The sequence below is a fragment of the Pseudophryne corroboree genome, unplaced genomic scaffold, assembly GCF_028390025.1.
Source record: "Pseudophryne corroboree isolate aPseCor3 unplaced genomic scaffold, aPseCor3.hap2 scaffold_949, whole genome shotgun sequence".
Taxonomy (NCBI): Eukaryota; Metazoa; Chordata; class Amphibia; order Anura; family Myobatrachidae; genus Pseudophryne; species Pseudophryne corroboree.
The window spans coordinates 1-52,798 of record NW_026970529.1 but is presented as its reverse complement, the minus strand read 5'-3'; the positions used below and the strand labels follow the sequence as shown (position 1 = coordinate 52,798).

Here is a 52,798-nt window from a genome sequence, read left to right as displayed (position 1 = left end):
CCGCTGGGTGAAAATAAATTGAAGCGATCTGGTCTGAATAAGCCTCAATGTCTATTCACGGGAGACAGAGGGGCTGGGGCATGGCCAGCAGCTCACAGATCACCTATAATGACAAAAATGGGAGACATGGCTCATGATCGCGATATACCTGCGAAGGTACGCCCTCTACTGATTGACAGGCAGAGGCATTCGCATTTTCTGCGGGGCACCCGGAGAAAATGTAGGCACACGCACAGGATGGACCCTGCGTATATGCCCCCATCCTCTTCATAGTTTTTGCGGTTGGAACGCGTATTACGATCCAAACTGAATTAGGCCCTATGTCTTATATACACGAGCAGTGTGAAAATGGGGGTAATTCGATGGGGGTAATTCCAAGTTGATCGCAGCAGGAATTTTGTTAGCAGTTGGGCAAAACCATGTGTACTGCAGGGGAGGCAGATATAACATGTGCAGAAAGAGTTAGATTTGGGTGAGTTATTTTGTTTCTGTGCAGGGTAAATACTGACTGCTTTATTTTTACACTGCAAATTAGATTGCAGATTGAACAGACCACACCCAAATCTAACTCTCTCTGCACATGTTAAATCTGCCTTCCCTGCAGTGCACATAGGTGGTCATTCCGAGTTGTTCGCTCGGTAATTTTCTTCGCATCGCAGCGATTTTCAGCTTAATGCGCATGCGCAATGTTCGCACTGCGACTGCGCCAAGTAAATTTGCTATGCAGTTAGGAATATTACTCACGGTTTTTTCATCGTTCTGGTGATCGTAATGTGATTGACAGGAAGTGGGTGTTTCTGGGCGGAAACAGACCGTTTTAGGGGCGTGTGGGAAAAAATGCTACCGTTTCTGGGAAAAACGCGGTAATGGCTGGAGAAACGGAGGAGTGTCTGGGCGAACGCTGGGTGTGTTTGTGACGTCAAACCAGGAACGACAAGCACTGAACTGATCGCACTGGCAGAGTAAGTCTCGAGCTACTCAGAAACTGCACAGAGATGTCTTATCGCAATATTGCAAATCTTTCGTTCGCAATTTTAAGATGCTAAGATTCACTCCCAGTAGGCGGCGGCTTAGCGTGTGCAATGCTGCTAAAAGCAGCTTGCGAGCGAACAACTCGGAATGAGGGCCATGGGGGGTAATTCTGAGTTGATCGCAGCAGGATTTTTGTTAGCAGTTGGGCAAAACCATGTGCACTGCATTTACGAACAGATGATTTTTTATATAAATTTTAAAATGTTAGTAAATGTGTGTTTTTTTTTCAACCTGGAAGCCCAACATCGATTAAGATCGATCTTAAATAGACCCCTGGGTTTTAAGGATAACCATGGTTGAGTCCAATGGTTAATTCACATTGACCGAAGTTCTAATTAAGTCACCTGTGCTCAAGCATGATATCCTTAAAATCTGGATTGCAATGACAGCATTTGGGAACTATGCCTAAGGGTTTAATTTTTACATTTATCCACTGACAATAAATCTACCTACAATATCCCTGTAACTGTTATGATTACAGTATTTCACTAAATAATTTAATTTGCTGAACCTTCTGTAAAAAGAAATATTAAGATGCTGTAATTCCCAGATGCAGCAAATTTGTTAGCTAGTGGGCAAAACCATGTGCACTGCAGGGATGGGGGGGGGGGGCAGATATAACATTTGCAGAGAGATTTAGGTGGGTTATATTGTTTGTGTGCAGGGTAAATACTGGCTATTTTGATTTTACACTGCAATTTAGATTTCAGTTTGAACACACCGCACCAAAATCTAACTCTCTCTGCACATATTATACACCCCCCCCCCCTGCAGTGTACATGGTTTTAGCTAATAAATTTGCTGCTGTGATCAGATCTGAGTTAAGCCCTATGTATTTTGCACTGGCAAAGGGTTAGAGGCCTTGCTGTAGAGCTCACACCTTTCTTATCATGCATTGTAATATTTCCTATGTCCTGATGTTGTGCTCTCTGCTCCATCCAAGTAAACAGCAATGTAGCATGGCTATCAAAGAGCGTGAAGATTGCAGATTTCCTGTGATTAATGCTAAACAATGCTATTATAGAGGCTGCTGCTTTAATTCAAGTGTCACTGGGGTTAAATGGTGTTTTTACCTTAAAAACACAGGTAGAGTATACAGTACAGTGGTAGAGTGGGAGCATGTAGTGCTATTGATTACAGATTTGATGGAGCTTAAACATGGATAAGGTCCATAGCTATAAGAGTTTATCTTGTGTATCCTTTATTCTTAGTCATGGTCAGATAAGATTAGAAAATACCATTTAAGTGGAAATTTCCTGTTAGCTGTTTTAGCTAAATTGCACCAGTTAAAAAAAAAAAAAAAACTAAGTTGCTGTAATTCCTGGATGTTTCCTTACTGCATCAACAGGAAGTGACAAGAAACAATGTAATGTGGAACCGTACAGCAGAAGGGATTGCGGCTACCCCACAATAAGTGCAGCGGAATGTAAGAAGAGGAATTGTTGCTTTGACTGCAGCATTCCCGGGGTTAACTGGTGTTTCTTCAAGTCACAAGGTATGGAGCTGCTGTATAGTTACTCGCAAGTCAGTAGTTGTATGATGCTCACACCTGTTAAGCTGGATACACACAGAATGCCCTACACAGTGGGTGAAATGAGCGCCCCCCCCCCACCCCCGTACGCTCAGCACACATCACGCTGTGCTGAGCGGGGGGAGAGATGTGTGCTGAGCAGTTCGCTCAGCACACATCTCTCCCCAAAATCGGGCCGTGAATACGGACCTTTAAACTGGATCCACACTTAGATTATCTGTCCAATTTTTTTTTTCTAGTTGAAACAAAATTATGCTAATATGTGGCAGCAAATGACAATTGACCATTTGCTCACAAACACTGGAAAACATCCAAAAATGGTCATTTAGATAAATTGGTTAAATCCATTTCATTTAGCTAATTTATCCAAACTACCTTTATTGTATCTTTGTGGGTGAATGATGTGTGGGTCAGTGTTGAGGGTGGTGGAGGAGATGGGTAATAGGCACAGCAGGGTGTGGACAGTCAAATAGTGTGCTTAGAGGTTCAGAGTCATTGTATGAGACTCTGGCAACAGTGACTTGATGAGTCTGGTGTCCATAGGGTGGGACGCACTAACCTTTTTATGCTATTGAAATAGTTCTCCTCCTGACCGACGCAGTTCCTTGCTCCGAGGTTGGTGTATTGTCCTGTTGCAGCGCCTCTCCACTGTGGTCACAGTGAGCTGTGTGGTGTTGCTGGCGCATGCCAATCTCCCCCCAACCTCCCTCTGGCATTTCAGACCTACGTACGCATGATGGGATCTTGTATGATATGCGCGTGTGCTGTAGAGATGAAAGTGGCGGTGAGGAGGCAGATCGTGAAATGGGGAAACTTTGTGGACTGTTAGCGAAGGGGAGCACTGGGCAATCTGAGTTGCAAAGAGGGCAGCAGAAGAGGTTATTGCATGTGCACTGGTGACAGGTCCATCCTTGGTGGCTAGCCTCAGTGGTAAAGGGGTACATGAGCTAGTGTCCCTTGGTCAGCCATGTACCATGGCCACCTCCCTACCTCCTATATATTCTCCCTAATCTGTCACTTTGTTACGGTCTGCTGCTGGCACTGGTGTATCGTCCTGCAGATGCCGTCTCCGCCCATTGCTGTGACTTCCCCCAGAGTTAGCCACACAGAGTGACAGATCTGGGAAAATATATAGGAGATCATTACTTTCACTTGCAGCCTACCTTATTTTTTGCAGCCTAGCATGCTCCTGACCCCTTCTCTCACTAATACTTATACAACATTCATGAACTCATCTTAAGGTTTCTTTATTATTCAGTCACACTGTCTTGGATCCAAACCATTTCCTGTGGCATTGCAGTCAAACAATTGAGCTATTTACCCTTGCATAGAAAGGTATAATCTAAGCTAGAGAATTCTATTTGGAGCTCACCTTGTACTTTGTGAAGAAATAATCAGCATTGTGGCTGAGCAGATATATGGAGTGTGTGGCTGCACACTGCATTGATCTGCTGAGTTGCAATGCTAATAATATTTTTTTGCAAATTACCAATAGCTTCATATAATGTTCACAATTTTTATGCAGGATCAAGTAGCTCAATGGGTAGGGTGTTTGATTAGAATTCAACAGGTTATAGGTTTGAATCCTGGGTATGGTAGTTTGAGGTGTTATTTAATAAAGTGTGTTTATATATTAGTCACACATGGCTTACTTGTACAAATGGCATGTCACCAGTTAGTGCTGACTGCTGATATGCCATTTGCACAAGCAAGCCATGTGTGACTGTATATGCATTTAAGGAGGGCCCCCCGGCAATACCACAAACCATTGAGTGTCAAGTATACTAGATATATCTTCATATCTCATGTGCTTTCTCTGAGACCAATCTTGTTATGCCCCTTCCCCACGAGGCATGCGCCTTTTGTCCATATTGCAAAAATAGTGTGGGGGGGGGGGGCATATAATTCTTTGTCACAGGGCACTAAAAAGTCTAGTTATGGCTCTGGTATGCATTATGTAATCTGGCAGACCATCTCTCCAACACTGGCTGATTGGAATAGAAATCCGGTTATCTATGTGAGCAAATGACCATCAACGATTTACTCTCAAACACTAGAAAATGGACAAAAATGGTCCCCTAAACAAATTGGTTAAATTTTGGGTTTAACCAATTTGTGTAATGACCATTTTTGACCACTTTTCTAGCGTTTGGGAGCAAATGGTTAATCGACATTTGCTCCTATACATTACCAGATTTTTATTCCATCCATCCAGACTGGATAGATAGCCTGACAGATAATTGTGTAGTGTACGCCCAGGATAACTGTCAGTTATGCTTTCTTTTATGATGGCACACAAATGGGTGGGCAGATCCAGGGCAAGCACTGCCCACTCATGCATAGTTGTCAACTGATGTGAAGTTCCAGGGGGCAATCTCAGTTATAAATAAAAGTATCTGGAAATTGTCCCTAGTTTAATAAAAAAAAAAAATAAATTGATCAACTCCATTTATTTAGTATGATATCCCAGGTGATAGGATGCCGGCAGTCAGAATAACATGCTTTATTAAATAACACATCTCAAACTACAATACCCAGGTTTCAAACCTATAACCTGTTGAATTCTAATCAAACACCCTACCCATTGAGCTATTTGATCCTGCATAAAATTTGTTAACATTATATGAAGCTATTGGTACTTTGAAAAAAAAAAGTACCAGCATTGCAACGCAGCAGATCCATGCAGTTTGCAGCCACACACTACATGTATCTGCTCAGCCACAATGCTGATTATTTCTTCACAAAGTACAAGGTGAGCTCCAAATAGAATTCTCTATCTTAGAATTATACCTTTCTATGCCAAACCTAGAAGTCGGGCCCCCCACCCTGGGATCCCCCAGAGGGAGGCCCGCCCCGTCATGCGGCAGGCTTGTCCGTTTTGGAAGCAGGCTGACGGGCAGCCCAGGCTTGCTTCAGTCTGGGCTTGGCAGGTCTGGAAGCATGAGCTTGCTTTGGGTATGCCTGACCTTGGGTACGCTTTACCTGGACGATGAAAGGGCCAAGGAAAAGTACTTTTAGCCTTCTGCGTGGTAGGAGTCATACTAGGTAGGCAAGTTGTTTTAGCAGTAGCCAGATCAGCTACAATCTTATTGAGGTCTTCTCCAAAGAGAGTGTCTCCCTTGAAAGGAAGCACCTCCAGGGTTTTCTTGGAATCCATATCCACCGACCAGGATCTCAACCAGCTGTATAAAGTATTACCTTGGAACTGGCTCTCCACTCCCCATTATCTGGTTATCATGACTTCCTCCGCCAGTTTCCAGACTCGCTTGCTGAAGCTCGGCCACTTCTTCCTAGCAGCAGGCTCCTGGATCACTGGGCAGCAGAGGTGCTTGGGAGCCGGATGGGGGAGGAGCAATAAGGCATGCAGCCTTTGGCACCCACACACCCCCCCACACACACACACACACACACCCCCCCACACACACACACACACACACACACACACACACCAAAAAAGAACATATCCCAGTTTAACATAACGCTATGTGGTGCAAGGTATGGAGCTGGTCACTTGTATCAGACCTCTGACATTTGCCTTTTCACCCATATTGCATACTTTTTCTTGCAGGTTGTGTCTTAATTCAAGAAGTGTTCTAAGTACTTCAGCTTAGTATCTTTACTGACCCCTCTTTACCCCACACTACATAACTGACCCCTCTATACCCTACACTACATCACTGACCTTTCTATAACCATCACTGCATTACTGACCACTCTTTACAGTACACTGACCTCTATATACCTGCTAGTACATCCCTGATGCCTATATTCCCTACGCTACATCCCTGACACCTCTATTCCCTACGCCACATCCCTGATGCCTCTATTCCCTACGCCACATCCCTGACGCCTCTATTCCCTACGCCACATCCCTGACGCCTCTATTCCCTACGCCACATCCCTGACGCCTCTATTTCCTACGCCACATCCCTGACGCCTCTATTTCCTACGCCACATCCCTGACGCCTCTATTTCCTACGCCACATCCATGACGCCTCTATTCCCTACGCCACATCCATGACGCCTCTATTCCCTACGCCACATCCATGACGCCTCTATTCCCTACGCCACATCCCTGACGCCTCTATTCCCTACGCCACATCCCTGACGCCTCTATTCCCTACGCTACATCCCTGACGCCTCTATTCCCTACGCTACATCCCTGACGCCTCTATACAGTACTATGCATTACTGATCCCTCTAGACCATACATCCTCATTACATCAGAGAGTTAGTGAAACACTGGAAAAAATAAGGGTATAAGTGGACTACAGAAACTGATGCTCTAAACAAAGGAGAGAGAGAGAGAGAGAGAGTAAAGCACAAGGGAAAGTGGGCAATTGGAACACCATAGAGAGAGGAGAGATAGAAATGCCTGAAAAAGTAAAGGGGGTTGGGTATGGCATCCGGCGCTCGGGATTCCAGAGGTCACATGATCCCCAATCCTAATACTAACCCTCTGGGGGGGTGGCGGATAGGGCTAACCCTCAGGGGGTGGCAGCTAGGGCTACCCCCCCCCCTCCTAGTGCCTTCCCTTACACCACCTCCCCTGGTCCGACTCCTAACCCTCCCTCCAATACTCACCTTCGGGATGTTGGCTGTCTGTGTGCCGGCACCAGTCTCCCAAGTGGTGTCAGGATTCCAACATCGGTCAAATGACCGCCGGTATACCGTCTGCCAGGATGGTAAATGTATCCTGAGGACAGGTAGTGAGTGTGGAGGGATAGGTGGTTCAGTAAAATGTAACGGCTCAAACTGCGATCATTCACTGATAAATTGATTTATAGCTCTCCCTTTTTAACCATTGCAATTATAAAAGCAATGTTTTTTAAACTTTTAAATAAAGCTTGTTAGCATCCCCAGCACACTGTATATGCTTGGGAGATGTAGTTATCAATATGAAAACATTTAATTACTGTATGAACTCTAATCCCCCAACTGAAACCTGGATGGTGCTCCTGGCAAGTGACATCCTGGCCAAGGGGTAGATACGCCCCTGAGGGTCAGGGCCAGCAACAGAAATCTTGGGCCCCAGTACACTGATATCTCTGGGGCCCCCTTAAGCCCCCCTTAACTTGGCAGAGGGATCTTTAAAAAAAAAATGGAGCCTTTGACTCGGACAGTCAGTGAGGCCGGCAGGTGGTTTTCATACTGGGCTATCCAGCTCTTCGGTGGCGGTGGCAGGGACATTCAGAAAAGGGCCAGCACAGCAACATGCATAATAATGGCAATACAGTATGGACCACAAGGACTGGACAAAGTGATGGGGTAAAAGGAGGGGGGAGGGTTTAGTTGGCCTGTTGACACTGCAGCATACTTACGACTGCAAGGGATATAGGACTCTTGAGTTCACGGGCCAATTTCATGGCAGTCTCGGATAGGAGGGCATTGTGGATTCACCAAGGGAATGCTGATGCTGACTCCAAGAAGAAAGGGAGTCTCTTCCCTATGAAGGTGAAGCCTTGTTTGGCGACGGCCTAGTTAATTTGATCTCGGCAGCTCCCGCAGGTAAGTCAACCTTCTTGCCCTATGTTCCCTCTCAACGGATGAAGACGCATCAATAACTCTAGATGGTATTTGGTACCGGGGACACAGTACCTCCAACAAGTCTCTAGTTGGCTCTGCAGTAATGATGTATACCGGAACCACGTTTCTCACCACCCAGGATGCCAAGGCCTCAGTTATCCGCTTTGCAGCAGGATGACTGCTGTGATATTTCATCTTCCTCGCAAAGGACTGTTGGACAGTCAATTGCTTGGTGGAAGTAGTAAAAGTGGTCTTACGACTTCCCCTCTGGGATGACCATCGACTCCCAGCAGCAACAACAGCAGCGCCAGCAGCAGTAGGCGTTACACGCAAGGATGCATCGGAGGAATCCCAGGCAGGAGAGGACTCGTCAGAATTGCCAGTGACATGGCCTGCAGGACTATTGGCATTCCTGGGGAAGGAGGAAATTGACACTGAGGGAGTTGGTGGGGTGGTTTGCGTGAGCTTGGTTACAAGAGGAAGGGATTTACTGGTCAGTGGACTGCTTCCGCTGTCGCCCAAAGTTTTTGAACTTGTCACTGACTTATTATGAATGCGCTGCAGGTGACGTATAAGGGAGGATGTTCCGAGGTGGTTAACGTCCTTACCCCTACTTATTACAGCTTGACAAAGGCAACACACGGCTTGACAAATGTTGTCCGCATTTCTGTTGAAATACTTCCACACCGAAGAGCTGATTTTTTGGGTATTTTCACCAGGCATGTCAATGGCCATATTCCTCCCACGGACAACAGGTGTCTCCCCTGGTGCCTGACTTAAACAAACCACCTCACCATCAGAATCCTCCTGGTCAATTTCCTCCCCAGCGCCAGCAACACCCATATCCTCCTCATCCTGGTGTACTTCAACACTGACATCTTCAATCTGACTATCAGGAACTGGACTGCGGGTGCTCCTTCCAGCACTTGCAGGGGGCGTGCAAATGGTGGAAGGCACATGCTCTTCACGTCCAGTGTTGGGAAGGTCAGGCATCGCAACCGACACAATTGGACTCTCCTTGTGGATTTGGGATTTCGAAGAACGCACAGTTCTTTGCTGTGCTTTTGCCAGCTTGAGTCTTTTAATTTTTCTAGCGAGAGGCTGAGTGCTTCCATCCTCATGTGAAGCTGAACCACTAGCCATGAACATAGGCCAGGGCCTCAGCCGTTCCTTGCCACTCCGTGTGGTAAATGGCATATTGGCAAGTTTACGCTTCTCCTCCGACAATTTTATTTTAGATTTTTGAGTCCTTTTTTTACTGATATTTGGTGTTTTGGATTTTACATGCTCTGTACTATGACATTGGGCATCGGCCTTGGCAGACGACGTCGATGGAATTTCATCGTCTCGGCCATGACTAGTGGCAGCAGCTTCAGCACGAGGTGGAAGTCGATCTTGATCTTTCCCTATTTTTGGAACCTCAACATTTTTGTTCTCCATATTTTAATAGGCACAACTAAAAGGCACCTCAGGTAAACAATGGAGATGGATGGATACTAGTATACTTATGGATGACGAGCGACTGCCGACAGAGGTAGCTACAGCCGTGGACTACCGTACTGTGTCTGCTGCTAATATAGACTGGATGATAATGAGATAAAATTAAAATATATATATATATCAGACTAGTACTGCAGCCGGACAGGTATATATTATGTAATGACGGACCTGCTGGACACTGTCTGTCAGCACTGCAGACTCCTAAAGTAAGCTACTAGTATCAAGAAGATAGAAAAAAAAAAAACCACGGGTAGGTGGTATACAATTATGGATGGACGAGCGACTGCCGACACAGAGGTAGCTACAGCCGTGGACTACCGTACTGTGTCTGCTGCTAATATAGACTGGATGATAATGAGATAAAATTAAAATATATATATATATATATATATATATATCACACTAGTACTGCAGCCGGACAGGTATATATTATGTAATGACGGACCTGCTGGACACTGTCTGTCAGCACTGCAGACTCCTAAAGTAAGCTACTAGTATCAAGAAGATAGAAAAAAAAAACCACGGGTAGGTGGTATACAATTATGGATGGACGAGCGACTGCCGACACAGAGGTAGCTACAGCCGTGGACTACCGTACTGTGTCTGCTGCTAATATAGACTGGATGATAATGAGATAAAATTTATATATATATATATATATATATATATATATATATATCACACTAGTACTGCAGCCGGACAGGTATATATTATGTAATGACGGACCTGCTGGACACTGTCTGCAGAATGCGTTTATAAAAACACCACACGACGAGTGTTTAACTTTTTCAGGCAGACAATCACAATATACTGGTGGTCAGCAGACAATCACAATATACTGGTGGTCAGTGGTCACTGGTCAGTCACACTGGCAGTGGCACTCTGGCAGCAAAAGTGTGCACTGTACTTAAAATATGTACTCCTGCTATAACTTCTCGCCAGTCTCCCCCACAATTAAGCTATGTGAGCAGTGAGCACTCAGCACAGTCAGATAATGATATACAGTATTACATATGATGCAGCACACTGGGCTGAGCACAGATATGGTATGTGACTGTGTCACACTGTGTATCGTTTTTTTTCAGGCAGAGAACGGATTAATTAAACTGGTGGTGGTCACTGGTCACACTATCAGCAAGTAGTACTCCGTCCTAAGCAGGCAATCACAATATACTGGTGGTCAGTGTGGTCACTGGTCAGTCACACTGGCAGTGTGGCACTCTGGCAGCAAAAGTGTGCACTGTACTTAAAATATATTATTTATGTACTCCTGCTCTAACTGCTCCCCAGTCTCCCCCACAATTAAGCTGTGTGAGCAGTGAGCACTCAGCACAGTCAGATATACAGTACAGGTTGAGTATCCCATATCCATATATTCCGAAATACGGAATATTCCGAAATACGGACTTTTTTGAGTGAGACTGAGATAGTGAAATCTTTGTTTTTTGATGGCTCAATGTACACAAACTTTGTTTAATACACAAAGTTATTAATAATATTGTATTAAATGACCTTCAGGCTGTGTATATAAGGTGTATATGAAACATAAATGAATTGTGTGTATGTACACACACTTTGTTTAATGCACAAAGTTATAAAAAATATTGGCTAAAATTACCTTCAGGCTGTTTGTATAAGGTGTATATGATACATAAATGCATTCTGTGCTTAGATTTAGGTCCCATCACCATGATATCTCATTATGGTATCTAATTATTCCAAAATACGGAAAAATCCGATATCCAAAATACCTCTGGTCCCAAGCATTTTGGATAAGGGATACTCAACCTGTATTACATATGATGATGCAGCACACTGAGGCTGAGCACAGATATGGTATGTGACTGTGTCACACTGTGTATCGTTTTTTTTCAGGCAGAGAACGGATTAATTAAACTGGTGGTCAATGGTCACTGGTCACACTATCAGCAAGTAGTAGTACTCCAGTCCTAATATGCTCCCCAAAATTAGTAAATACTAAATAGTGTCTCTAACTCTCTACTCTCTTCTCTATAAACGGAGAGGACGCCAGCCACGTCCTCTCCCTATCAATCTCAATGCACGTGAGAAAATGGCGGCGACGTGCGGCTCCTTATATAGAATCCGAGTCTCGCGATAGAATCCGAGGCTCGCGAGAATCCGACAGCGGGATGATGACGTTCGGGCGCGCTCGGGTTAACCGAGCAAGGCGGGAGGATCCGAGCCTGCTCGGCCCCGTGTAAAAAAAGCTGAAGTTCGGCGGGTTCGGATTCCGAGAAACCGAACCCGCTCATCACTAGTTTACACTAGCATTTAAAACATTCCACATATCCATCCAATCAGCTGTCGGCGGAGACACCACATTAATTTGCTCCCGCTCCTATCTAATATAGCCTTCTTCCTCAGACATGTCGACACACGTGTACCGACACACCACACACACAGGGAATGCTTTTTCTGAAGACAGTTTCCCCACAAGGCCCTTTGGAGAGACAGAGAGAGAGTATGCCAGCACATGAGCACACACCCCAGCGCTATATAACCCAGGAATAACACAGTAACTTAATGTTTGCTCAGTGGTGGTGCTGCTGTATGTAATTTGCGCCGAATTATGTGCCCCCCCCCTCTTTTCAACCCTCTTGTCTACCGTGGTTTCAGCAGGGGAGAGTCTGGGGAGCTTCCTCAGCGGTACTGTGGAGAAAAAATGGCGCTGGTGAGTACTGAGGGAGAAGCCCCGCCCCCTCGGCGGCGGGCTTCTGTCCCGCTTAAACTGTAAAATTGGCGGGGGCTCATACATATATACAGTGCCCAGCTGTATATGTGTTATATTTTTGGCAAAAAGAGGTTTATATTGCTGCCCAGGGCGCCCCCCCTGCGCCCTGCACCCTTACAGTGACCAGAGTATATGAGGTGTATGGGAGCAATGGCGCACAGCTGCAGTGCTGTGCGTTACTTCAGTGAAGATCATAAAATCTTCTGCCGCCGCTGAAGTCTTTCTTTTCTTCTCATACTCACCCGGCTTCTATCTTCCGGCTCTGCGAGGGGGACGGCGGCGCGGCTCTGGGACGGACGGCGAGGGTGAGATCCTGTGTACATTAAAGTACAATAACTTTTACCATTTTAATTTGTTTTAATAGTATATTGAAAGTATTGTTTTCTTTTAAAAATCCACTTAATTTTCTTTACCCTATTATTAAAATGGTAATTGACAAAAACAAACTACATTGTCATCAGAAGAGCAATACAAAATGTACAAGTGATATATTAAAATCATCTTTCCAGCTTGAATTTCAATGATGCATTGGGGCAACGATTTTGTGAGAAACATTTTCACCCTTAAATAAAGATTTTCTTAATTCCTTACCTGTGTGCTAATTAGATATCACCTTGTTTTCACATTAAACAGACTTCCACATGAGAAAGCAGCAAGGATGCAGTGGCGTTAATGTTTCCTGGTGTCAACCTGTATTATTTCAGTAGACATTGAAATGAGGATGCATCTTGCTGCCTTTCCAATGAAGCAAATTTAATTTAGTAATAGGTTAAAAACCATCCCTACAAAGGTGTTAATCAGAGACTTGGCTTTGTGGACACTTTTCAAAGAACAAATTTGTTAGCATAAAAATAAAGCCAGAAAATTAAGAGCTGTTTAATCACTCAATTGGATTTTTTTTGCCAGCATATTTCTTTTTCTCTGCAACCCACTGCTAAATTGTGCTTCCTAGCTGTTTTTATAAAATCACTGAATCAAATCTAACTCTGATTACATCAGAGAAAGCCAGGTACCCTACACCATAAGAGGGGGTTTGAAATTTTGACTTGTCTACTTAAAGATCACCAAAATCTGATAACAAGGTCAATTACGTCCCTGGGTAGGATTGAACCACCAACCTTTTGGTTTATAGCCGTACACACTAACTGATTGCGCCACAGAGACACTTTGCAAAAGTACATACTGACAAAGGCTAATAAGCATTCATCTAAAACGTTTCCTAGAAAAACTTTAAAAAGTCAATAATCTGGAGAGTTTTTGTAAGATGTTTCTTCCATCCACCAACGAAGAAACACATTGGTACTTTCCCATGATGAGTGAGTGCTTCAGGATCTCTTGCACTTACATGTGCAGCAGAGTACTGCAATGGAAGCATGCTGGGCCCATAACCCAGAGGTAGGCAGATTAAAACTATCCTCTGCTATATGCATTTTTTTTGTTAATTAAAGTAATCCAAAACTGGGATTGATATTTTTGCTCTTTTATTTTTCATTAAAGTACAATAACTTTTACCATTTTGATTTGTTTTAATAGTATATTGAAAGTATTGTTTTCTTTTAAAAATCCACTTAATTTTCTTTACCCTATTATTAAAATGGTAATTGACAAAAACAAACTACATTGTCATCAGAAGAGCAATACAAAATGTACAAGTGATATATTAAAATCATCTTTTCAGCTTGAATTTCAATGATGCATTGGGGCAACGATTTTGTGAGAAACATTTTCACCCTTAAATAAAGATTTTCTTAATTCCTTACCTGTGTGCTAATTAGATATCACCTTGTTTTCACATTAAACAGACTTCCACATGAGAAAGCAGCAAGGATGCAGTGGCGTTAATGTTTCCTTGTGTCAACCCGTATTATTTCAGTAGACATTGCAATGAGGATGCATCTTGCTGCCTTTCCAATGAAGCAAATTTAATTTAGTAATAGGTGAAAAACCATCCCTACAAAGGTGTTAATCAGAGACTTGGCTTTGTGGACACTTTTCAGAGAACAAATTTGTTAGCATAAAAATAAAGCCAGAAAATGAAGAGCTGTTTAATCACTCAATTGGATTTTTTTTGCCAGCATATTTCTTTTTCTCTGCAACCCACTGCTAAATTGTGCTTCCTAGCTGTTTTTATTAAATCACTGAATCAAATCTAACTCTGATTACATCAGAAAAGGCCAGGTACCCTACACCATAAGAGGGGGTTTGAAATTTTGACTTGTCTACTTAAAGATCACCAAAATCTGATAACAAGGTCAATTACGTCCCTGGGTGTGATTGAACCACCAACCTTTTGGTTTATAGCCGTACACACTAACTGATTGCGCCACAGAGACACTTTGCAAATGTACATACTGACAAAGGCTAATAAGCATTCATCTAAAACGTTTCCTAGAAAAACTTTAAAAAGTCAATAATCTGGAGAGTTTTTGTAAGATGTTTCTTCCATCCACCAACGAAGAAACACATTGGTACTTTCCCATGATGAGTGAGTGCTTCAGGATCTCTTGCACTTACATGTGCAGCAGAGTACTGCAATGGAAGCATGCTGGGCCCATAACCCAGAGGTAGGCAGATTAAAACTATCCTCTGCTATATGCATTTTTTTTGTTAATTAAAGTAATCCAAAACTGGGATTGATATTTTTGCTCTTTTATTTTTCATTAAAGTACAATAACTTTTACCATTTTAATTTGTTTTAATAGTATATTGAAAGTATTGTTTTCTTTTAAAAATCCACTTAATTTTCTTTACCCTATTATTAAAATGGTAATTGACAAAAACAAACTACATTGTCACCAGAAGAGCAATACAAAATGTACAAGTGATATATTAAAATCATCTTTCCAGCTTGAATTTCAATGATGCATTGGGGCAACGATTTTGTGAGAAACATCTTCACCCTTAAATAAAGATTTTCTTAATTCCTTACCTGTGTGCTAATTAGATATCACCTTGTTTTCACATTAAACAGACTTCTACATGAGAAAGCAGCAAGGATGCAGTGGCGTTAATGTTTCCTTGTGTCAACCCGTATTATTTCAGTAGACATTGAAATGAGGATGCATCTTGCTGCCTTTCCAATGAAGCAAATTTAATTTAGTAATAGGTGAAAAACCATCCCTACAAAGGTGTTAATCAGAGACTTGGCTTTGTGGACACTTTTCAAAGAACAAATTTGTTAGCATAAAAATAAAGCCAGAAAATTAAGAGCTGTTTAATTACTCAATTGGATTTTTTTGCCAGCATATTTCTTTTTCTCTGCAACCCACTGCTAAATTGTTCTTCCTAGCTGTTTTTATAAAATCACTGAATCAAATCTAACTCTGATTACATCAGAGAAAGCAAGGTACACTACACCATAAGAGGGGGTTTGAAATTTTGACTTGTCTACTTAAAGATCACCAAAATCTGATAACAAGGTCAATTACGTCCCTGGGTGGGATTGAACCACCAACCTTTTAGTTTATAGCCGTACACACTAACTGATTGCACCTCAGAGACACTTTGCAAAAGTACATACTGACAAAGGCTAATAAGCATTCATCTAAAACGTTTCCTAGAAAAACTTTAAAAAGTCAATAATCTGGAGAGTTTTTGTAAGATGTTTCTTCCATCCACCAACGAAGAAACACATTGGTACTTTCCCATGATGAGTGAGTGCTTCAGGATCTCTTGCACTTACATGTGCAGCAGAGTACTGCAATGGAAGCATGCTGGGCCCATAAATCAGAGGTAGGCAGATTAAAACTATCCTCTGCTATATGCATTTTTTTTGTTAATTAAAGTAATCCAAAACTGGGATTGATATTTTTGATCTTTTATTTTTCATTAAAGTACAATAACTTTTACCATTTTAATTTGTTTTAATAGTATATTGAAAGTATTGTTTTCTTTTAAAAATCCACTTAATTTTCTTTACCCTATTATTAAAATGGTAATTGACAAAAACAAACTACATTGTCACCAGAAGAGCAATACAAAATGTACAAGTGATATATTAAAATCATCTTTCCAGCTTGAATTTCAATGATGCATTGGGGCAACGATTTTGTGAGAAACATTTTCACCCTTAAATAAAGATTTTCTTAATTCCTTACCTGTGTGCTAATTAGATATCACCTTGTTTTCACATTAAACAGACTTCCACATGAGAAAGCAGCAAGGATGCAGTGGCGTTAATGTTTCCTGGTGTCAACCTGTATTATTTCAGTAGACATTGAAATGAGGATGCATCTTGCTGCCTTTCCAATGAAGCAAGTTTAATTTAGTAATAGGTGAAAAACCATCCTTACAAAGGTGTTAATCAGAGACTTGGCTTTGTGGACACTTTTCAGAGAACAAATTTGTTAGCATAAAAATAAAGCCAGAAAATGAAGAGCTGTTTAATCACTCAATTGGATTTTTTTGCCAGCATATTTCTTTTTCTCTGCAACCCACTGCTAAATTGTGCTTCCTAGCTGTTTTTATAAAATCACTGAATCAAATCTAACTCTGATTACATCAGAGAAGGCCAGGTACCCTACACCATAAGAGGGGGTTTGAAATTTTGACTTGTCTACTTAAAGATCACCAAAATCTGATAACAAGGTCAATTACGTCCCTGGGTGGGATTGAACCACCAACCTTTTGGTTTATAGCCGTACACATTAACTGATTGCGCCACAGAGACACTTTGCAAAAGTACATACTGACAAAGGCTAATAAGCATTCATCTAAAACGTTTCCTAGAAAAACTTTAAAAAGTCAATAATCTGGAGAGTTTTTGTAAGATGTTTCTTCCATCCACCAACGAAGAAACACATTGGTACTTTCCCATGATGACTGAGTGCTTCAGGATCTCTTGCACTTACATGTGCAGCAGAGTACTGCAATGGAAGCATGCTGGGCCCATAACCCAGAGGTAGGCAGATTAAAACTATCCTCTGCTATATGCATTTTTTTTGTTAATTAAAGTAATCCAAAACTGGGATTGATATTTTTGCTCTTTTATTTTTCATTAAAGTACAATAACTTTTACCATTTTAATTTGTTTTAATAGTATATTGAAAGTATTGTTTTCTTTTAAAAATCCACTTAATTTTCTTTACCCTATTATTAAAATGGTAATTGACAAAAACAAACTACATTGTCACCAGAAGAGCAATACAAAATGTACAAGTGATATATTAAAATCATCTTTCCAGCTTGAATTTCAATGATGCATTGGGGCAACGATTTTGTGAGAAACATTTTCACCCTTAAATAAAGATTTTCTTAATTCCTTACCTGTGTGCTAATTAGATATCACCTTGTTTTCACATTAAACAGACTTCCACATGAGAAAGCAGCAAGGATGCAGTGGCGTTAATGTTTCCTGGTGTCAACCTGTATTATTTCAGTAGACATTGAAATGAGGATGCATCTTGCTGCCTTTCCAATGAAGCAAGTTTAATTTAGTAATAGGTGAAAAACCATCCTTACAAAGGTGTTAATCAGAGACTTGGCTTTGTGGATACTTTTCAGAGAACAAATTTGTTAGCATAAAAATAAAGCCAGAAAATGAAGAGCTGTTTAATCACTCAATTGGATTTTTTTGCCAGCATATTTCTTTTTCTCTGCAACCCACTGCTAAATTGTGCTTCCTAGCTGTTTTTATAAAATCACTGAATCAAATCTAACTCTGATTACATCAGAGAAGGCCAGGTACCCTACACCATAAGAGGGGGTTTGAAATTTTGACTTGTCTACTTAAAGATCACCAAAATCTGATAACAAGGTCAATTACGTCCCTGGGTGGGATTGAACCACCAACCTTTTGGTTAATAGCCATATACACTAACTGATTGCGCCACAGAGACACTTAGCAAAAGTACATACTGACAAAGGCTAATAAGCATTCATCTAAAACGTTTCCTAGAAAAACTTTAAAAAGTCAATAATCTGGAGAGTTTTTGTAAGATGTTTCTTCCATCAACCAACGAAGAAACACATTGGTACTTTCCCATGATGACTGAGGGCTTCAGGATCTCTTGCACTTACATGTGCAGCAGAGTACTGCAATGGAAGCATGCTGGGCCCATAACCCAGAGGTAGGCAGATTGAAACTATCCTTTGCTATATGCATTTTTTTTTGTTAATTTAAGTAATCAAAACTGGGATTGATATTTTTGCTCTTTTATTTTTACTTAAAGTACAATAACTTTTACCATTTTAATTTGTTTTAATAGTATATTGACAGTATAGTTTTCTTTAAAAAATCCACTTAATTTTCTTTACCCTATTATTAAAAGGGTAATTGACAAAAACAAACTACATTGTCACCAGAAGAGCAATACAAAATGTACAAGTGATAAATTAAAATCATCTTTCCAGCTTGAATTTCAATGATGCATTGGGGCAACGATTTTGTGAGAAACATCTTCACCCTTAAATAAAGATTTTCTTAATTCCTTACCTGTGTGCTAATTAGATATCACCTTGTTTTCACATTAAACAGACTTCCACATGAGAAAGCAGCAAGGATGCAGTGGCGTTAATGTTTCCTTGTGTCAACCCGTATTATTTCAGTAGACATTGAAATGAGGATGCATCTTGCTGCCTTTCCAATGAAGCAAATTTAATTTAGTAATAGGTTAAAAACCATCCCTACAAAGGTGTTAATCAGAGACTTGGCTTTGTGGACACTTTTCAAAGAACAAATTTGTTAGCATAAAAATAAATCCAGAAAATTAAGAGCTGTTTAATCACTCAATTGGATTTTTTTTGCCAGCATATTTCTTTTTCTCTGCAACCCACTGCTAAATTGTGCTTCCTAGCTGTTTTTATAAAATCACTGAATCAAATCTAACTCTGATTACATCAGAGAAGGCCAGGTACCCTACACCATAAGAGGGGGTTTGAAATTTTGACTTGTCTACTTAAAGATCACCAAAATCTGATAACAAGGTCAATTACGTCCCTGGGTGGGATTGAACCACCAACCTTTTGGTTTATAGCCGTACACACTAACTGATTGCGCCACAGAGACACTTTGCAAATGTACATACTGACAAAGGCTAATAAGCATTCATCTAAAACGTTTCCTAGAAAAACTTTAAAAAGTCAATAATCTGGAGAGTTTTTGTAAGATGTTTCTTCCATCCACCAACGAAGAAACACATTGGTACTTTCCCATGATGAGTGAGTGCTTCAGGATCTCTTGCACTTACATGTGCAGCAGAGTACTGCAATGGAAGCATGCTGGGCCCATAACCCAGAGGTAGGCAGATTAAAACTATCCTCTGCTATATGCATTTTTTTTGTTAATTAAAGTAATCCAAAACTGGGATTGATATTTTTGCTCTTTTATTTTTCATTAAAGTACAATAACTTTTACCATTTTAATTTGTTTTAATAGTATATTGAAAGTATTGTTTTCTTTTAAAAATCCACTTCATTTTCTTTACCCTATTATTAAAATGGTAATTGACAAAAACAAACTACATTGTCATCAGAAGAGCAATACAAAATGTACAAGTGATATATTAAAATCATCTTTCCAGCTTGAATTTCAATGATGCATTGGGGCAACGATTTTGTGAGAAACATTTTCACCCTTAAATAAAGATTTTCTTAATTCCTTACCTGTGTGCTAATTAGATATCACCTTGTTTTCACATTAAACAGACTTCCACATGAGAAAGCAGCAAGGATGCAGTGGCGTTAATGTTTCCTGGTGTCAACCTGTATTATTTCAGTAGACATTGAAATGAGGATGCATCTTGCTGCCTTTCCAATGAAGCAAGTTTAATTTAGTAATAGGTGAAAAACCATCCATACAAAGGTGTTAATCAGAGACTTGGCTTTGTGGACACTTTTCAGAGAACAAATTTGTTAGCATAAAAATAAAGCCAGAAAATGAAGAGCTGTTTAATCACTCAATTGGATTTTTTTGCCAGCATATTTCTTTTTCTCTGCAACCCACTGCTAAATTGTGCTTCCTAGCTGTTTTTATAAAATCACTGAATCAAATCTAACTCTGATTACATCAGAGAAGGCCAGGTACCCTACACCATAAGAGGGGGTTTGAAATTTTGACTTGTCTACTTAAAGATCACCAAAATCTGATAACAAGGTCAATTACGTCCCTGGGTGGGATTGAACCACCAACCTTTTGGTTTATAGCCGTACACACTAACTGATTGCGCCACAGAGACACTTTGCAAAAGTACATACTGACAAAGGCTAATAAGCATTCATCTAAAATGTTTCCTAGAAAAACTTTAAAAAGTCAATAATCTGGAGAGTTTTTGTAAGATGTTTCTTCCATCCACCAACGAAGAAACACATTGGTACTTTCCCATGATGAGTGAGTGCTTCAGGATCTCTTGCACTTACATGTGCAGCAGAGTACTGCAATGGAAGCATGCTGGGCCCATAACCCAGAGGTAGGCAGATTAAAACTATCCTCTGCTATATGCATTTTTTTTTTTGTTAATTAAAGTAATCCAAAACTGGGATTGATATTTTTGCTCTTTTATTTTTCATTAAAGTACAATAACTTTTACCATTTTAATTTGTTTTAATAGTATATTGAAAGTATTGTTTTCTTTTAAAAATCCACTTAATTTTCTTTACCCTATTATTAAAATGGTAATTGACAAAAACAAACTACATTGTCATCAGAAGAGCAATACAAAATGTACAAGTGATATATTAAAATCATCTTTCCAGCTTGAATTTCAATGATGCATTGGGGCAACGATTTTGTGAGAAACATTTTCACCCTTAAATAAAGATTTTCTTAATTCCTTACCTGTGTGCAAATTAGATATCACCTTGTTTTCACATTAAACAGACTTCCACATGAGAAAGCAGCAAGGATGCAGTGGCGTTAATGTTTCCTGGTGTCAACCTGTATTATTTCAGTAGACATTGAAATGAGGATGCATCTTGCTGCCTTTCCAATGAAGCAAGTTTAATTTAGTAATAGGTGAAAAACCATCCTTACAAAGGTGTTAATCAGAGACTTGGCTTTGTGGACACTTTTCAGAGAACAAATTTGTTAGCATAAAAATAAAGCCAGAAAATGAAGAGCTGTTTAATCACTCAATTGGATTTTTTTGCCAGCATATTTCTTTTTCTCTGCAACCCACTGCTAAATTGTGCTTCCTAGCTGTTTTTATAAAATCACTGAATCAAATCTAACTCTGATTACATCAGAGAAGGCCAGGTACCCTACACCATAAGAGGGGGTTTGAAATTTTGACTTGTCTACTTAAAGATCACCAAAATCTGATAACAAGGTCAAATACATCCCTGGGTGGGATTGAACCACCAACCTTTTGGTTAATAGCCGTGCACACTAACTGATTGCGCCACAGAGACACTTTGCAAAAGTCCATACTGACAAAGGCTAATAAGCATTCATCTAAAACGTTTCCTAGAAAAACTTTAAAAAGGTCAATAATCTGGAGAGTTTTTGTAAGATGTTTCTTCCATCAACCAACGAAGAAACACATTGGTACTTTCCCATGATGACTGAGTGCTTCAGGATCTCTTGCACTTACATGTGCAGCAGAGTACTGCAATGGAAGCATGCTGGGCCCATAACCCAGAGGTAGGCAGATTGAAACTATCCTTTGCTATATGCATTTTTTTTTGTTAATTTAAGAAATCAAAACTGGGATTGATATTTTTGCTCTTTTATTTTTACTTAAAGTACAATAACTTTTACCATTTTAATTTGTTTTAATAGTATATTGACAGTATAGTTTTCTTTAAAAAATCCACTTAATTTTCTTTACCCTATTATTAAAAGGGTAATTGACAAAAACAAACTACATTGTCACCAGAAGAGCAATACAAAATGTACAAGTGATATATTAAAATCATCTTTCCAGCTTGAATTTCAATGATGCATTGGGGCAACGATTTTGTGAGAAACATCTTCACCCTTAAATAAAGATTTTCTTAATTCCTTACCTGTGTGCTAATTAGATATCACCTTGTTTTCACATTAAACAGACTTCCACATGAGAAAGCAGCAAGGATGCAGTGGCGTTAATGTTTCCTTGTGTCAACCCGTATTATTTCAGTAGACATTGAAATGAGGATGCATCTTGCTGCCTTTCCAATGAAGCAAATTTAATTTAGTAATAGGTGAAAAACCATCCCTACAAAGGTGTTAATCAGAGACTTGGCTTTGTGGACACTTTTCAAAGAACAAATTTGTTAGCATAAAAATAAAGCCAGAAAATTAAGAGCTGTTTAATCACTCAATTGGATTTTTTTGCCAGCATATTTCTTTTTCTCTGCAACCCACTGCTAAATTGTGCTTCCTAGCTGTTTTATAAAATCACTGAATCAAATCTAACTCTGATTACATCAGAGAAGGCCAGGTACCCTACACCATAAGAGGGGGTTTGAAATTTTGACTTGTCTACTTAAAGATCACCAAAATCTGATAACAAGGTCAATTACGTCCCTGGGTGGGATTGAACCACCAACCTTTTGGTTTATAGCCGTACACACTAACTGATTGCACCACAGAGACACTTTTTAAAAGTACATACTGACAAAGGCTAATAAGCATTCATCTAAAACGTTTCCTAGAAAAACTTTAAAAAGTCAATAATCTGGAGAGTTTTTGTAAGATGTTTCTTCCATCCACCAACGAAGAAACACATTGGTACTTTCCCATGATGAGTGAGTGCTTCAGGATCTCTTGCACTTACATGTGCAGCAGAGTACTGCAATGGAAGCATGCTGGGCCCATAACCCAGAGGTAGGCAGATTGAAACTATCCTTTGCTATATGCATTTTTTTTGTTAATTTAAGTAATCAAAACTGGGATTGATATTTTTGCTCTTTTATTTTTCATTAAAGTACAATAACTTTTACTATTTTAATTTGTTTTATTAGTATATTGAAAGTATTGTTTTCTTTTAAAAATCCACTTAATTTTCTTTACCCTATTATTGAAATGGTAATTGACAAAAACAAACTACATTGTCACCAGAAGAGCAATACAAAATGTACAAGTGATATATTAAAATCATCTTTCCAGCTTGAATTTCAATGATGCATTGGGGCAACGATTTTGTGAGAAACATTTTCACCCTTAAATAAAGATTTTCTTAATTCCTTACCTGTGTGCTAATTAGATATCACCTTGTTTTCACATTAAACAGACTTCCACATGAGAAAGCAGCAAGGATGCAGTGGCGTTAATGTTTCCTGGTGTCAACCTGTATTATTTCAGTAGACATTGAAATGAGGATGCATCTTGCTGCCTTTCCAATGAAGCAAGTTTAATTTAGTAATAGGTGAAAAACCATCCTTACAAAGGTGTTAATCAGAGACTTGGCTTTGTGGACACTTTTCAGAGAACAAATTTGTTAGCATAAAAATAAAGCCAGAAAATGAAGAGCTGTTTAATCACTCAATTGGATTTTTTTGCCAGCATATTTCTTTTTCTCTGCAACCCACTGCTAAATTGTGCTTCCTAGCTGTTTTTATAAAATCACTGAATCAAATCTAACTCTGATTACATCAGAGAAGGCCAGGTACCCTACACCATAAGAGGGGGTTTGAAATTTTGACTTGTCTACTTAAAGATCACCAAAATCTGATAACAAGGTCAATTACGTCCCTGGGTGGGATTGAACCACCAACCTTTTGGTTAGTAGCCAGACACACTAACCGATTGCACCACAGAGACACTTTGTAAAAAGTACATCCTGACAAAGGCTAATAAGCATACATCTAGAACGTTTCCTAGAAAAACTTTAAAAAGTCAATAATCTGGAGAGTTTTTGTAAGATGTTTCTCCCATCAACCAACGAAGAAACACATTGGTACTTTCCCATGATGAGTGAGTGCTTCAGGATCTATTGCACTTACATGTGCAGCAGAGTATAGCAATGGAAGCATGCTGGGCACATAACCCAGAGGTAGGCAGATTGAAACTATCCTCTGCTATATGCATTTTTTTTTTTAATTAAAGTAATCCAAAACTGGGATTGATATGTTGGCTCTTTTATTTTTACTTACAGTACAATAACTTTTACCATTTTAATTTGTTTTAATAGTATATTGACAGTATTGTTTTCTTTCAAAAATCCACTTAATTTTTTTTACCCTATTATTAAAATGGTAATTGACAAAAACAAACTACATTGTCACCAGAAGAGCAATACAAAATGTAAAAGTGATATATTAAAATCATCTTTCCAGCTTGAATTTCAATGATGCATTGGGGCAACGATTTTGTGAGAAACATTTTCACCCTTAAATAAAGATTTTCTTAATTCCTTACCTGTGTGCTAATTAGATATCACCTTGTTTTCACATTAAACAGACTTCCACATGAGAAAGCAGCAAGGATGCAGTGGCGTTAATGTTTCCTGGTGTCAACCTGTATTATTTCAGTAGACATTGAAATGAGGATGCATCTTGCTGCCTTTCCAATGAAGCAAGTTTAATTTAGTAATAGGTTAAAAACCATCCTTACAAAGGTGTTAATCAGAGACTTGGCTTTGTGGACACTTTTCAGAGAACAAATTTGTTAGCATAAAAATAAAGCCAGAAAATTAAGAGCTGTTTAATCACTCAATTGGATTTTTTTTGCCAGCATATTTCTTTTTCTCTGCAACCCACTGCTAAATTGTGCTTCCTAGCTGTTTTTCTAAAATCACTGAATCAAATCTAACTCCATCAGAGAAGGCCACGTACCCTACACCAGAACAGGGGGTTTGAAATTTTGACTTGTCTACTTAAAGATCACCAAAATCTGATAACAAGGTCAAATACGTCCCTGGGTGGGATTGAACCACCAACCTTTTGGTTAATAGCCATGCACACTAACTGATTGCGCCACAGAGACACTTTGCAAAAGTCCATACTGACAAAGGCTAATAAGCATTCATCTAAAACGTTTCCTAGAAAAACTTTAAAAAGTCAATAATCTGGAGAGTTTTTGTAAGATGTTTCTTCCATCAACCAACGAAGAAACACATTGGTACTTTCCCATGATGAGTGAGTGCTTCAGGATCTCTTGCACTTACATGTGCAGCAGAGTACAGCAATGGAAGCATGCTGGGCCCATAACCCAACGGTAGGCAGATTGAAACTATCCTCTGCTATATGCATTTTTTTTTGTTAAAGTAATCCAAAACTGGGATTGATATTTTGGCTCTTTTATTTTTACTTAAAGTACAATAACTTTTACCATTTTAATTTGTTTTAATAGTATATTGACAGTATTGTTTTCTTTCAAAAATCCACTTAATTTTCTTTACCCTATTATTAAAATGGTAATTGACAAAAACAAACTACATTGTCACCAGAAGAGCAATACAAAATGTACAAGTGATATATTAAAATCATCTTTCCAGCTTGAATTTCAATGATGCATTGGGGCAACGATTTTGTGAGAAACATCTTCACCCTTAAATAAAGATTTTCTTAATTCCTTACCTGTGTGCTAATTAGATATCACCTTGTTTTCACATTAAACAGACTTCCACATGAGAAAGCAGCAAGGATACAGTGGCGTTAATGTTTCCTGGTGTCAACCTGTATTATTTCAGTAGACATTGAAATGAGGATGCATCTTGCTGCCTTTCCAATGAAGCAAGTTTAATTTAGTAATAGGTGAAAAACCATCCCTACAAAGGTGTTAATCAGAGACTTGGCTTTGTGGACACTTTTCAAAGAACAAATTTGTTAGCATAAAAATAAAGCTAGAAAATGAAGAGCTGTTTAATCACTCAATTGGATTTTTTTTGCCAGCATATTTCTTTTTCTCTGCAACCCACTGCTAAATTGTGCTTCCTAGCTGTTTTTATAAAATCACTGAATCAAATCTAACTCTGATTACATCAGAGAAGGCCAGGTACCCTACACCATAACAGGGGGTTTGAAATTTTGACTTGTCTACTTAAAGATCACCAAAATCTGATAACAAGGTCAATTATGTCCCTGGTTGGGATTGAACCACCAACCTTTTTGATAGTAGCCGGACATACTAACCGATTGCGCCACAGAGACACTTTGCAAAAAGTCCATACTGACAAAGTCTAATAAGCATACATCTAGAACGTATCCTAGAAAATCTTTAAAGAGTCAATAATCTGGAGAGTTTTTGTAAGATGTTTCTTCCATCAACCAATGAAGAAACACATTGGTACTTTCCCATGATGAGTGAGTGCTTCAGGATCTCTTGCACTTACATGTGCAGCAGAGTACTGCAATGGAAGCATGCTGGGCCCATAACCCAGAGGTAGGCAGATTGAAACTATCCTTTGCTATATGCATTTTTTTTTGTTAATTTAAGTAATCAAAACTGGGATTGATATTTTTGCTCTTTTATTTTTACTTAAAGTACAATAACTTTTACCATTTTAATTTGTTTTAATAGTATATTGACAGTATAGTTTTCTTTCAAAAATCCACTTAATTTTCTTTACCCTATTATTAAAATGGTAATTGACAAAAACAAACTACATTGTCACCAGAAGAGCAATACAAAATGTACAAGTGATATATTAAAATCATCTTTCCAGCTTGAATTTCAATGATGCATTGGGGCAACGATTTTGTGAGAAACATTTTCACCCTTAAATAAAGATTTTCTTAATTCCTTACCTGTGTGCTAATTAGATATCACCTTGTTTTCACATTAAACAGACTTCCACATGAGAAAGCAGCAAGGATGCAGTGGCGTTAATGTTTCCTGGTGTCAACCTGTATTATTTCAGTAGACATTGAAATGAGGATGCATCTTGCTGCCTTTCCAATGAAGCAAGTTTAATTTAGTAATAGGTTAAAAACCATCCATACAAAGGTGTTAATCAGAGACTTGGCTTTGTGGACACTTTTCAGAGAACAAATTTGTTAGCATAAAAATAAAGCCATAAAATTAAGAGCTGTTTAATCACTCAATTGGTTTTTTTTTGCCAGCATATTTCTTTTTCTCTGCAACCCACTGCTAAATTGTGCTTCCTAGCTGTTTTTTATAAAATCACTGAATCAAATCTAACTCTGATTACATCAGAGAAGGCCAGGTACCCTACAACATAAAAGGGGGTTTGAAATTTTGACTTGTCTACTTAAAGATCACCAAAACCTGATCACAAGGTCAATTATGTCCCTGGGTGGGATTGAACCACCAACCTTTTGGTTAGTAGCCAAACACACTAACTGATTGCACCACAGAGACACTTTGCAAAAGTGGATACTGACAAAGGCTAATAAGCATTCATCTAGAACGTTTCCTAGAAAAACTTTAAAAAGTCAATAATCTGGAGAGTTTTTGTAAGATGTTTCTTAGATCAACCAACGAAGAAACACATTGGTACTTTCCCATGATGAGTGAGTGCTTCAGGATCTCTTGCACTTACATGTGCAGCAGAGTACTGCAATGGAAGCATGCTGGGCCCATAACCCAGAGGTAGGCAGATTAAAACTATCCTCTGCTATATGCATTTTTTTTTATTAAAGTAATCCAAAACTGGGATTGATATTTTAGCTCTTTTATTTTTACTTAAAGTACAATAACTTTTACCATTTTAATTTGTTTTAATAGTGTATTGACAGTATAGTTTTCTTAAAAAAATCCACTTAATTTTCTTTACCCTATTATTAAAAGGGTAATTGACAAAAACAAACTACATTGTCACCAGAAGAGCAATACAAAATGTACAAGTGATATATTAAAATCATCTTTCCAGCTTGAATTTCAATGATGCATTGGGGCAACGATTTTGTGAGAAACATCTTCACCCTTAAATAAAGATTTTCTTAATTCCTTACCTGTGTGCTAATTAGATATCACCTTGTTTTCACATTAAACAGACTTCTACATGAGAAAGCAGCAAGGATGCAGTGGCGTTAATGTTTCCTGGTGTCAACCTGTATTATTTCAGTAGACATTGAAATGAGGATGCATCTTGCTGCCTTTCCAATGAAGCAAGTTTAATTTAGTTATAGGTGAAAAACCATCCCTACAAAGGTGTTAATCAGAGACTTGGCTTTGTGGACACTTTTAGAGAACAAATTTGTTAGCATAAAAATAAAGGCAGAAAATGAAGAGCTGTTTAATCACTCAATTGGATTTTTCTGCCAGCATATTTTTTTTCTCTGCAATCCATTGCTAAATTGTGCTTCCTAGCTGTTTTTTATAAAATCACTGAATCAAATCTAACTCTGATTACATCAGAGAAGGCCAGGTACCCTACACCATAAAATGGGGTTTGAAATTTTGACTTGTCTACTTAAAGATCACCAAAACCTGATCACAAGGTCAATTATGTCCCTGGGTGGGATTGAACCACCAACCTTTTGGTTAGTAGCCAGACACACTAACCGATTGCGCCACAGAGACACTTTGCAAAAATTACATACTGACAAAGGCTAATAAGCATTCATCTAGAACGTTTCCTAGAAAAACTTTAAAAAGTCAATAATCTGGAGAGTTTTTGTAAGAATTTTCTTAAATCAACCAACGAAGAAACACATTGGTACTTTCCCATGATGAGTGAGTGCTTCAGGATCTCTTGCACTTACATGTGCAGCAGAGTACTGCAATGGAAGCATGCTGGGCCCATTACCCAGAGGTAGGCAGATTGAAACTATCCTCTGCTATATGCATTTTTTTTGTTAATTAAAGTAATCCAAAACTGGGATTGATATGTTAGCTATTTTATGTTTACTTAAAGTACAATAACTTTTACCATTTTAATTTGTTTTAATAGTATATTGACAGTATTGTTTTCTTTCAAAAATCCACTTAATTTTCTTTACCCTATTATTAAAATGGTAATTGACAAAAACAAACTACATTGTCACCAGAAGAGCAATACAAAATGTACAAGTGATATATTAAAATCATCTTTCCAGCTTGAATTTCAATGATGCATTGGGGCAACGATTTTGTGAGAAACATCTTCACCCTTAAATAAAGATTTTCTTAATTCCTTACCTGTGTGCTAATTAGATATCACCTTGTTTTCACATTAAACAGACTTCCACATGAGAAAGCAGCAAGGATGCATTGGCGTTAATGTTTCCTGGTGTCAACCTGTATTATTTCAGTAGACATTGAAATGAGGATGCATCTTGCTGCCTTTCCAATGAAGCAAGTTTAATTTAGTAATAGGTGAAAAACCATCCTTACATAGGTGTTCATCAGAGACTTGGCTTTGTGGACACTTTTCAGAGAACAAATTTGTTAGCATAAAAATAAAGCCAGAAAATGAAGAGCTGTTTAATCACTCAATTGGATTTTTCTGCCAGCATATTTTTTTTCTCTGCAACCGACTGCTAAATTGTGCTTCCTAGCTGTTTTTTATAAAATCACTTAATCAAATCTAATTACATCAGAGAAGGCCAGGTACCCTACATCATAACAGGGGGTTTGAAATTTTGACTTGTCCACTTAAAGATCACCAAAACCTGGTCACAAGGTCACTTACATCCCTGGGTGGGATTGAACCACCAACCTTTTGGTTAGTAGCCAAACACACTAACTGATTGCACCACAGAGACACTTTGCAAAAGTGGATACTGACAAAGGCTAATAAGCATTCATCTAAAACGTTTCCTAGAAAAACTTTAAAAAGTCAGTAATCTGGAGAGTTTTTGTAAGATGTTTCTTCCATCCACCAACGAAGAAACACATTGGTACTTTCCCATGATGAGTGAGTGCTTCAGGATCTCTTGCACTTACATGTGCAGCAGAGTACTGCAATGGAAGCATGCTGGGCCCATAACCCAGAGGTAGGCAGATTAAAACTATCCTCTGCTATATGCATTTTTTTTGTTAATTAAAGTAATCCAAAACTGGGATTGATATTTTTGCTCTTTTATTTTTCATTAAAGTACAATAACTTTTACCATTTTAATTTGTTTTAATAGTATATTGAAAGTATTGTTTTCTTTTAAAAAGCCACTTAATTTTCTTTACCCTATTATTAAAATGGTAATTGACAAAAACAAACTACATTGTCACCAGAAGAGCAATACAAAATGTACAAGTGATATATTAAAATCATCTTTCCAGCTTGAATTTCAATGATGCATTGGGGCAACGATTTTGTGAGAAACATCTTCACCCTTAAATAAAGATTTTCTTAATTCCTTACCTGTGTGCTAATTAGATATCACCTTGTTTTCACATTAAACAGACTTCCACATGAGAAATCAGCAAGGATGCAGTGGCATTAATGTTTCCTGGTATCAACCCGTATTATTTCAGTAGACATTGAAATGAGGATGCATCTTGCTGCCTTTCCAATGAAGCAAGTTTAATTTAGTAATAGGTGAAAAACCATCCCTACAAAGGTGTTAATCAGAGACTTGGCTTTGTCGACACTTTTCAGAGAACAAATTTGTTAGCATAAAAATAAAGCCAGAAAATTAAGAGCTGTTTAATCACTCAATTGGATTTTTTTGCCAGCATATTTCTTTTTCTCTGCAACTCACTGCTAAATTGTGCTTCCTAGCTGTTTTTATAAAATCACTGAATCAAATCTAACTCTGATTACATCAGAGAAGGCCAGGTACTCTACACCATAAGAGGGGGTTTGAAATTTTGACTTGTCTACTTAAAGATCACCAAAATCTGATAACAAGGTCAATTACGTCCCTGGGTGGGATTAAACCACCAACCTTTTGGTTAGTAGCCAAACACACTAACTGATTGCACCACAGAGACACTTTGCAAAAGTGGATACTGACAAAGGCTAATAAGCATTCATCTAGAACGTTTCCTAGAAAAACTTTAAAAAGTCAATAATCTGGAGAGTTTTTGTAAGATGTTTCTTAGATCAACCAACGAAGAAACACATTGGTACTTTCCCATGATGAGTGAGTGCTTCAGGATCTCTTGCACTTACATGTGCAGCAGAGTACTGCAATGGAAGCATGCTGGGCCCATAACCCAGAGGTAGGCAGATTAAAACTATCCTCTGCTATATGCATTTTTTTTTTATTAAAGTAATCCAAAACTGGGATTGATATTTTAGCTCTTTTATTTTTACTTAAAGTACAATAACTTTTACCATTTTAATTTGTTTTAATAGTGTATTGACAGTATAGTTTTCTTTAAAAAATCCACTTAATTTTCTTTACCCTATTATTAAAAGGGTAATTGACAAAAACAAACTACATTGTCACCAGAAGAGCAATACAAAATGTACAAGTGATATATTAAAATCATCTTTCCAGCTTGAATTTCAATGATGCATTGGGGCAACGATTTTGTGAGAAACATCTTCACCCTTAAATAAAGATTTTCTTAATTCCTTACCTGTGTGCTAATTAGATATCACCTTGTTTTCACATTAAACAGACTTCTACATGAGAAAGCAGCAAGGATGCAGTGGCGTTTTATGTTTCCTGGTGTCAACCTGTATTATTTCAGTAGACATTGAAATGAGGATGCATCTTGCTGCCTTTCCAATGAAGCAAGTTTAATTTAGTTATAGGTGAAAAACCATCCCTACAAAGGTGTTAATCAGAGACTTGGCTTTGTGGACACTTTTAGAGAACAAATTTGTTAGCATAAAAATAAAGGCAGAAAATGAAGAGCTGTTTAATCACTCAATTGGATTTTTCTGCCAGCATATTTTTTTTCTCTGCAACCCATTGCTAAATTGTGCTTCCTAGCTGTTTTTTTATAAAATCACTGAATCAAATCTAACTCTGATTACATCAGAGAAGGCCAGGTACCCTACACCATAAAATGGGGTTTGAAATTTTGACTTGTCTACTTAAAGATCACCAAAACCTGATCACAAGGTCAATTATGTCCCTGGGTGTGATTGAACCACCAACCTTTTGGTTAGTAGCCAGACACACTAACCGATTGCGCCACAGAGACACTTTGCAAAAAGTACATCCTGACAAAGGCTAATAAGCATTCATCTAGAACGTTTCCTAGAAAAACTTTAAAAAGTCAATAATCTGGAGAGTTTTTGTAAGAATTTTCTTAAATCAACCAACGAAGAAACACATTGGTACTTTCCCATGATGAGTGAGTGCTTCAGGATCTCTTGCACTTACATGTGCAGCAGAGTACTGCAATGGAAGCATGCTGGGCCCATTACCCAGAGGTAGGCAGATTGAAACTATCCTCTGCTATATGCATTTTTTTTGTTAATTAAAGTAATCCAAAACTGGGATTGATATGTTAGCTATTTTATGTTTACTTAAAGTACAATAACTTTTACCATTTTAATTTGTTTTAATAGTATATTGACAGTATTGTTTTCTTTCAAAAATCCACTTAATTTTCTTTACCCTATTATTAAAATGGTAATTGACAAAAACAAACTACATTGTCACCAGAAGAGCAATACAAAATGTACAAGTGATATATTAAAATCATCTTTCCAGCTTGAATTTCAATGATGCATTGGGGCAACGATTTTGTGAGAAACATCTTCACCCTTAAATAAAGATTTTCTGAATTCCTTACCTGTGTGCTAATTAGATATCACCTTGTTTTCACATTAAACAGACTTCTACTTGAGAAAGCAGCAAGGATGCAGTGGCGTTAATGTTTCCTGGTGTCAACCTGTATTATTTCAGTAGAAATTGAAATGAGGATGCATCTTGCTGCCTTTCCAATGAAGCAAGTTTAATTTAGTAATAGGTGAAAAAACATCCTTACATAGGTGTTCATCAGAGACTTGGCTTTGTGGACACTTTTCAGAGAACAAATTTGTTAGCATAAAAATAAAGCCAGAAAATGAAGAGCTGTTTAATCACTCAATTGGATTTTTCTGCCAGCATATTTTTTTTCTCTGCAACCCACTGCTAAATTGTGCTTCCTAGCTGTTTTTTATAAAATCACTTAATCAAATCTAACTCTGATTACATCAGAGAAGGCCAGGTACCCTACATCATAAGAGGGGGTTTGAAATTTTGACTTGTCCACTTAAAGATCACCAAAACCTGATCACAAGGTCACTTACATCCCTGGGTGGGATTGAACCACCAACCTTTTGGTTAGTAGCCAAACACACTAACTGATTGCACCACAGAGACACTTTGCAAAAGAGGATACTGACAAAGGCTAATAAGCATTCATCTAAAACGTTTCCTAGAAAAACTTTAAAAAGTCAGTAATCTGGAGAGTTTTTGTAAGATGTTTCTTCCATCCACCAACGAAGAAACACATTGGTACTTTCCCATGATGAGTGAGTGCTTCAGGATCTCTTGCACTTACATGTGCAGCAGAGTACTGCAATGGAAGCATGCTGGGCCCATAACCCAGAGGTAGGCAGATTAAAACTATCCTCTGCTATATGCATTTTTTTTTGTTAATTAAAGTAATCCAAAACTGGGATTGATATTTTTGCTCTTTTATTTTTCATTAAAGTACAATAACTTTTACCATTTTAATTTGTTTTAATAGTATATTGAAAGTATTGTTTTCTTTTAAAAAGCCACTTAATTTTCTTTACCCTATTATTAAAATGGTAATTGACAAAAACAAACTACATTGTCACCAGAAGAGCAATACAAAATGTACAAGTGATATATTAAAATCATCTTTCCAGCTTGAATTTCAATGATGCATTGGGGCAACGATTTTGTGAGAAACATCTTCACCCTTAAATAAAGATTTTCTTAATTCCTTACCTGTGTGCTAATTAGATATCACCTTGTTTTCACATTAAACAGACTTCCACATGAGAAATCAGCAAGGATGCAGTGGCATTAATGTTTCCTGGTATCAACCCGTATTATTTCAGTAGACATTGAAATGAGGATGCATCTTGCTGCCTTTCCAATGAAGCAAGTTTAATTTTATAATAGGTGAAAAACCATCCTTACAAAGGTGTTAATCAGAGACTTGGCTTTGTGGACACTTTTCAGAGAACAAATTTGTTAGCATAAAAATAAAGCCAGAAAATTAAGAGCTGTTTAATCACTCAATTGGATTTTTTTTGCCAGCATATTTCTTTTCCTCTGCAACCCACTGCTAAATTGTGCTTCCTAGCTGTTTTTATAAAATCACTGAATCAAATCTAACTCTGATTACATCAGAGAAGGCCAGGTACCCTACACCAGAACAGGGCGTTTGAAATTTTGACTTGTCTACTTAAAGATCACCAAAATCTAATAACAAGGTCAATTACGTCCCTGGGTGGGATTGAACCACCAACCTTTTGGTTAATAGCCGTGCACACTAACTGATTGCGCCACAGAGACACTTTGCAAAAGTCCATACTGACAAAGGCTAATAAGCATTCATCTAAAACGTTTCCTAGAAAAACTTTAAAAAGTCAATAATCTGGAGAGTTTTTGTAAAATGTTTCTTCCATCAACCAACGAAGAAACACATTGGTACTTTCCCATGATGAGTGAGTGCTTCAGGATCTCTTGCACTTACATGTGCAGCAGAGTACAGCAATGTAGATGATGGCCTAACAGGAGGCTTTAAAATTTTCTTTCTAGTGTCCTTCGTTTGGGAGAAAAATGCAAAGGTACAAGACAGCTTTTCCTTGCCAATATCTCTCTTTTGCAAAGAGCTGCGCATTGGAAAATTCAGGGCTATGCCGTGTAAATGATGGCCTAACAGGAGGCTTTAAAATTTTCTTTCTAGTGTCCTTCGTTTGCGAGAAAAATGCAAAGGTACAAGACAGCTTTTCCTTGCCAATATCTCTCTTTTGCAAAGAGCTACGCATTGGAAAATTCAGGGCTATACCGTGTAGATATTAGAGATGAGCGGGTTCGGTTTCTCTGAATCCGAACCCGCACGAACTTCATGTTTTTTTTCACGGGTCCGAGCGACTCGGATCTTCCCGCCTTGCTCGGTTAACCCGAGCGCGCCCGAACGTCATCATGACGCTGTCGGATTCTCGCGAGACTCGGATTCTATATAAGGAGCCGCGCGTCGCCGCCATTTTCACACGTGCATTGAGATTGATAGGGAGAGGACGTGGCTGGCGTCCTCTCCATTTAGATTAGAAGAGAGAGAGAGATTGACCTGATTTACTGGAGCTTAGGAGTACTGTAGAACTGTAGAGAGTGCAGAGTTTACTAGTGACTGACCACAGTGAACACCAGACAGTGCAGTTTTATTTAATATATCCGTTCTCTGCCTGAAAAAAACGATACACAGTGACTCAGTCACATACCATATCTGTGTGCACTGCTCAGCCCAGTGTGCTGCATCATCTATGTATATATCTGACTGTGCTCAGCTCACACATCTTATAATTGTGGGGGAGACTGGGGAGCACTGCAGTGCCAGTTATAGGTTATAGCAGGAGCCAGGAGTACATATTATTATTAAAATTAAACAGTGCACACTTTTGCTGCAGGAGTGCCACTGCCAGTGTGACTGACCAGTGACCTGACCACACTGACCACCAGTATAGTTAGTAGTATAGTATACTATATTGTGATTGCCTGAAAAAGTTAAACACTCGTATCTGACTGTGCTCAGCTCACACATCTTATAATTGTGGGGGAGACTGGGGAGCACTGCAGTGCCAGTTATAGGTTATAGCAGGAGCCAGGAGTACATATTATTATTAAAATTAAACAGTGCACACTTTTGCTGCAGGAGTGCCACTGCCAGTGTGACTGACCAGTGACCACCTGACCACACTGACCACCAGTATAGTTAGTAGTATAGAATACTATATTGTGATTGCCTGAAAAAGTTAAACACTCGTCGTGTGACTTCACTTGTGTGGTGTTTTTTTTTTTTATTCTATAAAAAACTCATTCTGCTGACAGACAGTGTCCAGCAGGTCCGTCATTATATAATATATACCTGTCCGGCTGCAGTAGTGATATATATATATTTTTTATATAATTATTTATCATCCAGTCGCAGCAGACACAGTACGGTAGTTCACGGCTGTAGCTACCTCTGTGTCGGCACTCGGCAGTCCGTCCATAATTGTATACCACCTACCCGTGGTTTTTTTTTCTTTCTTCTTTATACATACATACTACTACTACATCTCTTTATCAACCAGTCTATATTAGCAGCAGACACAGTACAGTACGGTAGTCCACGGCTGTAGCTACCTCTGTGTCGGCACTGGGCAGTCCGTCCATAATTGTATACCACCTACCCGTGGTTTTTTTTTCTTTCTTCTTTATACATACATACTACTACTACATCTCTTTATCAACCAGTCTATATTAGCAGCAGACACAGTACAGTACGGTAGTCCACGGCTGTAGCTACCTCAGTGTCGGCACTGGGCAGTCCGTCCATAATTGTATACCACCTACCCGTGGTTTTTTTTTCTTTCTTCTTTATATTATACATACATGCTACTACTACTACATCTCTTTATCAACCAGTCTATATTAGCAGCAGACACAGTACAGTACGGTAGTCCACGGCTGTAGCTACCTCTGTGTCGGCACTGGGCAGTCCGTCCATAATTGTATACCACCTACCCATGGTTTTTTTTTCTTTCTTCTTTATACATACATACTACTACTACATCTCTTTATCAACCAGTCTATATTAGCAGCAGACACAGTACAGTACGGTAGTCCACGGCTGTAGCTACCTCTGTGTCGGCACTGGGCAGTCCGTCCATAATTGTATACCACCTACCCGTGGTTTTTTTTTCTTTCTTCTTTATACATACATACTACTACTACATCTCTTTATCAACCAGTCTATATTAGCAGCAGACACAGTACAGTACGGTAGTCCACGGCTGTAGCTACCTCTGTGTCGGCACTCGGCAGTCCGTCCATAATTGTATACCACCTACCCGTGGTTTTTTTTTCTTTCTTCTTTATACATACATACTACTACTACATCTCTTTATCAACCAGTCTATATTAGCAGCAGACACAGTACAGTACGGTAGTCCACGGCTGTAGCTACCTCTGTGTCGGCACTGGGCAGTCCGTCCATAATTGTATACCACCTACCCATGGTTTTTTTTTCTTTCTTCTTTATACATACATACTACTACTACATCTCTTTATCAACCAGTCTATATTAGCAGCAGACACAGTACAGTACGGTAGTCCACGGCTGTAGCTACCTCTGTGTCGGCACTCGGCAGTCCGTCCATAATTGTATACCACCTACCCGTGGTTTTTTTTTCTTTCTTCTTTATACATACATACTACTACTACATCTCTTTATCAACCAGTCTATATTAGCAGCAGACACAGTACAGTACGGTAGTCCACGGCTGTAGCTACCTCTGTGTCGGCACTGGGCAGTCCGTCCATAATTGTATACCACCTACCCGTGGTTTTTTTTTCTTTCTTCTTTATACATACATACTACTACTACATCTCTTTATCAACCAGTCTATATTAGCAGCAGACACAGTACAGTACGGTAGTCCACGGCTGTAGCTACCTCTGTGTTCGCACTCGGCAGTCCGTCCATAATTGTATACCACCTACCCGTGGTTTTTTTTTCTTTCTTCTTTATACATACATACTACTACTACATCTCTTTATCAACCAGTCTATATTAGCAGCAGACACAGTACAGTACGGTAGTCCACGGCTGTAGCTACCTCTGTGTCGGCACTCGGCAGTCCATCCATAATTGTATACTAGTATCCATCCATCTCCATTGTTTACCTGAGGTGCCTTTTAGTTGTGCCTATTAAAATATGGAGAACAAAAATGTTGAGGTTCCAAAATTAGGGAAAGATCAAGATCCACTTCCACCTCGTGCTGAAGCTGCTGCCACTAGTCATGGCCGAGACGATGAAATGCCAGCAACGTCGTCTGCCAAGGCCGATGCCCAATGTCATAGTACAGAGCATGTCAAATCCAAAACACCAAATATCAGTAAAAAAAGGACTCCAAAACCTAAAATAAAATTGTCGGAGGAGAAGCGTAAACTTGCCAATATGCCATTTACCACACGGAGTGGCAAGGAACGGCTGAGGCCCTGGCCTATGTTCATGGCTAGTGGTTCAGCTTCACATGAGGATGGAGGCACTCAGCCTCTCGCTAGAAAAATGAAAAGACTCAAGCTGGCAAAAGCAGTAGCACCGCAAAGAACTGTGCGTTCTTCGAAATCCCAAATCCACAAGGAGAGTCCAATTGTGTCGGTTGCGATGCCTGACCTTCCCAACACTGGACGTGAAGAGCATGCGCCTTCCACCATTTGCACGCCCCCTGCAAGTGCTGGAAGGAGCACCCGCAGTCCAGTTCCTGATAGTCAGATTGAAGATGTCAGTGTTGAAGTACACCAGGATGAGGAGGATATGGGTGTTGCTGGCGCTGGGGAGGAAATTGACCAGGAGGATTCTGATGGTGAGGTGGTTTGTTTAAGTCAGGCACCCGGGGAGACACCTGTTGTCCGTGGGAGGAATAGGGCCGTTGACATGCCTGGTGAAAATACCAAAAAAATCAGCTCTTCGGTGTGGAAGTATTTCACCAGAAATGCGGACAACAGGTGTCAAGCCGTGTGTTCCCTTTGTCAAGCTGTAATAAGTAGGGGTAAGGACGTTAACCACCTCGGAACATCCTCCCTTATACGTCACCTGCAGCGCATTCATAATAAGTCAGTGACAAGTTCAAAAACTTGGGCCGACAGCGGAAGCAGTCCACTGACCAGTAAATCCCTTCCTCTTGTAACCAAGCTCACACAAACCACCCCACCAACTCCCTCAGTGTCAATTTCCTCCTTCCCCAGGAATGCCAATAGTCCTGCAGGCCATGTCACTGGCAATTCTGACGAGTCCTCTCCTGCCTGGGATTCCTCCGATGCATCCTTGCGTGTAACGCCTACTGCTGCTGGCGCTGCTGTTGTTGCTGCTGGGAGTCGATGGTCATCCCAGAGGGGAAGTCGTAAGCCCACTTGTACTACTTCCAGTAAGCAATTGACTGTCCAACAGTCCTTTGCGAGGAAGATGAAATATCACAGCAGTCATCCTGTTGCAAAGCGGATAACTGAGTCCTTGACAACTATGTTGGTGTTAGACGTGCGTCCGGTATCCGCCGTTAGTTCACAGGGAACTAGACAATTTATTGAGGCAGTGTGCCCCCGTTACCAAATACCATCTAGGTTCCACTTCTGTAGGCAGGCGATACCGAGAATGTACACGGACGTCAGAAAAAGACTCACCTGTGTCCTAAAAAATGCAGTTGTACCCAATGTCCACTTAACCACGGACATGTGGACAAGTGGAGCAGGGCAGGGTCAGGACTATATGACTGTGACAGCCCACTGGGTAGGTGTATGGACTCCCGCCGCAAGAACAGCAGCGGCGGCACCAGTAGCAGCATCTCGCAAATGCCAACTCTTTCCTAGGCAGGCTACGCTTTGTATCACCGCTTTCCAGAATACGCACACAGCTGAAAACCTCTTACGGCAACTGAGGAAGATCATCGCAGAATGGCTTACCCCAATTGGACTCTCCTGTGGATTTGTGGCATCGGACAACGCCAGCAATATTGTGTGTGCATTAAATATGGGCAAATTCCAGCACGTCCCATGTTTTGCACATACCTTGAATTTGGTGGTGCAGAATTTTTTAAAAAACGACAGGGGCGTGCAAGAGATGCTGTCGGTGGCCAGAAAAATTGCGGGACACTTTCGGCGTACAGGCACCACGTACAGAAGACTGGAGCACCACCAAAAACTACTGAACCTGCCCTGCCATCATCTGAAGCAAGAAGTGGTAACGAGGTGGAATTCAACCCTCTATATGCTTCAGAGGTTGGAGGAGCAGCAAAAGGCCATTCAAGCCTATACAATTGAGCACGATATAGGAGGTGGAATGCACCTGTCTCAAGTGCAGTGGAGAATGATTTCAACGTTGTGCAAGGTTCTGATGCCCTTTGAACTTGCCACACGTGAAGTCAGTTCAGACACTGCCAGCCTGAGTCAGGTCATTCCCCTCATCAGGCTTTTGCAGAAGAAGCTGGAGGCATTGAAGAAGGAGCTAAAAGGGAGCGATTCCGCTAGGCATGTGGGACTTGTGGATGCAGCCCTTAATTCGCTTAACAAGGATTCACGGGTGGTCAATCTGTTGAAATCAGAGCACTACATTTTGGCCACCGTGCTCGATCCTAGATTTAAAACCTACCTTGGATCTCTCTTTCCGGCAGACACAAGTCTGCTGGGGTGCAAAGACCTGCTGGTGACAAAATTGTCAAGTCAAGCGGAACGCGACCTGTCAACATCTCCTCCTTCACATTCTCCCGCAACTGGGGGTGCGAGGAAAAGGCTCAGAATTCCGAGCCCACCCGCTGGCGGTGATGCAGGGCAGTCTGGAGCGACTGCTGATGCTGACATCTGGTCCGGACTGAAGGACCTGACAACGATTACGGACATGTCGTCTACTGTCACTGCATATGATTCTCTCAACATTGAAAGAATGGTGGAGGATTATATGAGTGACCGCATCCAAGTAGGCACGTCACACAGTCCGTACTTATACTGGCAGGAAAAAGAGGCAATTTGGAGGCCCTTGCACAAACTGGCTTTATTCTACCTAAGTTGCCCTCCCACAAGTGTGTACTCCGAAAGAGTGTTTAGTGCCGCCGCTCACCTTGTCAGCAATCGGCGTACGAGGTTACATCCAGAAAATGTGGAGAAGATGATGTTCATTAAAATGAATTATAATCAATTCCTCCGCGGAGACATTGACCAGCAGCAATTGCCTCCACAAAGTACACAGGGAGCTGAGATGGTGGATTCCAGTGGGGACGAATTGATAATCTGTGAGGAGGGGGATGTACACGGTGATATATCGGAGGATGATGATGAGGTGGACATCTTGCCTCTGTAGAGCCAGTTTGTGCAAGGAGAGATTAATTGCTTCTTTTTTGGTGGGGGTCCAAACCAACCCGTCATATCAGTCACAGTCGTGTGGCAGACCCTGTCACTGAAATGATGGGTTGGTTAAAGTGTGCATGTCCTGTTTATACAACATAAGGGTGGGTGGGAGGGCCCAAGGACAATTCCATCTTGCACCTCTTTTTTCTTTTATTTTTCTTTGCGTCATGTGCTGTTTGGGGAGGGTTTTTTGGAAGGGACATCCTGCGTGACACTGCAGTGCCACTCCTAGATGGGCCCGGTGTTTGTGTCGGCCACTAGGGTCGCTAATCTTACTCACACAGCTACCTCATTGCGCCTCTTTTTTTCTTTGCGTCATGTGCTGTTTGGGGAGGGTTTTATGGAAGGGACATCCTGCGTGACACTGCAGTGCCACTCCTAGATGGGCCAGGTGTTTGTGTCGGGCACTTGGGTCGCTGAGCTTAGTCACACAGCTACCTCATTGCACCTTTTTTTCTTTGCGTCATGTGCTGTTTGGGGAGTGTTTTTTGGAAGGGCCATCCTGCGTGACACTGCAGTGCCACTCCTAGAAGGGCCAGGTGTTTGTGTCGGCCACTAGGGTCGCTTAGCTTAGTCATCCAGCGACCTCGGTGCAAATTTTAGGACTAAAAATAATATTGTGAGGTGTGAGGTATTCAGAATAGACTGAAAATGAGTGGAAATTATGGTCTTTGAGGTTAATAATAATATGGGATCAAAATGACCCCCAAATTCTATGATTTAAGCTGTTTTTTAGGGTTTTTTGAAAAAAACACCCGAATCCAAAACACACCCGAATCCGACAAAAAAAATTCGGTGAGGTTTTGCCAAAACGCGGTCGAACCCAAAACACGGCCGCGGAACCGAACCCAAAACCAAAACACAAAACCCGAAAAATTTCAGGCGCTCATCTCTAGTATATATAGCACTAACAGGAGGCTTTAAAATTTTCATTCTAGTGTCCTTCGTTTGGGAGAAAAATCCAATGGTACAAGACAGCTTTTCCTTGCCAATATCTCTCTTTTGCAAAGAGCTGCGCATTGGAAAATTCAGGGCTATGCCGTGTAGATGATGGCCTAACAGGAGGCTTTAAAATTTTCTTTCTAGTGTCCTTCGTTTGGGAGAAAAATGCAAAGGTACAAGACAGCTTTTCCTTGCCAATATCTCTCTTTTGCAAAGAGCTGCGCATTGGAAAATTCAGGGCTATGCCGTGTAGATGATGGCCTAACAGGAGGCTTTAAAATTGTCTTTCTAGTGTCCTTCGTTTGTGAGAAAAATGCAAAGGTACAAGACAGCTTTTCCTTGCCAATATCTCTCTTTTGCAAAGAGCTGCGCATTGGAAAATTCAGGGCTATGCCGTGTAGATGATGGCCTAACAGGAGGCTTTAAAATTTTCTTTCTAGTGTCCTTCGTTTGGGAGAAAAATGCAAAGGTGCAAGACAGCTTTTCCTTGCCAATATCTCTCTTTTGCAAAGAGCTGCGCATTGGAAAATTCAGGGCTATGCCGTGTAGATGATGGCCTAACAGGAGGCTTTAAAATTTTCTTTCTAGTGTCCTTCGTTTGCGAGAAAAATGCAAAGGTACAAGACAGCTTTTCCTTGCCAATATCTCTCTTTTGCAAAGAGCTGCGCATTGGAAAATTCAGGGCTATGCCGTGTAGATGATGGCCTAACAGGAGGCTTTAAAATTTTCTTTCTAGTGTCCTTCGTTTGGGAGAAAAATGCAAAGGTACAAGACAGGTTTTCCTTGCCAATATCTCTCTTTTGCAAAGAGCTGCGCATTGGAAAATTCAGGGCTATGCCGTGTAGATGATGGCCTAACAGGAGGCTTTAAAATTTTCTTTCTAGTGTCCTTCGTTTGGGAGAAAAATGCAAAGGTACAAGACAGCTTTTCCTTGCCAATATCTCTCTTTTGCAAAGAGCTGCGCATTGGAAAATTCAGGGCTATGCCGTGTAGATGATGGCCTAACAGGAGGCTTTAAAATTTTCTTTCTAGTGTCCTTCGTTTGGGAGAAAAATGCAAAGGTACAAGACAGCTTTTCCTTGCCAATATCTCTCTTTTGCAAAGAGCTGCGCATTGGAAAATTCAGGGCTATGCCGTGTAGATGATGGCCTAACAGGAGGCTTTAAAATTTTCTTTCTAGTGTCCTTCGTTTGGGAGAAAAATGCAAAGGTACAAGACAGCTTTTCCTTGCCAATATCTCTCTTTTGCAAAGAGCTGCGCATTGGAAAATTCAGGGCTATGCCGTGTAGATGATGGCCTAACAGGAGGCTTTAAAATTTTCTTTCTAGTGTCCTTCGTTTGCGAGAAAAATGCAAAGGTACAAGACAGCTTTTCCTTGCCAATATCTCTCTTTTGCAAAGAGCTACGCATTGGAAAATTCAGGGCTATACCGTGTAGATATAGCACTAACAGGAGGCTTTAAATTTTTCATTCTAGTGTCCTTCGTTTGGGAGAAAAATCCAATGGTACAAGACAGCTTTTCCTTGCCAATATCTCTCTTTTGCAAAGAGCTGCGCATTGGAAAATTCAGGGCTATGCCGTGTAGATGATGGCCTAACAGGAGGCTTTAAAATTTTCTTTCTAGTGTCCTTCGTTTGGGAGAAAAATGCAAAGGTACAAGACAGCTTTTCCTTGCCAATATCTCTCTTTTGCAAAGAGCTGCGCATTGGAAAATTCAGGGCTATGCCGTGTAGATGATGGCCTAACAGGAGGCTTTAAAATTTTCTTTCTAGTGTCCTTCGTTTGGGAGAAAAATGCAAAGGTACAAGACAGCTTTTCCTTGCCAATATCTCTCTTTTGCAAAGAGCTGCGCATTGGAAAATTCAGGGCTATGCCGTGTAGATGATGGCCTAACAGGAGGCTTTAAAATTTTCTTTCTAGTGTCCTTCGTTTGCGAGAAAAATGCAAAGGTACAAGACAGCTTTTCCTTGCCAATATCTCTCTTTTGCAAAGAGCTACGCTTTGGAAAATTCAGGGCTATACCGTGTAGATATAGCACTAACAGGAGGCTTTAAAATTTTCATTCTAGTGTCCTTCGTTTGGGAGAAAAATCCAATGGTACAAGACAGCTTTTCCTTGCCAATATCTCTCTTTTGCAAAGAGCTGCGCATTGGAAAATTCAGGGCTATGCCGTGTAGATGATGGCCTAACAGGAGGCTTTAAAATTTTCTTTCTAGTGTCCTTCGTTTGGGAGAAAAATGCAAAGGTACAAGACAGCTTTTCCTTGCCAATATCTCTCTTTTGCAAAGAGCTGCGCATTGGAAAATTCAGGGCTATGCCGTGTAGATGATGGCCTAACAGGAGGCTTTAAAATTTTCTTTCTAGTGTCCTTCGTTTGGGAGAAAAATGCAAAGGTACAAGACAGCTTTTCCTTGCCAATATCTCTCTTTTGCAAAGAGCTGCGCATTGGAAAATTCAGGGCTATGCCGTGTAGATGATGGCCTAACAGGAGGCTTTAAAATTTTCTTTCTAGTGTCCTTCGTTTGGGAGAAAAATGCAAAGGTACAAGACAGGTTTTCCTTGCCAATATCTCTCTTTTGCAAAGAGCTGCGCATTGGAAAATTCAGGGCTATGCCGTGTAGATGATGGCCTAACAGGAGGCTTTAAAATTTTCTTTCTAGTGTCCTTCGTTTGCGAGAAAAATGCAAAGGTACAAGACAGCTTTTCCTTGCCAATATCTCTCTTTTGCAAAGAGCTACGCATTGGAAAATTCAGGGCTATACCGTGTAGATATAGCACTAACAGGAGGCTTTAAAATTTTCATTCTAGTGTCCTTCGTTTGGGAGAAAAATCCAATGGTACAAGACAGCTTTTCCTTGCCAATATCTCTCTTTTGCAAAGAGCTGCGCATTGGAAAATTCAGGGCTATGCCGTGTAGATGATGGCCTAACAGGAGGCTTTAAAATTTTCTTTCTAGTGTCCTTCGTTTGGGAGAAAAATGCAAAGGTACAAGACAGCTTTTCCTTGCCAATATCTCTCTTTTGCAAAGAGCTGCGCATTGGAAAATTCAGGGCTATGCCGTGTAGATGATGGCCTAACAGGAGGCTTTAAAATTTTCTTTCTAGTGTCCTTCGTTTGGGAGAAAAATGCAAAGGTACAAGACAGCTTTTCCTTGCCAATATCTCTCTTTTGCAAAGAGCTGCGCATTGGAAAATTCAGGGCTATGCCGTGTAGATGATGGCCTAACAGGAGGCTTTAAAATTTTCTTTCTAGTGTCCTTCGTTTGGGAGAAAAATGCAAAGGTACAAGACAGCTTTTCCTTGCCAATATCTCTCTTTTGCAAAGAGCTGCGCATTGGAAAATTCAGGGCTATGCCGTGTAGATGATGGCCTAACAGGAGGCTTTAAAATTTTCTTTCTAGTGTCCTTCGTTTGGGAGAAAAATGCAAAGGTACAAGACAGCTTTTCCTTGCCAATATCTCTCTTTTGCAAAGAGCTGCGCATTGGAAAATTCAGGGCTATGCCGTGTAGATGATGGCCTAACAGGAGGCTTTAAAATTTTCTTTCTAGTGTCCTTCGTTTGGGAGAAAAATGCAAAGGTACAAGACAGCTTTTCCTTGCCAATATCTCTCTTTTGCAAAGAGCTACGCATTGGAAAATTCAGGGCTATACCGTGTAGATATAGCACTAACAGGAGGCTTTAAAATTTTCATTCTAGTGTCCTTCGTTTGGGAGAAAAATCCAATGGTACAAGACAGCTTTTCCTTGCCAATATCTCTCTTTTGCAAAGAGCTGCGCATTGGAAAATTCAGGGCTATGCCGTGTAGATGATGGCCTAACAGGAGGCTTTAAAATTTTCTTTCTAGTGTCCTTCGTTTGGGAGAAAAATGCAAAGGTACAAGAGAGCTTTTCCTTGCCAATATCTCTCTTTTGCAAAGAGCTGCGCATTGGAAAATTCAGGGCTATGCCGTGTAGATGATGGCCTAACAGGAGGCTTTAAAATTTTCTTTCTAGTGTCCTTCGTTTGGGAGAAAAATGCAAAGGTACAAGACAGCTTTTCCTTGCCAATATCTCTCTTTTGCAAAGAGCTGCGCATTGGAAAATTCAGGGCTATGCCGTGTAGATGATGGCCTAACAGGAGGCTTTAAAATTTTCTTTCTAGTGTCCTTCGTTTGGGAGAAAAATGCAAAGGTACAAGACAGCTTTTCCTTGCCAATATCTCTCTTTTGCAAAGAGCTACGCATTGGAAAATTCAGGGCTATACCGTGTAGATATAGCACTAACAGGAGGCTTTAAAATTTTCATTCTAGTGTCCTTCGTTTGGGAGAAAAATCCAATGGTACTAGACAGCTTTTCCTTGCCAATATCTCTCTTTTGCAAAGAGCTGCGCATTGGAAAATTTAGGGCTATGCCGTGTAGATGATGGCCTAACAGGAGGCTTTAAAATTTTCTTTCTAGTGTCCTTCGTTTGGGAGAAAAATGCAAAGGTACAAGACAGCTTTTCCTTGCCAATATCTCTCTTTTGCAAAGAGCTGCGCATTGGAAAATTCAGGGCTATGCCGTGTAGATGATGGCCTAACAGGAGGCTTTAAAATTTTCTTTCTAGTGTCCTTCGTTTGCGAGAAAAATGCAAAGGTACAAGACAGCTTTTCCTTGCCAATATCTCTCTTTTGCAAAGAGCTGCGCATTGGAAAATTCAGGGCTATACCGTGTAGATATAGCACTAACAGGAGGCTTTAAAATTTTCATTCTAGTGTCCTTCGTTTGGGAGAAAAATCCAATGGTACAAGACAGCTTTTCCTTGCCAATATCTCTCTTTTGCAAAGAGCTGCGCATTGGAAAATTCAGGGCTATGCCGTGTAGATGATGGCCTAACAGGAGGCTTTAAAATTTTCTTTCTAGTGTCCTTCGTTTGGGAGAAAAATGCAAAGGTACAAGACAGCTTTTCCTTGCCAATATCTCCCTTTTGCAAAGAGCTGCGCATTGGAAAATTCAGTGCTATGCCGTGTAGATGATGGCCTAACAGGAGGCTTTAAAATTTTCTTTCTAGTGTCCTTCGTTTGGGAGAAAAATGCAAAGGTACAAGACAGCTTTTCCTTGCCAATATCTCTCTTTTGCAAAGAGATGCGCATTGGAAAATTCAGGGCTATGCCGTGTAGATGATGGCCTAACAGGAGGCTTTAAAATTTTCTTTCTAGTGTCCTTCGTTTGGGAGAAAAATGCAAAGGTACAAGACAGCTTTTCCTTGCCAATATCTCTCTTTTGCAAAGAGCTGCGCATTGGAAAATTCAGGGCTATGCCGTGTAGATGATGGCCTAACAGGAGGCTTTAAAATTTTCTTTCTAGTGTCCTTCGTTTGGGAGAAAAATGCAAAGGTACAAGACAGCTTTTCCTTGCCAATATCTCTCTTTTGCAAAGAGCTGCGCATTGGAAAATTCAGGGCTATGCCGTGTAGATGATGGCCTAACAGGAGGCTTTAAAATTTTCTTTCTAGTGTCCTTCGTTTGGGAAAAGCTGTCTTTTACCATTGGATTTTTCTCTTAAACGAAAGACACTAGAATGAAAATGTTAAAGCCTCCTGTTAGTGCTATATCTACACGGTATAGCCCTGAATTTTCCAATGCGTAGCTCTTTGCAAAAGAGAGATATTGGCAAGGAAAAGCTGTCTTGTACCTTTGCATTTTTCTCCCAAACGAAGGACACTAGAAAGAAAATTTTAAAGCCTCCTGTTAGGCCATCGTCTACACGGCATAGCCCTGAATTTTCCAATGCGCAGCTCTTTGCAAAAGAGAGATATTGGCAAGGAAAAGCTGTCTTGTACCTTTGCATTTTTCTCCCAAACGAAGGACACTAGAATGAAAATTTTAAAGCCTCCTGTTAGTGCTATATCTACACGGTATAGCCCTGAATTTTCCAATGCGTAGCTCTTTGCAAAAGAGAGATATTGGCAAGGAAAAGCTGTCTTGTACCTTTGCATTTTTCTCCCAAACGAAGGACACTAGAAAGAAAATTTTAAAGCCTCCTGTTAGGCCATCGTCTACACGGCATAGCCCTGAATTTTCCAATGCGCAGCTCTTTGCAAAAGAGAGATATTGGCAAGGAAAAGCTGTCTTGTACCTTTGCATTTTTCTCCCAAACGAATGACACTAGAAAGAAAATTTTAAAGCCTCCTGTTAGGCCATCATCTACACGGCATAGCCCTGAATTTTCCAATGCGCAGCTCTATGCAAAAGAGAGATATTGGCAAGGAAAAGCTGTCTTGTACCTTTGCATTTTTCTCCCAAACGAAGGACACTAGAAAGAAAATTTTAAAGCCTCCTGTTAGGCCATCATCTACACGGCATAGCCCTGAATTTTCCAATGCGCAGCTCTTTGCAAAAGAGAGATATTGGCAAGGAAAAGCTGTCTTGTACCTTTGCATTTTTCTTCCAAACGAAGGACACTAGAAAGAAAATTTTAAAGCCTCCTGTTAGGCCATCATCTACACGGCATAGCCCTGAATTTTCCAATGCGCAGCTCTTTGCAAAAGAGAGATATTGGCAAGGAAAAGCTGTCTTGTACCTTTGCATTTTTCTCCCAAACGAAGGACACTAGAAAGAAAATTTTAAAGCCTCCTGTTAGGCCATCATCTACACGGCATAGCCCTGAATTTTCCAATGCGCAGCTCTTTGCAAAAGAGAGATATTGGCAAGGAAAACCTGTCTTGTACCTTTGCATTTTTCTCCCAAACGAAGGACACTAGAAAGAAAATTTTAAAGCCTCCTGTTAGGCCATCATCTACACGGCATAGCCCTGAATTTTCCAATGCGCAGCTCTTTGCAAAAGAGAGATATTGGCAAGGAAAACCTGTCTTGTACCTTTGCATTTTTCTCCCAAACGAAGGAAACAAGAAAGAAAATTTTAAAGCCTCCTGTTAGGCCATCATCTACACGGCATAGCCCTGAATTTTCCAATGCGCAGCTCTTTGCAAAAGAGAGATATTGGCAAGGAAAAGCTGTCTTGTACCTTTGCATTTTTCTCCCAAACGAATGACACTAGAAAGAAAATTTTAAAGCCTCCTGTTAGGCCATCATCTACACGGCATAGCCCTGAATTTTCCAATGCGCAGCTCTTTGCAAAAGAGAGATATTGGCAAGGAAAAGCTGTCTTTTACCATTGGATTTTTCTCTTAAACGAAAGACACTAGAATGAAAATGTTAAAGCCTCCTGTTAGTGCTATATCTACACGGTATAGCCCTGAATTTTCCAATGCGTAGCTCTTTGCAAAAGAGAGATATTGGCAAGGAAAAGCTGTCTTGTACCTTTGCATTTTTCTCCCAAACGAAGGACACTAGAAAGAAAATTTTAAAGCCTCCTGTTAGGCCATCGTCTACACGGCATAGCCCTGAATTTTCCAATGCGCAGCTCTTTGCAAAAGAGAGATATTGGCAAGGAAAAGCTGTCTTGTACCTTTGCATTTTTCTCCCAAACGAAGGACACTAGAAAGAAAATTTTAAAGCCTCCTGTTAGGCCATCATCTACACGGCATAGCCCTGAATTTTCCAATGCGCAGCTCTTTGCAAAAGAGAGATATTGGCAAGGAAAAGCTGTCTTGTACATTTGCATTTTTCTCCCAAACGAAGGACACTAGAAAGAAAATTTTAAAGCCTCCTGTTAGGCCATCATCTACACGGCATAGCCCTGAATTTTCCAATGCGCAGCTCTATGCAAAAGAGAGATATTGGCAAGGAAAAGCTGTCTTGTACCTTTGCATTTTTCTCCCAAACGAAGGACACTAGAAAGAAAATTTTAAAGCCTCCTGTTAGGCCATCATCTACACGGCATAGCCCTGAATTTTCCAATGCGCAGCTCTTTGCAAAAGAGAGATATTGGCAAGGAAAAGCTGTCTTGTACCATTGGATTTTTCTCCCAAACGAAGGACACTAGAATGAAAATTTTAAAGCCTCCTGTTAGTGCTATATCTACACGGTATAGCCCTGAATTTTCCAATGCGTAGCTCTTTGCAAAAGAGAGATATTGGCAAGGAAAAGCTGTCTTGTACCTTTGCATTTTTCTCGCAAACGAAGGACACTAGAAATAAAATTTTAAAGCCTCCTGTTAGGCCATCATCTACACGGCATAGCCCTGAATTTTCCAATGCGCAGCTCTTTGCAAAAGAGAGATATTGGCAAGGAAAAGCTGTCTTGTACCTTTGCATTTTTCTCCCAAACGAAGGACACTAGAAAGAAAATTTTAAAGCCTCCTGTTAGGCCATCATCTACACGGCATAGCCCTGAATTTTCCAATGCGCAGCTCTTTGCGAAAGAGAGATATTGGCAAGGAAAAGCTGTCTTGTACCTTTGCATTTTTCTCCCAAACGAAGGACACTAGAAAGAAAATTTTAAAGCCTCCTGTTAGGCCATCATCTACACGGCATAGCCCTGAATTTTCCAATGCGCAGCTCTTTGCAAAAGAGAGATATTGGCAAGGAAAAGCTGTCTTGTACCTTTGCATTTTTCTCCCAAACGAAGGACACTAGAAAGAAAATTTTAAAGCCTCCTGTTAGGCCATCATCTACACGGCATAGCCCTGAATTTTCCAATGCGCAGCTCTTTGCAAAAGAGAGATATTGGCAAGGAAAACCTGTCTTGTACCTTTGCATTTTTCTCCCAAACGAAGGACAACGGAAAGAAAATTTTAAAGCCTCCTGTTAGGCCATCATCTACACGGCATAGCCCTGCATTTTCCAATGCGCAGCTCTTTGCAAAAGAGAGATATTGGCAAGGAAAACCTGTCTTGTACCTTTGCATTTTTCTCCCAAACGAAGGACACTAGAAAGAAAATTTTAAAGCCTCCTGTTAGGCCATCATCTACACGGCATATCTCTGAATTTTCCAATGCGCAGCTCTTTGCAAAAGAGAGATATTGGCAAGGAAAAGCTGTCTTGTACCTTTGCATTTTTCTCGCAAACGAAGGACACTAGAAATAAAATTTGAAAGCCTCCTGTTAGGCCATCATCTACACGGCATAGCCCTGAATTTTCCAATGCGCAGCTCTTTGCAAAAGAGAGATATTGGCAAGGAAAAGCTGACTTGTTCCATTGGATTTTTCTCCCAAACGAAGGACACTAGAATGAAAATTTTAAAGCCTCCTGTTAGTGCTATATCTACACGGTATAGCCCTGAATTTTCCAATGCGTAGCTCTTTGCAAAAGAGAGATATTGGCAAGGAAAAGCTGTCTTGTACCTTTGCATTTTTCTCGCAAACGAAGGACACTAGAAATAAAATTTTAAAGCCTCCTGTTAGGCCATCATCTACACGGCATAGCCCTGAATTTTCCAATGCGCAGCTCTTTGCAAAAGAGAGATATTGGCAAGGAAAAGCTGTCTTGTACCTTTGCATTTTTCTCCCAAACGAAGGACACTTGAAAGAAAATTTTAAAGCCTCCTGTTAGGCCATCATCTACACGGCATAGCCCTGAATTTTCCAATGCGCAGCTCTTTGGAAAAGAGAGATATTGGCAAGGAAAAGCTGTCTTGTACCTTTGCATTTTTCTCCCAAACGAAGGACACTAGAAAGAAAATTTTAAAGCCTCCTGTTAGGCCATCATCTACACGGCATAGCCCTGAATTTTCCAATGCGCAGCTCTTTGCAAAAGAGAGATATTGGCAAGGAAAACCTGTCTTGTACCTTTGCATTTTTCTCCCAAACGAAGGACACTAGAAAGAAAATTTTAAAGCCTCCTGTTAGGCCATCATCTACACGGCATAGCCCTGAATTTTCCAATGCGCAGCTCTTTGCAAAAGAGAGATATTGGCAAGGAAAACCTGTCTTGTACCTTTGCATTTTTCTCCCAAACGAAGGACACTAGAATGAAAATTTTAAAGCCTCCTGTTAGTGCTATATCAACACGGTATAGCCCTGAATTTTCCAATGCGTAGCTCTTTGCAAAAGAGAGATATTGGCAAGGAAAAGCTGTCTTGTACCTTTGCATTTTTCTCCCAAACGAAGGACACTAGAAAGAAAATTTTAAAGCCTCCTGTTAGGCCATCATCTACACGGCATAGCCCTGAATTTTCCAATGCGCAGCTCTTTGCAAAAGAGAGATATTGGCAAGGAAAACCTGTCTTGTACCTTTGCATTTTTCTCCCAAACGAAGGACACTAGAAAGAAAATTTTAAAGCCTCCTGTTAGTGCTATATCTACACGGTATAGCCCTGAATTTTCCAATGCGTAGCTCTTTGCAAAAGAGAGATATTGGCAAGGAAAAGCTGTCTTGTACCTTTGCATTTTTCTCCCAAACGAAGGACACTAGAAAGAAAATTTTAAAGCCTCCTGTTAGGCCATCATCTACACGGTATAGCCCTGAATTTTCCAATGCGTAGCTCTTTGCAAAAGAGAGATATTGGCAAGGAAAAGCTGTCTTGTACCTTTGCATTTTTCTCGCAAACGAAGGACACTAGAAAGAAAATTTTAAAGCCTCCTGTTAGGCCATCATCTACACGGCATAGCCCTAAATTTTCCAATGCGCAGCTCTTTGCAAAAGAGAGATATTGGCAAGGAAAAGCTGTCTTGTACCTTTGCATTTTTCTCCCAAACGAAGGACACTAGAAAGAAAATTTTAAAGCCTCCTGTTAGGCCATCATCTACACGGCATAGCCCTGAATTTTCCAATGCGCAGCTCTTTGCAAAAGAGAGATATTGGCAAGGAAAAGCTGTCTTGTACCTTTGCATTTTTCTCGCAAACGAAGGACACTAGAAAGAAAATTTTAAAGCCTCCTGTTAGG

The 52,798-nt window shown here is 40.2% G+C and overlaps 3 non-coding genes across 3 annotated transcripts; all 3 read right to left on the bottom strand.

Annotated features, from left to right (window-relative positions):
- Window positions 1–23,947: 23,947 nt before the first annotated feature.
- Window positions 23,948–24,021, bottom strand: TRNAS-ACU (transfer RNA serine (anticodon ACU)). The gene has a single exon. It is a non-coding gene; the product is annotated as a tRNA-Ser (tRNA).
- Window positions 24,022–27,448: 3,427 nt separating this feature from the next.
- On the bottom strand, window positions 27,449–27,522 carry TRNAS-ACU (transfer RNA serine (anticodon ACU)). Its single transcript has one exon. It is a non-coding gene; the product is annotated as a tRNA-Ser (tRNA).
- Window positions 27,523–28,612: 1,090 nt separating this feature from the next.
- Window positions 28,613–28,686, bottom strand: TRNAS-ACU (transfer RNA serine (anticodon ACU)). The gene has a single exon. It is a non-coding gene; the product is annotated as a tRNA-Ser (tRNA).
- Window positions 28,687–52,798: the final 24,112 nt, after the last annotated feature.